Here is a 72,089-nt window from a genome sequence, read left to right as displayed (position 1 = left end):
ATGGCGTAAATTTCATATAGCCTATCTAAACCCAAATTTTTGTATAAAACTTTATACCTACTGTATTAAAATAATATTTTGGGATTTTTAAAGATTTTTATTCAATTTTAGGCTGAGCATAACTTAGTGTTCTAAGCTTAATTCGGCTAATGCCGGTTTTGCCCTTTTAAGCCATTAAATGAGTTTTATAAATCCGATTGACCCCAAACCTTTTTCTACTGATCTAATATATGAAATATATTATTTTGAGCCTTCTGGAATTTTAAAAATATCAGCTTTCTTTATAAAACCCGGAAATGGCTCCAAATCGCCTTTTCAAAGCTTTTTAACGCATAAGTATATGCTAGAACCTATTTAAGCGTATGAGGTTGAAACCTACTGATGTGTTTAGTAAAATTTTACATTTTAAACACTAGGAGAATATCTTAAGATCAGAATTCCAGTTTTGACCTTTAGGCATATGTGAAATTACCGAAACGCCCCTACGGTGTCTAGAATGATCAAGATTGATAAATTTCACATAGGATTAATACCCTACTGTTATAACTTAGTAAATTAAGTATATTTACTGATTTAATCAGACCTGTAACTCAGGTTAATATTTAAACCCTTTTACACCCTTTAAAATGACCAAAATGCCCTTATAAGGCATAAATTGGGTTTAAAACCATTTGGGGCATAATGGAAGGTATCATTCTGATATCACAACATGTTTAAGGCATATTAACTTAGTAAACTTGTATATGACTCTTATGGTTACTCGTTACGCACTTTACGCGTTCGGATCGGCTTATGTAACTAGTTTACCCATTTTAGCCGAAACGGGTCAAACCATATCATTTCAGTCTCAAAATCCAGAATGTGATTAAGTTTCCCATATTAAACAAGTATGCAAGCTTGTTGGGTCAAAACTACATTCTAAAACGGTCTTCACCTTATCGTGCGTTTAAGCCGTAATCTTCATTTAGGAATAACCGGTTTAGGCTTAGGCCAAAGTAAAAGACCCGTTAGATTCTAATAGGATATTTAAAACCTTTATTTTCAGATATAGGAACCCAGTAAAAGCTACTTGTACTTGCTGTATTTGAATTGTACTTGCTCAGGTAAATACGTTTAACTTATTTTCCGTATACGGGCTTGGGGTACGGTATATAAAATACCGCTTGGTCGAGTAATTGACCTTAACCGGTCGGTGGTTAAGAGTAGTCAAATAACCCGTTTGAAAATGCTGTTTTGTTTGTATAACGCCTTTGGGGGCTTAATGACCATGTCCCGGATATCCTTGGCATCATTCAAAGAATGGCCACGACCTTAGCATACGGGTGTAGGCGTACACCCGTAGTGCATTAAATAAATAAAGTATAACAGTCGGTATGAGAGGAAATCTCGCGGCGGATCTATACTATGTGGTGTGTCTATTAAACTTTAATCCGGCACGACCCGGATACTGAACGCTAACAAACATGTAATTCTTTTACAAGATTATAGGCAAATAATTGTCCCAAGTTATAAAATGTTTTGTGCCACGGGCATTCAAATAAATTTTTAAACCTTTTCAAAATGAGTCAGTTAAATTGTATTTACCAGTGCAAACTGACGTATTTTCCAAAAAGGCTAAGTGCAGGTACTACGCGTAATAGGCTGGTCACTTCTTAGCATCCGTAGAAGTCTCGCAAGCTTAGGATGCATGAAGTCTGTTGAAATAAAGTTTCCTTTTTGTTTTGAATCCGCCTGTGGATCTATTTCGACAATTTGTGATACTTGGATATTACAATATTATTAAGTTGAAATAAATCTGTCTTTTGCTTCCGCTGTGCATTATAATTTGTGTTGTTTGACTATGATGATATCAACTACGTCACGGTAATCCCCCACCGGGCCCACCGGTGACAAGTGGAAAATAGGGGTGTGACAGTTTTACATTTTATGTAAAACTTCTTACGTTTTACGTAAAACTTCTTAAGTTTTACGTTTCACGTAAAACTTTTTACGTTTTACGTTTCACGTTTCACGTAAAACTTTTTACATTTAACGTTAAAAAGTTTACGGTTTACATTAAAAAGTTTACGGTTTAAAAATTTACGTTTAATGTTAAAAAGTTTATGGTTTTAGCACTTTTTTCAAAAACTTTTTTACACAAAAACGAACACACCCAAAAATTGCAACTCGGTAGATGTCTCGGATAGATTGTTATCATCATCCCGACTGGGAAAAAAATAAAAAAAAAACAACAAAAATCAAAAACAATGTTTAGATTCTTGAAAAAAACGGGGTTGCTGGTTTTTTTCCGATAATCAGAGGCTGCAAAGTGAGGTTGCATGTTTAAAAATCTACCATCCACCAACCGTGCCGCGCCATAGTTATCAAAATATACGTTTTTTTGCATCATCACCGCCCAAATCCAAACGGATCAAAACCCACATAGTTCACTGGTCAAAATCTACCAAACAGCACCAGATTCAAAACATTCAAAAGGAACCATGAACATCATTCAAACAGATTCAACAGATTCAAACAGCACCAGATTCAACTTAATCAAACCCAGCAAAAACACTTACCAAAATATGGGTTTTTTTTTTGCGTCATCACCGCCCAAAATCAAGAACACAGATTAAACACTCACCAGAGAATCAAAAGCACCAACAAAATAGAATCAACCTATCAACAGTTCATTCCATATCAATATCAAACCCACATATCCAAAACAGATAAAACCCATATCGAAACAGATCAAACCCACATATCCAAAATTTCCACAAAACAGAACAAACCCACATATTAGATCAAACCCACATATCAAAAATCAAAGTTCATCAAAAAATCAAACTTCAAATCAAAAGTTCATCAAAAATCACTAGAAAAAGCAAAAATCACCACAAAGTTCATCAGATTCTTGTTCGTGACCCACAGATCAAACCCACATATAAAAAAAATCAACAGATGAAACCCTACCGGAGGAACACCACCGTCCAAATCCCCCAACCGCCGCCGCTATGAGCGGCGGCGCCGCCGCTAAATCGACGCCGGTCCGCCGGCCCACTCCCGTGTGTTCCTCTCTCTCCTTCTGTCTCTCTCTCTCTCTTTGTTCCCACTCCGGTCCGCCGGTCCGTTGTTCCCACTCCCGACGCTCACCGCCGTTCCCACTCCCGTCGCTCACCACCACCACCCAGACGATGGTGGTGGTGGTCCGTTCATCCATTGAAAGAGGGGGTGACCGGAATACCAGCTCTGGCAGTCGGCCGGTGTCGCTGTCAGACAGAGGATGAGAGAGATGAGACCATGAATTGAGGAATGAAGAGTTTGATGTTTCTGTTTGTGTGTTTAATTTGGAGAAGATGAGATATCAACTTGGAGAGATTGAGAGATTAGAGAAGATGATATATAGATCTGAGAGTTATAGAGGAGAGAGGAAAGAGGAGAGAGGTTTACAAAATATCAGTGAATTTAAATGAAGAAATAGGAAAGATTTGATATTTGGGGTAAAAGACCAAAATACCCTTTTTGTTGGCTGAATATGATTGGTGGAGAGTGGTTCTTGCGGTTCTTACAACTAGGGGTGGTTCTTATTTTAGCGGCTTCCTATATACATATACATATACATATATATATATATATATATATATATATATATATATATATATATATATATATATATATATATATATATATATATAGGGTAGGGATCCTAAGAGAAGAGCACCCTATTTGAGAAACTTGAGAAGAAATCTGGACCACATATTTTTCTAAGCTTTTCGTAATATACACATATGTATAGATTACGATTGACTATATACATATGTGTATAATTCAATATACATATATGTATATAGTCAATTTTACACTATATATATGTGTATATTATGAAAAGCTTAGGAAAAATGTGTGGTCCAGATTTCTTCTCAAGTTTCTCAAATAGCCTACTTCTTCTCACATGATCCTAACCCTATATATATATATATATATATATATATATATATATATATATATATATATATATATATATGGGACCGCTAAAATGAAAACCACCTTCAGTTGTAAGAACCGAAAGAATCACTTTCTAGCCATAAGATCTTCAAGATCAATGGATGAGATTAAATATAACTAAAAATAATATTAAATGTTTTTTGTCTTATTATGTCTTTAGTATTATAATCCAAAAGGGTAATTTAGTAAAATAACTCTATTTTGTCTTTTTGTGTTTATTGTTTTTTATTAGTTTTTTGTATTATTATATTACTTTTTAATTTTAAAAATAATTTTTTTATTAAAAACATTTTTAAATTCATATTTTTTAAAAGATTTTTTATAGTTTTTACAATTTAAGTTTTACGTTAAACTTTTTACATTTTACGTTTTTTTGTTGCGCCGTTTTTACGCCGGGTTTTTTCAAGCGTCGTTTTTTTAACACGTCGTTTTTTAGGCGCCGTTTTTTTAACGCCGTTTTTATGCGCTGTTTTTTTAACGCACCGTTTTTTAACGCCGTTTTTTACATGCCGTTTTTTAGGCGCCGTTTTTTTAACGCGCCGTTTTTTAACACGCTGTTTTTTACAATTTACGTGCCGGTTTTTTACGTTTTACTAAAAAAATTTTACGATTTACGTTTTACCTAAAACTTTTTACGTTTTACGTAAAACTTTTTACGTTTTACGTTAAAAAGTTTACGGTTTAACTTTTTTTTTTACAAAAACGTTTTTACGCAAAACCGAACGCACCCAGAAAATCGCACACTCGGGAGGTGTCTCAGATAATTTGCTATCATCATCTACGCCTCAAAAAAAACCCAACAAACAAAAATCAAAAGAACGGTTGGATTCTTGAAAAAAACGAAGTTTTGGCTCAGATTTTCCGATAATCAGAGGCTGCAAAGTGGGGTTGCAGGTTCAAAAACCTACCCTCCACCATCCTTGCCGCGCCATCGTCATTTTTTTTTTTTGCATCATCACCGCCGATTGAAATAAGGCATCAGATTCAACCGATTTAAACATTCAAAAGGAACAAGAACATCATTCAAACATATTCAGACAGATTCAAAACAGTTCAACAGATTCAACAGAATCAAACCCCAGATTGAAGCAGATAAAACAAACCATCAAGAAAGTAAAACCCACAAGATTCAACAGATTCAACCCCGCATCAAAAACAGAGTTCAAAAGACAAAATATCAAAGAGAAACCCAGCCAAAACAAAATTGAAAACCCACCTTCACTGACCCAACTCAAACCATCATCTCGAGCACCCACCACCTCCGACATCGGCACTACACCACCGTCATCGAACACCCACCACCTGCCATCGAGCAACCACCACCTCCGACATCGACACTCCACCACCGTCATCGAGCACCCACCACCTCCAAGGTTTTATCTCCATTAAATGGTGCTGAACGGTGGTGGAGGAGACGGTGGCGGAGGAGATGGCGACGGCGGCGACCAAGGTTTTATCTCTGATGAATGAGGGCAGAGAGGAAGGGAGGCCGGAGAGAGGAAGGCGGCGACGGCGACCAAGGTTTTATCTCCGATTAACGGCGGCGGCACCCACCAACAACAAAAATACTAAAAGACGGTTGTGGATCTAGCTTGTGCGACGAAGATTTCATCCTTCAAATAGAGGGTTTTCAGATCTGCCCCACACCATCACTACCAGTGGGCCGGAGAAACGAGGGGGTACTGGTGTGGGTAAATTTGTTCAGCTGAAGATATGAAGATGATGATCTCTTCATCAAAGATGAAGATGAGGATATGAAGAGAGAGATGCTCAGAGTTTAAAAAAATGAAATTAAGAGAGAATGAGATTGAAATTCCTTTTAATTTATGTAGTGGTGGTGTTCGTGACTTTTAAAAAAGACAAAGGAGAGAGGAGATGGGTTTTAAAAAAGGTAGAGAGAGAAAAGAGTTCTCACATTATAAATGAGGAGAGAGGTAGGGAAATGACATTTGGTGGTAAATGACCAAAATACCCTTTTGAGTGGCAGAATCTGATTGGTTGAAAGCGGTTCTCGCGGTTCTTACAACTGGAGGTGGTTTCTATTTTAGCGGCTCCCTATATATATATATAACTTATATATGATTTTTTCTATCGCTTTAAGGTTTGAATTATGTTTACGCCTCGTGTTGTCGACTCCGCCGCAACGCGCGGCTTCCCCAATAGTCATTTAAAGAGCACAAATTCAAATTCAATTCAATATTTGGTTTTGATAAATGTGAGACCATTGATCTGTTGTATTTTGTTGGCTCTTGTGTTTTGTTAGAGCATTTTAATAAAAGTTGCCTTTAACAAAAATAAAAATGTTAACGGTTCGTTGTTGTTGACCATCATATAAAAAAACGAGGGTAAATCTATTTTGTTATGTGTATTTGAAAGCTTATATTTTACACCACTAGATAATTTTTATGTATTACAATTTGGGCTGTCCAAACTGCTCGACGATCGAGGATCGCTCGATGATCGCTCGAAAAATGCTCGTTCGATTCCCGCCCAGTTTGTAAATGAGCCGCTCGGATCGGTTCGATTCAAATTCAATCCAAGCATGAGCAAAGGTCCGCTCGCTCGTCGATCGCTCGGTTTCGCTCGATTTATTTTTATTAATATATATATAGGGATGGTTTATATGGAAAACTCTATCTTTTTAAGAAAACTCTGCAAACCCAATATCATCCATTGATTATCTTTCATCTGACTTGATCAATGGCTCTCTTAATTTGGGTAAGAATTAGATTTAAAAGAAATGTCATAATACACATTAGTACAACTGGAAGGGCATTTTTGGTAGTACATTCCTTCTCTCTCCACTGTCCAATCCTATCATCTCTCTTTAATGCACTGATCTTTCTCTCTCTTCATATCCGTTTCAAAATCACAATCTCATCTCAGCTCTCTCAATTCCCCCTCTCTAAAATCACAGATCTCATTTTCTCCTCCCCAAATCAAAACCCTAGCCCCCATGACTTTCCCTTCTCTCTACACAACACTTACAACCTGCAAGCATAGAGAGAGAGTGAGAGCCGTGAGAGAGAGTACCAGAGAAATCGAAAGAGAAAGAGAGGTCCAGAGAAATCGAAAGAGAGAGAGAATAGGCCGATGGGTTGTTGACCGTTATGGTTGGGGCAGGGGAGGCGGTAGATGCATGATGAGTGAGGCACGATGGTGCTTAGTGGCGGGTGACTGCCGACGGACGACGGCTCGTGGGGGCCCGCCCACTATTGGAATGAGCTTGAATAGGCCAAGCCTGGAAGAGTTGATTGACCAAATTGAGGTGAAACTTGATTTTGAAATGGTAGAGTTGATTTCAGAATGAGTTTAAAGAGCGTAGGAGGTTTAGAAATGTATTCACACCAAATTTAGCAACAGAGAAAGTGGAAGAAACATGGAATTGGTATAGCTTTCATATATTTTGTCTTTTGTTTTCTTAATTTCTGTAAAATTTTTGGTCTTCTCATATCATAATTAAATCTTTCCTTTGAGGAAAGAAAATTAAATCTAATTGCTCCTCGTTTGTTTATTGATATCATTGTTTCCATATAATCCTAGTTAAATTACTTTACGTCAATGTATAAATTACGTTTCCTGTATCACTTGATTATATTTACATCAATATATAAATTATGTTTCTTGTATCACTTGATTATAATGAATGAAGGTTGTGTTTGAGATAAATAATGTAGAATTGGCAACAACTACCGTAAAAGTTGAGATGTATATTTTTTAGAGAGAGAGAGAGAGAGTTGAATGTTCAAGTGTGTGTGAGAGAAGAAGGTTTGAAGACCTTCTTCGTGTTCATCGGACGGTTCTAGATCCGGTAAGTGTTCTTGAAATATCATTTCACAATTGATTTTTTGTTGAAATGGTTGTTAATATGTTTTTGTGGGCTGAAAGTGTTCTAGTAATGGTTAATGTTCATGTATTTTAAATAAATCCAAAACTTTAGGATGAGATTTTGAACGGGTTTTTTTTGTTGGTTTGGTTGCTTGTTTGGGGCTTTTGATCTTAACAATAATTGTTTTTTTGTTGGTTTGGTTGCTGGTTTGGGTTTTTGATCTGAACAATAAGTGTTTTTTTGTTGGGTTGCTTGATTTTCAGAGATAGACCCATAACATGTGTTAAGCACATGTTAGAATGATATATAACGTGTGTTGATTTACAGAAACAGATCCATAAAAGATATTCAATTGACAAGCTGGATCGATGTAGGCGACGTTAATGCGGGGACATTGAATAAGTCACATCCTTTGGGAAAAGAACTCTTCGTTCATTTATAACATGTGTTAGTGGTTCATGCTGTAACAGAACACCATGATGTAACCTGACATGTGTTTATGTATAACATGTGTTAAGCCCCTGTTAGAATGATATATAACGTGTGTTAACCTTTTGTTAATTAAAAAAACAAGTAATATCTATTTTATTTTTGTTGATGTTTAAAATATCCGATAATGTGGATACTAAGCGTAAAACTTGTACAAGTAATAAATGTACAAGTTAGGATGTAACGTGTAATATGAAACGAGCCATTTATGGTATTACATGTACCGATAATTTTGGAATATATAATATGAAACGGGTCATTTGTTTTGCACATTTTGGAATGTATAATATGTGTTAAGCCTCTGTTATAATCTTTTTGTAACCTGACATGTATTCATGTATAAACTAGTGATTTACAAAACACCATGATGTGTATATACTGATCTAACATGTGTTACAATTTGTCTGTTCGGAACATGTAATTGCTTAACATGTGACAAGGGTGAAAACAATCGACGGGGGCGATGAGTTTAATGGTGAACTTAGTTAATATCGTGATCTTTTTGTAACCCCACTTGTATACATATGATAACATGTAAGCATCCACTATAACCTGTGAAGCGTGCTAGTGTGTATATGTTTTAGATATATATTTTAAGCCCTTTTTACACTTTTTAGCCAAGTTTTAAATTTATAAAACGCAATATTTACTAACACTAAACACACATATGGGCAAGTGCACCCATCGTGGACGTAGTATAGTGTTGGTAAGATACCGAGGTCGTCCAAGGACACAAGAGCTTTTAGTACCGGTTTATCCTCAACGTCTAATCAAATCAAAATGTTAGAAAAAATATTTTCAAACTAAGAAAATAAAACTAACTAAATGCTGAAAAATAAAATAAAAATAAACAGATAGACAAGATGAATCACTTGGATCCGACTCGTGTATTAGTATAACCTTTGATTATTTTCGCACTTTTGCACTTGTTTAAGAGATTATCTTAGTTATTGTTGTAGGCCCCTCTTTTGAAGGCGACGTTACCCTCAACCCAGTAGTTTGAGTCAGCAAGGATACAATCCTAAAGAGACGGATTATTGAAAGATAATGAATTAAGTTATTAATGCAAATTATGGTAGGCCCCTCTTTTGGAGGTGACGTTACCCTCGACTAAGTAGTCTGAGGCAGCAGAGATACAGTCCTAAATAGCCGGGTTATAGTATTAATAGTAGTTTACTTATGAGGGGGTCAAATAGTTTGGATCCCTGCCATCCAATACCTTTGGGTATTGAAGGAGATCCTACTAAATTTGACCCAGGTCCCTTGCAGGACCTCTAAACGCTGAACAAGGGAAAGACCCTTACCAAACCGTTCCCTTAACCCCCGACCAGGTAGCCAACATACCTCCATATAGACCGTGGAGATATGAATGGTGAAAATCTTTTATTTTATATAGACAGTAAAATAATGCCAAGACACCACGGACAAACGATAAGGAAAAGTCACCTTCAACATAAGAAACTAGTTATTAAAGTCATTAATACAAAACCAAATAAAAAGTGCAAAAGATTAAAAATAAAAAGTATTATACTAAACACTTGTCTTCACCAAGTGATGTAAGAGACTTAGGAAAACATGGCCTTGATTGTCAAGAACTCTTACGATCAATCTTGGATCCCGAGACGACTCACACACTCTATAATGGACAATGAATGATGGTGGTGGATGATGGTGTTGTGATGGTGGTGGTTGGTGGATGAAGTGTGAGAGAGGTGGTGTGCCAAGGGATGAGTTGCAATGAAGCCAAGCACTCCTATTTATAGGCTGAACAGAGGCCTGGGCACGGCCCCGTGTCCGCTGGACACGGCCCCGTGCCCGTCTGACACTCTCTCTCTCTTCATTAATTGTAATTCGCAATTACAATTAATGCGCCTGCTGTACTTTCGCCACGCCCCCATGCTCACTGGACACAGCCCCGTGGTGGGCAATAGAAGCTTCTATAGGTTTGTCTTTTCTGCTGCTTCTTGGGCACGTTCCCGTGCTCGCTGAGCACGGGGCGTGTTCAGACTTCTGCCTTCTCTGTTTTGCTTAGGAGGATGCTGTCGAGGGGTCGGGCATTCCACTTTTGTTCCCTTTCTTGTATTTTTGTTAGATTTAGCTATCTTTTTGCTTCTTTTGTTAATTTGAGTTCATTTATTCCTAAAAATACAAAAGGAAGACAAAAACACACTTTTTCCAACATTAGTACTTAAAAAGGGTTAGTTTTATGCCTCATTTGATGTAATTTATATGTTGCATTTTACACACATCAAATACCCCCACACTTGAATTTTTGCTTGTCCTCAAGCAAAACTCTTTAAAATGTGTCTTACACTCCCAAATGGAATGGGTAGAAGAGAAGGTTTTGGCTTGTCATAGAGTGTCGGGAATCCAAGATCTTTATTGGGTTTTATTTTTATTTATTTACAATCCTATTCGTTATGATTTATTAAAAACTTTTCATAAGGTAAATTATTTATTAAGGCATAACATGCCTTTTTAAAATTCCATTTATATACAAGTTCACATACCTCACGAGGGAAATCACTCAACACTCGGCCGAATGTGTATTTTTAGTGAATCACTCGAGAGCGGCATGGAACTTATTTTTACCATATGCTTGCCAAGCAATCAATCATCCTCCTTTTTAACTTTATACCTTTGTAAATATCAAGAGAACTTTTTGGGTGAAGGGTTAGGCTTGGGCTAAAGATGGGTAGTTGGGTTAGTGGTTAGTAGAAAAGGGCAAAAGGCGCGCGTCGGTTTTCGTAAAAAAATTTGTTTTTGTGACTTTTTATTTTTAATGAAGTATTTATTCAAACAGGCTTTTGTTTGAGGAGCTTTGTTTGTTTATTTCAAACTTCATTGTAATATATATATATATATATATATATATATATATATATATATTAGTCACATGAAAACCGAGCTTGTTACTAAAATAAAGGGTAAAAATAAAAAGGGTTTTTGGTGGTTAAGAAGGGTTTTGAGGTTAAGAAATGAAAAGGTTTAGGCTCAAAGGGCTAACTAGGGGGAGTTTTTGGGTAGGTGAAAAGAAAAATAAAAATAATGGTGTTGAAAGAAAAAGGGTTAGTCCTAATGCCTCCATCATTTACTTACTTGGGTTTAAGTTGGTAAGGACCGGGAATGAATTGTCGTGGCAAGTTCTAGAGTCGTAAGAACCAAGCGGCTATTCACACAAGAAACGAAAAATGAGCATTTAGCGTAAAGATGTATATTTGTATGCTCAATAAAGGCTCAAAACTCACTTTTGTGGGAATGGGTTTTTATGTGATCAAGTATATATAATCGAATTTTAACTAAGCTTGTCATGCCGTTTCATAATTTTCTTATGTTGGTTCTTTTTATCACGACGCTATCGGTTGTAAACTTGTAAAAATATAACCTTATTGGACTTAGAATTCCCAACTTAAACTTTAGACAAGTAAAAAAAATGAATTTTTTTTTTGAAAAAAATTTAGGGTGATTAGCGGTTCCAATAGAGTTTTGTGTAAGGCTTGTTATTAGGACTTGCAAAATTCAAGGTTTTAGCACCTCCCCGCACTTAAATTACACATTGTCCTCAATGTGTCCCAAAAAAATAAACTTTTAGGTTGACTGAATGCGTAACATGGTGTTAGAAGCAAAAAATTTGTGTTACTAGCAGTCTGGACACGGCCCCGTGGGGACCGGGCACGGCCCCGTGTTCAGGTGCCAGTAACAGTATATAAAGAAAAGAAACAGAAGTCTGGACACGGGGGCGTGTTCGGTGAACACGGCCCGTGTCCAGTTACCTGAACTGGGCATTTATATGCAGGGTGTTCAGCACGGGGCCGCGTTGGCTGTGCACGGCCCGTGCTGAACTTACTGTAATGGAGAATTTGTTGTCGGATGGCCTTGTTTTTGTGCATGGGGCCATGTTTCTCGTTTCCCTTGTAATCCCTGACCATCATGAGTGTGTTTTATTCCTGCAAATTAAAACTAAAAGATTAAACTTAAACTAAGGATAGTTCCGATGATTGCCTCCGTGGTGCGCCACGTTTATAAGGGTCTTTGGCTAGACCCAAGGCAAGGTTATATGTTTTCTAAGCGGGATGTTTTGCATCCCACGTTGCACCGTCGGAGAGCATCATCCAAACTTGAATCAATAACCTTCATGTAATTGACCGGGTCATCGTCCTCTACTCTCTTCCCAACCCCGAACTTTACTTCATCATCCCATACTTTAAAGTGAGTGTTCCGTCATTCATGTCTACCACTGCTTGTGCAGTGGCGAGAAATGGTCTCCCTAGTATGAGGGGGACTTCGGTGTCTTCTTCCATATCAAGTATGACAAAGTAGGCCGGGTAGACGAAATTGTCTACCTTGACTAGGAGATTTTCAATGACACCTTGCGGAAATTTGACGGATCAATCAGCAAGTTGTATGCTCATTTTTGTAGGACTCGTTTTTCCTAGGCCGAGTCTTTTGAACATTGATGATGGCATGAGGTTAATGCTAGCCCCAAGGTCGGCTAGTGCATTGCGAACGGGGGAGTCCCCGATCGAGCAAGGAATTGTGAAGCTTCCGGGATCGATTTTCTTTTGGGGGAGTTTGTTGAGTACGAGGGCAGAGCATTCTTCGCCTAAGTTAACTAATTGCAATGTTCCAATTTTCCTTTTATGAGTGAGGAAGTCCCTCATGAACTTAGAGTATTTGGGCATTTGGGTAAGGACATCAATGAAAGGAATGTTGACATGCAATTGTTTTAGTAGACTTTCGAATTTTGCGAATTGCTCATTGGTCTTTTGACGGATTAACCTACCGGGGTACGGAACTCGAGGAGCCTTGGTAGGCTCTAGTGAAGGAGGAGAATCCTTCTCTTGTAGGGGTGGTGTTACGGCCTCCTCGGTTGGCGGCGGGCCTTCCGTAGGACCCACGGTGCGGTTCCGTAGTGTTATGAGATGAACTTGCGCCTTTGGGTTTGTTTCGGTATTGCTTGGTAACACGCCTTGTGGTCTCTCGGAGAAATTTTGTGCTAGTTGACTTATTTGTTTTTCGATGTTTTGAATACTAGCTTGTTGATTTCAAAAATTTGATTCTAATTGTAGAAACCTATCCGAGTTTTTCTTTTCAGTTTCGGAGATGAGGCGAGATATAGTATCTTCAAGCCTTTCTCGTCCACCTTGTTGTTGAGGGAAATTTTGTGACTCGTTTCTTGGTTGTTGAAAGTTTGTTCGTTGGTTTACGCTTTGTTGGTTACTACCATTGCCGGGTTCTCTCCAACCAAGGTTAGGGTGATTTCGCCATCCTTGGTTGTAGGTGCCCGTTGGAGGATGTAACACCCCGTGTTTTCGAATGTCAAAGTCAAAGTCCAAGTCAACTTTGATTTCTTTGACTGTAAATAGTCTTTTCTTATTTTTGTATTACGTGGAGTAAGTTTTGTCTAATGAAATGCTCGAACGATTAATCAACGCGACCGATTTACGACTGTGAATAGTAGGAAGTAACAATGCGATAAAGTTAATCAATCAATAATCAAGTTAATTAATCGAACTCGAGACTCGAACTATGCGAAACTGGTGTGGTAATATTTACGTGTATGTGTACCTTATGTGTTACTTGTGCGTGTTTACTTTATGTTTTGTGTGGTATTCAATCGAATCAATCGAAACTCAAATCGAAACTCGAAATTCAATCAAACGCAATCTAAACCGACATCGAATGGTGAATTACAGATGATTGTATGTTAGATATAGTAGTTGGGACTGAAAGTAATTTGACTAGGAACTCTAGCGTATACGTATAATCGTCCACCGAAATCGAAATACCAAAAATCGTCACAAAACGCTCAAAAGGGGTTCCTGATCGAACAGGAAATCACCAGACGAACAGGCTAGCCGATCGAACATGTTATTCGATCGAGCGGCCCAACCGATCGGAGAACCTGACCGATCGGTTACCACTTTCCTCTTCTGGAGCCTATAAATAGGGCTGTCATTGTCTTCTTTTCCACTTTTGGAAAGCTCTGACCGAACCAGTCCTTGTTCTTCACCTTTTCTCAGATTTCTCTCAAATCCGGTAAGTTTTCACTCTAATTCTTGTACGTTTTTTTATCAATGCATGATTCTTCACCTTTCTATCTTTTAAATCCTAAATTTTAGCCATGAAATCATCAAGATCTAAGTGTTCTTGGGTGATGTCATCATGGTGTTCTTGAAGAACATCATGATTCGGCCTCACTCAACCGTTAATAGTTTAGATCTAACCGATTTCCACATAAACAAACTAAGATTGGTAAGAATCTTAACATTTTCATGGTAAGAAGGATTGAAAGAAGGATTTTCCACTTTCTTTCAACTCTTTTACACTCAACACCTTAAAACCGAAGAAAACGGAGCTTGAACCAACTAACTAATCATTCTAACAGTTAAGAGGTTCAAGATTCGGATTCTATCTGCGAGGTTCACCGATTCCGGGTTAAACGCTAATCTGCCATTCCGAACAGTTCACCGACCGGACTTTGGTGATTCCAGACTAAAACGGTGAAGCTAGTAAGGACCCACGTTCTATGGTTCAACCCGTTGTCGACATACCTCCAGATTGTATCAATAAAATCAAAAAGCCAAGTGTTAGACGAGAGGTCGACCAGGCCAGAGTTGCTGGCCGAACGGCTAGACTGTTCGAACGAACAGCCCAGCCGATCGGGCATACCAGTCGACCGACCGGGCCATGGTCCCACATTTTCCCAAACTTAGGAAGTATGCTATTGACGAAGTGATGTTTGATCGAACATGATACTCGATTTATAAACACTACTCTTCGGATCATGAGATACTATGCTGCAACACTTAATCGGTTCTACAACTCGTTCGTAGTACAAGGTGCCACCCGATCGAGCCTGCTACCCGATCGAGTGACATCCAACTGAGGAATCACTGAAGAAGTGTACAACCGATCGGGTAAGCCGACCGATCGAACATACAGTTCGATCGATCGACCTGAAAGGTAAGTACACTTCAGTGTTCTCAAATGCTGCAACGAAAACTTCAAAAGTTCAAACCATCAAACACAAACACATCCTTCTCAAAGGAAGAAACAATCCACTCGAATGGCCCAGCCGATCGAGCCTACCGGCCGATCGAACAAGACTGTTCAAACGGACTTTCAAACCGAACGAACAGCCCGTTCGATCGAACCTGCTGTTCGATCGACCTGGCTATTCGATCCATTTACACTTATTGCATTTCCGCGTTACTCATCGTTATATTATCGAAACTATTCAGGCTAACTCTACTCTCAGCGCTCCCTTCAATCCATAGCCAATCACTGGGAGTATACTCGAGCCCTTTTGCTTTAGCACTTTTGGGTGTTACATACGTTACTTATCAAATCACAATCGAACACAAACTATTTGAACGCTAACCAATCGCATGTATTACTTGACTAAATGAATGCTTGTTTATTATGTTTACACGTGGAATGCTGTCTACCTGCCTTAGCAACATAGTACTATAGTTTGGACTCAGCACCCGTTCACATGGGGGTTGTTAAGGACAATTACTTGCATGGATTACGGTGGTAATCATGTATTGCGAACTGTCTCGGACAGTCCACCCGCAGTCGTTGGTATTGATGGTCCCATGTCGATAATTAACATGCTTCGTTTTCCTCTGTGTACGTGCTGGTTATGCGTAAACTATTCGAACTCTATATGCTATTATCAAACTTGTGTACTCACCTTTACATTTTATGTATTGAATTTATTTTAACGTATGTGACATGTATATAGGATGCTTATTTGCTCTTCCTGCTGTGAAATAGAGGCTAGGAAAGAGTCTAGAAACTAAGACAATTTATATTTATGTATTTAAATCTGAGTTGTCGGAACATGTCTTGTTTGAAGGATATCTATGTCTGTAATAACTAAATTTATCTTATGGGTCACGGTATGGGACGTGATATTTAAACTATTCGGTAATAATAGTTGTTATGGAATTTCTTTGAACAATCTGTTTCGCTCAGTGCCATGCCCCGATGATTCCGCCATCGGTTGGGGTGTGACAGAGGACCCGACGGCGCCGAGATTACCTACGGTGGGTCGTAGATAATCCATGAGGGTACGTTGGTCCGCCATTGGAAGTGAGTTCCCCGAAACCTTCTCTTGGCTTTTAGCTTTTAGTCTTTTTCTGAGAAAGCGTTCGGGTTCTTCTAGGGGTTCTTTTATGTCTTTATTAGAAATGGAGCTCATACACTATGTAGAGGTGGCGTCGGGTTCCAAGTCCTGCAACAAAAACAGAAAAGAACGTTGTTCAGAAGGTTCACCACGGCCCCGTGCTCAGTGAACACGGCCCGTGGTCGGAGTTATAGTGATTGTTTTCCGGATCCCTGTTACTGGAGAGTTGGACACAGCCCTGTGTTGCACCGACATGGCCCCGTGGTCAGCCTTCTGTAACTCGGAAAACTAAAAACTGCCAGTAATACTGCTGGGCACGGCCCGTGTCCGACCAGGCACGGCCCGTGCTGAGCTCTGCAGAAGCTGAAAAAATTAAGAAAATCCTAAAAAATAAAAAGAAAAAAAATGATTAGGCCGTTGATTCCTAACTTTCTTAAAATCCTTGTGTCCCCTGCAGCGGCGCCAAAAACTTGATGCGTGCTAGTGTATATGTTTTAGATATATATTTTAAGCCCTTTTTACACTTTTTAGCCAAGTTTTAAATTTATAAAACGCGATATTTACTAACACTAAACACACATATGGGCAAGTGCACCCATCGTGGACGTAGTATAGTGTTGGTAAGATACCGAGGTCGTCCAAGTACAAAGAGCTTTTAGTACCGGATTATCCTCAACGTCTAATCAAATCAAAATGTTAGAAAAAAGATTTTTAAACTAAGAAAATAAAACTAACTAAATGCTGAAAAATAAAATAAAAATAAAAACAGATAGACAAGATGAATCACTTGGATCCGACTCGTGTATTAGTATAACCTTTGATTATTTTCGCACTTTTGCACTTGTTTAAGAGATTATCTTAGTTATTGTAGTAGGCCCCTCTTTTGAAGGCGACGTTACCCTCAACCCAATAGTTTAAGTCAGCAATGATACAATCCTAAAGGGTCGGATTATTGAAACATAATGAATTAAGTTATTAATGCAAATTATGGTAGGCCCCTCTTTTGGAGGTGACGTTACCCTCGACTAAGTAGTCTGAGTCAGCAGGGATACAGTCCTAAATAGCCGGGTTATAGTATTAATAGTAGTTTACTTATGAGGGGGTCAAAGAGTTTGGATCCCCGCCATCCAGTACCTTTGGGTTTTGAAGGAGATCCTACTAAATTTGACCCAGGTCCCTTGCAGGACCTCTAAACGCTGAACAAGGGAAAGACCCTTACCAAACCGTTCCCTTAACCCCCGACCAGGTAGCCAACATACCTCCATATAGACCGTAGAGATATGAATGGTGAAAATCTTTTATTTTATATAGACAGTAAAATAATGCCAAGACACCACGGACAAACGATAAGGAAAAGTCACCTTCAACATAAGAAACTAGTTATTAAAGTCATTAATACAAAACCAAATAAAAAGTGCAAAAGATTAAAAATAAAAAGTATTATACTAAACACTTGTCTTCACCAAGTGATGTAAGAGACTTAGGCAAACATGGCCTTGATTGTCAAGAACTCTTACGATCAATCTTGGATCCCGAGACGACTCACACACTCTATGATGGACAATGGATGATGGTGGTGGATGATGGTGTTGTGATGGTGGTGGGTGGTGGATGAAGTGTGAGAGAGGTGGTGTGCCAAGGGATGAGTTGCAATGAAGCCAAGCACTCCTATTTATAGGCTGAACAGAGGCCTGGGCACGGCCCCGTGTCCGCTGGACACGGCCCCGTGCCCGTCTGACACTCTCTCTTTTCATTAATTGTAATTCGCAATTACAATTAATGCGCCTGCAGTACTTTCGGCACGCCCCCGTGTTCACTGGGCACGGCCCCGTGCCGAGCAATAGAAGCTTCTATTGGTTTGTCTTTTCTGCTGCTTCTTGGGCACGGCCCCGTGCTCGCTGAGCACGGGGCGTGTTCAGACTTCTGCCTTCTCTGTTTTGCTTAGTAGGATGCTGTCGAGGGGTCGGGCATTCCACTTTTGTTCCCTTTCTTGTATTTATGTTAGATTTAGCAATCTTTTTGCTTTTTTTTGTTAATTTGAGCTCATTTATTCCTGAAAATACAAAAGGAAGACAAAAACACACTTTTTCCAACATTAGTACTTAAAAAGGGTTAGTTTTATGCCTCATTTGATGTAATTTATATGTTGCATTTTACACACATCAACCCGACTTGTATTCATGTATATGAAAGTGGTTTGCAAAACACCATGATGTGCATATACTGATCGTAACACATGTACAAGTTAATATGGAACATACAAGTTAATGTTGTAACACCGTCTACCTGGGATAACATGTGTTAAGCCTCTGTTATAATCTTGGTTTAACCCAACATGGTGTCATGTATAAGCTAGTGGTTTCCAAAACACCATGATTTGTATATACATACTGTAACATGAGTTACGCGCCTGACATGTATAACGTGTGTTAAGCCTCTATTATAAATTGTGTTAAGACTTCCAGAATGGATGCATAAACTCCAATAGTAACTTAATAACAACATAGTATACCTGATATAACGTGTGTTAAGCCTCTTTTATAACCAAGACTTCCAGAATGTGTTAAGTCCATACCGTTTTAACATCATGTACTAGACAAAACAATAAGAGTCTCACATTACATATTACTAGTAAACGAAAATACATAGCACTAAGAAAATGGTGGAGCCTCATTTGACAGTCTGCCTTAGCTTTTCAGCGGCTACCCTTGCTTTATTATTTGGGTCGGTCTTGAAACGGTTTGTAAACATGTGGGTGTGCATATGCCAGGGAAGTTATAAAAATGTGTTTTCATGTCACACGTAACACGTGTTATGTTGTACATGGGTTTCATGTCACATGTAACACATACATGTCCGAGAAGTTCAAACTATAACACGTGTTAGTTGTGTTTTGCTGTAACATAAACATGGTCATGATCCTTGAGCATCTGATCCACGTTTGATGAAACCAACGGTCCCGAGAATTGGATCTTATTTCCCTTGTATCCATCATCGTCCTAATAACAAAAAGATAAGATAACCGTTAAGTCGTTAACCAGACATAAATATTAACACATTCATAGCCAGAAAATCTTTTTTCTCAAATAACATCACAAAAACAGTTACTATTCAGATCAAAAGCCTCAAACAAAGCAACCAAACTAGCAAAAAACAGTTACTATTCAGATCAAAAGCCCAAACAAGCAACCAAACCAAGCATAACTTTTTAACACAAAAATAAAAACCTGCAAATTACATAAACATTTACCCCTTTTAAGAACCATTTTAACAAAAAAAAAAATCATGTTTCATCTCTAAAACAGCCATTACACAAAAACCTATTAACAACCAGGTTTTATGAATAATTTTTGATATTTTAAGTGTAAAAAATGGAGCCAGACGTTGAATATTATCTTATAAAGTCCATACCTTATATCATTTTTAAATTCAATATTTTATTGGTTCAATATTTAAGTGTAAATAATAGAACCGTAAATTATAATCATCTTTCAAAAGTTCATACCTACATGCTCTAGTTATCAACTAACATAAACTCCACAAAATCAGAAAAATCCATACGAAATACCCAGAATCAAACATATATGAAAACATATGTTGCATAAAACTAAAAGAGTGTAAAAAACTCACAAATGTCAAGATCTGAAACAACATATACAAATCATATTTTATATAAAGTAAAAAAGTGTAAAAAACTCACAAATATCCAGATCTGTAACAACATTATGAAACATGTGGACAAACGAGATATAAACGGGAATGGAACAAGATCTGGAAGGGGTTTTCACGTGGATCTGACTTCATACACTAACATCTTCATCACAAAACCACGTTCTTCATCAGGGATTGATCGATCTAATTTTCGTTCTTCATTTCGGTCTAAATTTGATTGGTAAAATGTTGGATTTCTTCATCAGGAAAAATGATACAAAAAACATGGATAAGAAAGTGAAATAAGAAAGAGAGAGTTTGATCTTTTTGATGCTCTACAAATGATAAATAGAGAGTTGGTGATCTGACAAGAGGAGACAAGTGAAAATATAAAAAGACTAATGTGCCCTCAAAAGCAAAAAAAAAAAAAAAAAAGATGAAGATGGCTGGGACACGTGGCCAATTGTAGGCCTTGTGATGGGTTTCCAAGGTTTTCTCAAAATAGAGGGTTTTCTCCCTAGCATTATCCTATATATAACAGATTTTAAAGATTAAAAGCCCAAAAAATATACTAGCCCAACTTAATAGTTAATATTAAAATCTAACCCTAAATCCCTAATTCCTAAAACAATCACATAGTCATAAACTGATTGTTCGAAGATCTGCTTCTTGATATTGTAAGAACATTTTTAGAATCATTATTTTAGTTACGTATTGTTTTTGTTAGTAAGGTTTTGGACATGTTTTAATTAAGTTAGGATTTGTTTTTGTTAAACGCAACCTAATAATTCAATCGAGCGAAAACGATTCGCTCGATTTTAGTTAGGATTTGAGAGAAACCGAGCGAAAACGATCCGCTCGATTTAAATTCAATCTCAGCATTAGCATCTCTTTTGTGCTAGGTTTTGCAAATTTGATCCGATCGGATCGGATCGATTGTAATTCAATCTGAGCACGAGCAGACCCTCGATCGAATCAGATCGGCTCATGAGCACCCCTAATTACAATAAATAAGAAGTTATATAATACATAATTTATAACAGTTGGGCCCACGAGGGATTGAGCCCATAACCTATAAACCTAAATGTTTTTAAAGTCTGTTCTTTGTCAAATGAGCAACTAACCCTCCACGGCTCCACCTCAGCATTTATTCACTCAATAGCGAGGGATAACATACTTTATATGGGGGCAAATCAAATATTACTTAATAAAAGGGGGCACTATTGGCGGATGAGGGCTTTATCTCATTTTATGTTAGCTATTAGGGGACGCTATTGATTGGTGATGGATGAGGTGACTCATACGTGACACTGAGATAAGAAAATGAACCCTAGGGGCTCCAATGCATAGCCTTTGCAATAACTAATGAAATATGTAATGTGTAATTTATAATCTTGCATTACCATAATACATTTTGACTTTCTTCATCCTACATCATTTTGTGTATATATTTTTAGTGTATAGGCATTATGCCTAGTGGAAATGGATATAATCGGGTGGTTTTGCTGGTGACACGATGATACTCTACTGGTCTGTCAGTGATCCAAATTTGTCGTTCAAAAAAATTGTTTTTTTTTCAGAAGATCACATAAAAATAAATATTACACTATGTTCCCGAGTCTCATTTAATAGGGGGAGGGAAAGGAAAATTTTCTCTCCTAATCTATGCAATTTGGGATGATGAATATATGATCATATTTTCTTCCATTTCCCCTCCCCCTCCCCCCTCCTCCCCCTATTAAATGAAACTCAAGAACATGGTTTTTTTTTCATATTTTCATCTCTTTTCCCTCCCCTCGCCCTGTTAAATGAGACTCGGGAATAGAGTGCAAATGTCAGATAGGATGATTTTTTCATTCCGCAATAACAAAATATTAGAATTTAGGACTGGATTTCGGTGGAGTTCTTTGTCGGGATGATGACCTTTAACCATAAATTCGGCTACCTAATAATTTATTTCAATTATCCGTATTAACCATAAATTCGGCTACCTAATAATTTATTGCAATTATCCATATCTATAATACTATATTAAGAGAAATGGGTTTTCTACCTTTTTCGTAATTTTTCCTAGGTACAAATCTTGTAGCACCATGTACAAATGAAGCAAGCCATTTTAGAGGGGAAAAACTTGAACTTTCTCTAAAGTTTTAAGACACTTTGAGGGAAATCTAGACGGATCATCCATAGAATCCATGCCCACTTATGTCTTCCATTAATTGAATTAAATTAAGAAATTAAATAAAACTTTTACAATAATTAAAGAAATTAATAGATTAAATTAAATGTTAGACATGCAACATTTGGGATTTTCATGATTTAATAGTATGTATAAATATAATAAATAGATTTATATGGACTATAAATAGGTTTTCTACCCTTATAGTAATTTTACATTGTGTACATATTTTGAAGCAACATGTACAAGAGAGCCAAACTATTTTAGAGATGGTAAACTTGCACATTGTCCAAAAAAAAAAATAAGACACTTTAGGTGGATTTTTGGGATTTTGGCACCTTTTCAAATAAAAATAATTCAAAAAGTTATGGGTATTAATAAGTAATGATCATCAAGGCTATCATTTATTGAATTGATGAGGAAATTAACTATTAGTATTTGAAGGGTTTAGCCTTGCACTAATCTATATACAAACCGAAAGTCGTAACTGATATTGAAGTTAAAACCCTTAAGTAAATGCTAAAAACACTCATGTGTATATAATAGATATATATGTTCAATTTTTTAGCGAGCAATGTTTTATTTTGTTCATACTGGGAGATATAATTACATGCACATTGTTTTTCTGATCCATTGCAAAGAGAACATGAATTAAGTTTATTTGTCTAGGCTTTTTCTCAACAGATTTTTTTTTCGAAAGTGGTTAGTAGTTTGTAGTTTTAATATTTTTACCACAAGATATTTACTGTAATTCAAATGCTATTGAGTGTTTGGTTTATAGTTTTTATATCTTAATATTTATCTGCTATCCTTTTATTTTTTTCATTAGGTGGAATGAAGGTAAAGGCTAATAGAGATGAGTCGTCTCCATAAGCAGCTATGCTTGCTGCACAAGATGTTTCAAGGTTTTTACTTGTTTCTTTTAGTGTCTTGCTATATGGTAATCATAGCAGTTTGTTTTTGTTCGATACATTACAACTAAGAAATTTCTATTGTAACAACTGGAGCTTGGAATCAATACCCTCCACATAAAATTATGGGCAACTGGAGGTAACAAGACAAAGACACCCGGTCCAGGTGCACAGTTTGCCCTCAGAGCTTTTGCCCGTTCTAGCATGAAGATTGGTCACATTGGTCACATTGGTGTGCTTATATTCTTTATTTTTTTATATACGAATTTTTGTATTTGTTATTTTTGCTCTTTGAAGAACTTTTATTTATGTTTAAGGAGTAGCTGATAAGTAAGTTGTATGTTTTGATGATGACAGAGGACGTGACACCACTTCCAACAGATAGTACTCGTCGAAAGAGTGGGAGAAGAGGAAGGAGACTGTGATATGTTTTTTGTCTACAATATGTTTTCAAAGTATCTACAATTTGGATTATGGTTGTCTTCAATTTTTGTAGGTTATTTTTATGTTCTTGTTGACATTTGGGGGTGACATTCATTTTTGTTGAACTACTTTATATTTTTGTTTAATGATATTCTAATATTTACTTCATATATGGGTTTTTATGCTTTAGTTTTCTTAATCAGGAGTATTCTATCTGTAGTTGAGGTCAATATCAATTCGATGGATGTCAGTGTGCTTGAGATCTGAATCTTATTTATCGAATCAATTTGAGAGTTTCAGAGTGTGCTAAAGAGTTGAAACGTTTTGAGGATCTTATTAAATCTGTCTGTTCATTCTTTATCTTAGTAGACTTCAGTTGACTTTCAACGTAAGTTGATGTAGTAGAGATTTAGAATTTTACGATGAAAATGGATGTGTAAAAGTTCAAATTCTTTTATCTTCCTTTGATGTCGTTGTGGAGGTACACAATAGAAAATATACGAAACTTACATAAATTCATGTATTGAATATCAGTTGTGGTTCGTAATAGATATAATTGAATCTGATATTAGTCGGGACACCCGCTGCAACGTGTAGGCCTTCCCACTAGTATAAAATATATATATAATTAAAAAAGTTTTAACAGTATTGAGTACACTAAAACGTATCAACCAACCATTGAGTGCCATGCGGCCTCCACTATTTTTTATAGCTTTTTCAATGTTGTGATTATGTATATACTAGGTTAGAACCCCGTGTATTATACGAGTTGAATAAATGTAATTTTATATATTAAATAATAAAAGTTATATTTTTATGAACCCCGTATATTGTACGGGTTAAATAAATGTAATTTTATATATCAAATAATAAAAAAATATATCTTTAAAAACCATGTGTATTACATAGATTAAATGAGTGTAATTTTGTATACTAAATACTAAAAACGTCGTATCTTTAAAAAACTCGTGTATAATCGGGTTGAATAAATCTACCAAATAATAAACAATATTACATCTTTAAAAACCCCGTATGTTATACATGTTGAATAGATCTAAAAAAGAGTTATATCTTTAAAAACCATGTGTATTACACATATTAAATAAATGTAATTTGGTATATTAAATACTAAAAACATCGTATCTTTAAAAAACCCGTGTATAGTTGGGTTGAAAAATCTACCAAATAATAAAAAAAATTATATCCTTAAAAACCTCGTGTATTACACGTGTTGAATAAATCTAATTTTACATAGCAAATCAAATGATAAAAAGTTATATCTTTAAAAACTTCGTGTATTACACGGGTTATATAAATATAACTTTGTATAGTAAATAATAAAAAAAGTTATATTTTTCAAAACCCCGCATTTTACACTTGTTGAATAAATATAATTTTGTATATCAAATAATAAAAATGTTATATTTTTAATAAATTAGGATAACGTTTAATATTAATTTATTATTTATATATTTATTATAAGATAAGTAGGAAAGAGAGGTATATGTTTTAAAAATATATTAAATTAACAATTTAGATTTGATGATAATATTTTATTTAAGTATGATAAGATTTAATACTAATTTATTTATTTATTTATTTATTTATTTATTTATTTATTTATTTAGTTAGTTAATATAAGATAAGTATAAATTTGATAACACCTCCAATGAATGACACGTGTCCAAAAATTGGTTTATTTTATTATAGTAGATTGATTAAATTCCGGATATAATGAACCAAGTTCATTGCTTGGTAGGGTGATAAGGCTAGGGGGTATGGGGTTCGTCCCCACCCCGTCGAGGAACGGCGACGGCCGTCACACCGTGCCGCCCTCCCACGTCCCGTCCTCAACGTCGAGATTTTGCCGGTTGCGACGAACCAATTATGGTGGGCCCCCATTTCGATTGTTTCATCAACATCGTGTTCTTCATTATCCACATATGTGTTCATCGAGCAACATTGCAAACATATATGATAATTTCAGCAATCAGATCGATAACAACATCAATTTTCCCCAAGATTACCGTCAAAATGCACCGATTTGAATCGAAATCGTTGAAACACGAACAGAATTTCAAATAGAAGGATGAAAAAACGGACCTGAATTTCAAATAGAAGGATGAAAAAACGGACCTGAAGGATTTCGGAAGTGATTTTGAGTTGAATTTCAGGTTGAGACGGTCGGTGATTGAAATGGTGAGAGAGAGTTGATGAGTGGAATCTGTTGACGGAGAATGTGTGTGTGAAAGTGGAGGTATTGAAGAGTTAAAGTCAAAATGATTAGGTAGCAACAGACGATTTTTTTTATTAAATTTATGTTTATTTTATTAAGTTTATTTTTTTTTTATGTTTATGTAATGTGTTTTAATATTAATGAAAATATTTTTGTTAGTTTATTTGTTAAATGTTAAAAAAAAAAAGTAGAAGATTAAAAAAACACATAAAAGTGGTGGAGTAGGATCATTTAGGATCATCCTCCATACCCTCTAGTTTAGTGGGATGGACCATCCTTGGGAGGACTATGACGTGGCGCCTACGTGGCGGATCATCCTCCCTTGGAGGACCATCACCATACCCTCTAGCCTAAGTGTGTGCCAACATTCTAGTGGGGGTGTGAAAAAAAAAGGGATTAACCTATCCATAATAACTAAATTAAGAGACAAAAATAAACCGAAAAAACTGAACCAAATCAATAACCAACGGGTCAGTTAATTGTTTTCTGGAAAACCAAAAGTTGCAGGTCGATTATGATTATGAATCTATCCTAACCCACTTAAATCTAAAGGAGTTTGATTTTACTCTATAAAAAAAATAAGTTAAGATAAAGTTGATCTAGAAAAAAAAATTATATACCCAACTACTAATAATTTACAGTAAATTACAAAAAAAAAAAAACGTCGTGTATGCTTATACCAGCTTTTAAAGTGTGTCTTTTATCTTCAAATATTACATCAAACGTACTTTATATTTAAAACCCTTACATGTTACACCCTTTACTCAAAACCTTGAATATTTTCAACGTTAAACTAGGTCATGTCGACCCCGCGTGAGGGCATACTCATCCTTTTTCCTTCCCCTTCGTCACACTCTCCCACCGCAACACCACCTCCATTGTCGTGTAACCTGACCACCACCACCTACATTGTTGCCTAACCTTGTTTGAATCTAAGTCCCACATTGCGATTTACAACCCCAATTTCAATGGTACACTAACTATCAATGGTTGTCCCATTGTAAGTTAGAACAAGGATCACCTAAATGCCATTTGTTTACAGATTTTGAGGGGCAGTCGTTGTCACCGTTGATGGTCGTGAAGGTGAGGCAGTTGTTGTCAGCGTTTATAGTGGCTCACCTAAATCACGATTTTACAGATCTGGAGGGGTGGGGCAGCCGTTGTCTGTCACGTTGATGGTCGTGGTGGTGTTGATGTTTGTTGTCACCGTTGGTGGTGATTGTTGGCGACGTTGAATGTGGGGCGGTTGTTGTCACCGTTAATGGTGATTATTGGAGGTGTTGATGGTAGGAAATCATTGTCATCTTTGGTGGTGATTATGGCCGTCAGCAGTGGCGGATACAGAACAATTTAGTTAGGGGGTCATCATAAGCTTATATTCTATACTGGTTCAAATTAGAGGGTCCATCTCTAAGTTTGTTCTTCAAAAACTCAAAATTTATAAATAAAAATTCAAAAAGTTTCAATGACCGGAGGTTCAACGGACCCTCTTGACCCCCCTCCGGTTCCGCCTCTGGTCGTCAGAACTTGTGATTAATGGTTTGTGGAATGAGTTGAGTTTTGTGTGTCGATTAGAGAGAGTGAGCGTGAGTGTGTGTAACAGAGAGAGGAGAGAGAGAGAGAAAGAGAAAGATATAGATGGGGTGGTGGCTTGTGGGGGTAGGTGGTGATGGTAGTGGCAAATGGTTGTAGGGTAGTGGTGGTGGCACATGTTTTGAAAGCTTGTATAAACAATGAAGGGCGTTTTTTGTAATTTACGTAACTAGCTAGAACAACTACTATTAATATCTTTTTTAATATAACACATAGAAACGTAAAAAACTCATCTAACAACCACCAAAATTTGTACATTATATAAACCACCTCTTTCCATTTGTATTGATTACTTATAAACTCATGACCGAATTTGAGATGGGAAAAAGTTTGGTCATCTTCATTTTAATGCTCATTCTCTTTGTTTCAGGTATGGTCTATGGTCTGTATGTTGAAAACAATAATTAGTAATTTTTGAGCTTAAAGAAATATAATTATTGAGCCGGATCAAAGAGGTATCATGGAAGTATTCTATAAGTAATTTTTTTATGACCAATAACATCTGATTGTAAACCAACATATTTCTAGATCGGTTGGTGACACCCTTATTCAAAATTATTACTAAATCTTTTTTTTTTCGAACCCTTGTGTTTTACACAACTGAATCTATATATTCAAAATCTTATTATGATTTGATATTTTTTTACATATTTACACACCAATAGCATTACGTATGCAGATGATTTTGTTGTACCATAAGTATATATCTAAATTTATTAATGTTCATCTAAAAATAAGAAATACAATTATTTGTTATGGTCTTAGTAAGGGATTGAGGGGGCATAATAATCCTACGCTAACCTCAAACTCAAATACCCTACCTCTAAACTCAAATGGTTGTTTAAAGGTAAGGACCATGACTTACTCCTGACCTTCAAATGATTGCTTAAAAGTAGGAAGGCTATGAAGCAAGCGCTAACCTTCAAACGGTTGTTTCAAAACATGTGAGATTGGGGTGGGGGGGGGGGGGGATTGCTTATCGAAAACTCATTTTCTCCTTTTCCTCATCCTTTTCTCCTTTTTGGAAAAGTCACTCCCCTAGCTTCTCTCTTTCTTCTTCTCAAAGTATCAAAACCTCATTTTCAACCAATTACCCAAACATCATTTATAAAAATATCATTTTTGTAACGGTTATAACTTATAAGTCAATAAGTTGGTTGATAAGCAATCCCAAACACCCCCTAAATTGTCAGTGAGGTGTATATCAGGACCCTTTTTTGATAATATTGAAGATATAAAATTAATAATTGCAGAAGAGAGGATTACAGGAGCGGAAACGTGCAAGCCAACGATTACGCCTGGGTCCACTTGTAAGGGTGAAAAGGATTGTAACACCACTTGTAATAAGAGTGGTGACCCGTATGGAAAATGTGGGGGTCCTCCAAAACGTCTTTGTGAATGCTACTCGTGTTAACCTTAAACTTAAAATTTTGATTTACTTTCGTTACGCGTACTTAATGTAATAAATAAACCATCTTATTTACTCATGCTATATTATTTTTTGAACGTTCAACAAAGTCCGACCATCCCAGTATACTCATGGGCAAAAGGCCACCAATACCCGTGATCGCAGACAGCGTTGGTGACCCGGTCGTCACCAATTTTAGACAAACCCCATCACCGAAAGGCCCACTGTGGTAAAACCTCTAGTTCGCACATGATATTTTATCACGAACGAAACTCCAAACGGTAACCTGTCATAGAGCAACTCCATCTAATGACAAAATTGTGATCCTCTATATCTTAGCCATGGATTTGCCCATACCAATGGTCTAAGTTTACTACAAACACATTTCACACTACTTTTTAATATTGTATTTGATCCAACCAATACGCGTATACATATACTAGTCATTTACCCGCGCGATGCAGCGAGAGTGACGATTTACAATAGCATACTCGTTTACCTTTAGTTTATCAGTCGTCTTGTGGTATATTACATAGTACTTAAGTTAGTTTTCTTATTCGTGATATGTTGGCACTCGTTTTTCTGTTAGTTTGTCGAGAAAATCACTGAAAAAAAGAAAAATTTGAAAATAACCGGTTAAGTAACCTCAAATAACCGGTTATTAACCAACTGTCATTACAAAATGTCAAAATTTTGTTTACGCCGGTTTGTGCACCTCTAATCACAAGCCACAATCCCAAAAATAAAGCTAATAAAACAGGTCCTAGCTTTAATGATAAACTGTATTTTAGAGAAGTTAGCGGCATACTGTCCAGAATATTGCAGTGGGTGTATCGTTTAACGCGACTCTTGCAAGTCCAAAGTCACAGATCTTGAGTTTGCAGTCGGCATTTGCCTTATGTTTATTTAAACTTATAACGATAATCCATGGTAATGATATCCATAGACCCATTATTTTATTATATTGTAAAAAAAAGGATCCCTTCAATGTCAATACCTAATTAAATAAAAAATAGCCCTCAAATATATAGGAAGTGTGATGCTATATGCCTATTCTGAGTCCTCTAAATTAGTAAGATATTTTCTAAAAATACCATGCAAAAAGATGAACCGTGAGATATTCATATAATCTTCGGAGTCAGAACGATAATTATATTGTGCACAAATCATATTTCAAGAATTAAGCTTTTATTTATGTGAATAAAATCTAGATAAATGAATAAAGCAACAGGCTACAGAATTGCATGAATTAAGTTTTTATTTATGTTGGTGAAGTATTACTTGTTTAGTTTTATTGACCGAGTAAAATGTCATAATCCAAACATATACAACACCTAGTATAGAATCTTTGGTGAAGTACTTGTGAGAGGCTAGAGAAAACTACTATAATCCAAACATATATAACCTCACTGTTAAGATCTGAGGCTGTCATAAAAGTGTTTGTATAAATTGAACAAATTAATAGATATGAATTGAGATTTTAATACAGCGGAAATGAAAACAAACTTTGTAAACACAATCAAGGAGAAAATAGTTTTGATGAACACATGCTTCATATTGTGTCGAATGATTACAATATAAGTCAAAAGATTACAAAGCATGCTTACAAGCTAAACTCCCCCTCGGCCTGATACTCCATGGTTGATTGCACAAGATGAAAGGATAGACATGAGGAGAAGAACTCACTCAGTCAATCAAATGTAACAGTACAGAGTACTGTTACATTTATAGGCAAACCAAACCACTGAAGCATCTCAGCTGACGTCACCATGAAAGTGACATCTAACAACCTAACAAACTCTATCCATTGTTCTATAACTACTGACCATATAGACACTGATTACATTCTAATCACTGATGTATAAACACTGATTCTTCATTCCACTGATGTAGTCAACCACTGATGTTTGAGCATCAGTGCTTTCTTCAAATGGTGATTAGACTTTGAATGGGCAGTGCTTTAACTCTTCAGCAGTGCTTGGATTCCGTCAGTAGATTAAGCTTTAGCCTTTAAACTTCATCAGTTCTTTAGTAGCAGTTGTCTTATTGAGTAGTGCTTTGAAGTCTGTCAGTTGCCAAATAACCACTGTCAAGGGGAAAGCTTAATGCAAACAGCTGATTATAATGAATCCACTGTTATGAACCAGTTTTGGCTTTCGTTATCTGTTCCTCTGGTAGGGTTCAATCCCAACAATCTTCCCCTGGAACAGATAATGCCAAAACTCTTCATTATTCTGGATTTTTATTTCTCATCAGAAGTTCTCTAACTTGTTCTTTAAATTGAATCTCAAAATCCTGAGAACTCGTATCACCCTCATCCCTACACAGTGTAAGCTCAAGGAGATCTTGTAGATCTTCAACACCCAGGCCTAGTGCTTGATCCCTTGATATGTGCTTAACTTCTCCATTGGATCTGATCAGGGTCAATACATGGGTCATTTGATCAGACATCCATTTTAGTACTTTTGAACCCAATGGGTTTCTTGGGAGAGATTTATTCACTGATGAGTCTGGAGATATTGGCCTTGTGAAGATTTGTGAACTTTCAGCAGACATTTGTTTGAAAGCCATTTTTATGACATCATTTACTGCAGCTATATCTTCTGCAGTCTCTTTTTCAATCTGCTCTTGTCTCTTCTTTTGATCTAGCTCAATGGCTGTCAAATCTGCTGAAGTGTTTGGTGATGCAGGTTTGTTCAATACCTTTTTGACAAGGTTTTGAAGTTTCGATGAGCTATCTTCTTTTAAATCCATTTTCTTGATGGCTTCTGTAAAGTACTCAGCTTCCTTTTCTTTTTCTTCTTCATTGGTCAGCATTTTCCTCTTTTCTTGGTTTATCACAATGATAGAGGTATCTGCTAATGTGATCAGTGGTTTAGGAGCACTAATCTGTTGTTCTGTCTTTTTGTAGTCAAGCTTCTTTGAATGTTGGAATCTGTCATCCTTCTTATAACAACCCTAACGTAAACCGACACTCCCGTAATTTTTCCGACACCCTAACAATATTTGAAATGTTCTAATATGTCTTTGAATATACCCCGTATGTGAAAACCGAGCCCGAAACACAATATAGCATTTAAAAATAATTTAAAAATCTGAAACTTAAGCTGAGACGGGCCGCGTAGACCCACCCCAACATTTACGCGGTCGGTATTAGGATCAGAACATGATCCCGTTTGTTTTCTTTAGTTCAGGCGGGCCGCGTAAGCTTAAGCTTAATTTTACGCGGGCCGCTAGAGTCTTAGAATGTGGCGCAGCCCGGTGACGACACGTGTCATCAACGTGTTGAACCTATGCGTGACCCGGATCAGCTACGCCTAGACCCCTAGGCCACACGGGCCACGTAGGCCCTTGCTTCACTTTACGCGGGCCGCAAGAAAACCCAGATCAGCCCTATATAAGGAGGCATCGGGCCTTCAGTCGAAACTCGTTCAGAAATCTTTCTTTCTCTCAAATTTTCTTATAGTAGGCATAATACTCGGGTATTATACCCCCTAAATAGCGAGGTTCTGCTATGATGTAAGTATTATAACCCTTGGTGACGTATTAGATACTCTGCCCGATTAATCTAGGGTTCCATAACGGCTGTCGTGGTTCTGCCCGACGTAGTCGTTGGAATGTCGTCTCGGGGAGGGTATTACTAATGTTAAAATGGGTTATTATACTAACACACGTGCATTTGTGTAATTTTTAGATTATTCCCAGGAAATCCTTACTGATAATCCTAAAACAGCAATGTGAGTTATCCCCTTTTTGTAAACCTATTTTGTGAAATGTTTTTAGAAAACCTTAAATATTTTTCCATGCGAATAGCAGTCATTGAGTATTTGTAAGGATACAATTATCGATGGTAAATTTGGGGTTTTGTATACAAAATTTGTTACAACCTGGTTAGGAGTAACATGACCATAAGTCGAGAACGACAGTACCATGTGATGGTAATTGATATGACTTGGAAACAAATGTAATTGCGCGACCCCCCTCAATACTGTCAAACTGATAAAAATCTGTTTTGATTAAACTGGGATTCACTCACCAGTATTTCCCACTGACAAAATGTTTTTAAAACGCGTTTCAGGTAACAAACTGTGAAAGCCAAATAGAAGCCAGCTGGACAGCACTGAAGGCTTGGAAAAGTGGCAATAAAGTTACCTAAGAATAAAATAGATGTTTTGTTAAATAAAATAGGATTTATTCCTATAAAAGTGTGTATACTGAAAACTTGGGTTTTACCCACGTGTTTAATATTATAAAATGTGGTGGTTTACTCTGATAATATATTTCCTAACTACGGTCCTGATGAAAATTTCCGCTGCCAAAATGAATAAAATAATGATACCACCAAAATTGGCTCGCGGCCGCCCGTTCCCGTGAACTAGGGATCGGGGGTTGTGACTGAAGGTGGTATCAGAGTTATGCCACTGATTCAGCCACAGAAGTGTTCTGCTGACGTCAAAATTTGAAGTATTAGGAAATAAATTACGGAAATACGTGCATAATTGTATTTCTTGTTATGTGTTATCTGATTATTTGTCCGTTTACAGTATGAGCGACCGAGGACCATCTGAGGCGTATCGTCAATTGTCTGGTTCGCCTATTAGCGAAGGCACCTCCTCTTCTCAGCCTGCCCTCTCGGGGGACTCTGCTGATACGGAAGAAGGAATCTTTGTGTTTAAGGCTCAATCTGAAGAGCCATTTCCTCAGAAAAAGAGGGGATGGTTCAGTAGGGGAGCACACGAGCGTAGGAAACGTATGAAAAGTTACAGGAACAGCGAGTTTTAGCCGCAGCGAAAAGAGAAACCGATTCCTATGCCCAGGATATGCTCAATAGGGGTATAACTAATATCCATATCTTAGCAACCACTGCAGCTGACCCAAACCTGGAACAAATTCTAGCACCCCAACCACAACCACCAATTCCTGATCAACCCATGGAAATAGAAAACCTTGGAAATCAAGTAGAAATGCATGATTTCAACCCGGAGTAGATACCTAGGGTACCTGCACCAAATCCCCTAGACCCAAATTACGACCCATGGTGGGACGACAACAGGGATTATGCGCAACATTACCCTATCCATGAAGATTTGCCCATGCCAAATCTAGGAGCCTACCCAGGGTAGATACTCTAGATCCCTATTTCGATAACGATGCATACATTAGGGAAATTTTAGAGAACCCTTACCCATACCAGGCCCCGTATCAGGAACCCGCACCCCAGATTCCGAACCCAGTCCTAGAACCTGCACCCCCAATGAGTGCAGAAAACGTACAAGAACTTAGGACATTTGGTGAGGAAATTTTAAAAAGCAGTGAGAGAATGCAACAGGTAGGAAAGCGTCTCGTATGGAAATACGATGAACGCAATATGGATTTTTGGATGAATCCATATCCCTAAATCGATGGTGGAGACGGTAGTAGTAATAATAATAATAAAATAAAAATGAAATAAAATATGTGTGTACGGATGCCTATTACTAGTTTTAAATTTCAATCGGTATTGTAATTTTTATTTCAGTACTAGTGTGTAATAGACGCATAATATATGAATAGAGTAAAAGTCGCAATGCTCGACGCTTTTGACCAAAAGTATGTCACATGTGATTGGCTATATTCAAATATTATTGGTGATATTAATAATTGGTAAATATTTAAAATTCAGATGGACAACGAAGTGAATCAAGAAAACCAGAATGATAATATTCAGAACGACAACCACTCGAATAATGATAATCTGAAGCACAAGAATCCAAACAACAATAACAATGGAAACCAAATGGATAATAGTGTCGTTCAACACATAGTGGCACAAGGAATTATAGATGCAATGCCATTTATTATTCAAACGGTTCAAGAAGCGAATAATAAAAGTAAGCATAGCAGTAAGCGACCAAGTGAACCAGAACACAGCGTGAACAATGGACCCGTACTTCAGGTGCCCCTTCCCAAAAGAAGAAGAACCATGCCATATGATTGTTCTTACAAAGAATTTTGGTCCTGTAAACCAATAGAATTCTCGGGCAATGAAGGACCCATTGCAGCTATACGCTGGACAGAGAAGACTGAGGCTGTTCTAAAAATAAGCAAATGTGCTGAAGAAGACAAGATAATGTTTGCTTCGAATTTGTTTAAGAACTCAGCCCTAGAATGGTGGAACACTATTCTCCAGTCAAGGGGAAGTGATAGGATATACAACATGGAATGGGAGGAATTTAAAAATATGGTAGAAAGGAAATTCTGCCCTCCTAATGAAAAGGAAGAGATAGCAAATAAGTTTCTGAACCTTAGAATGACCGGGGTAGATAGTAAGGGTTGTACTACCACATTCTTTGAATATGCTAGAATAGTGCCGACCCTTGCATCACCTGAACCGGTATTAATCTCCCGTTACATTTGGGGATTAATTGGAGAGATTAGGCATGTAGTCAAGGCAGCTAGACCTCAAACCATAGAAGAAGCTGTAGAACTAGCTAATATCTTGACTGATGAACTAGTCCGTACTAGAGAAGAAGACCAGAGGAGAAACCTAAGCCAAAGACTTACTCAAGAATTCCGTTCTGGGAATTCCAATCGTAGGAATATAGGTTCTACCTCTGCACCATACTGCAAAACTTGCAGAAAGAAGCATTCAGGAAGATGCTCCACTTACTGCAACTTCTGCAAAGTATCAGGGCATAAGGAAGAAACTTGCAGAAGAAAGCCTGTTAATGGACTATGCTTCCACTGTGGAGAAAAAGGTCACATCCAGCCCAATTGTCCGAAATTAGTTCCAGCTACAACCAACAAGAACCCTAAAAATGATAGAGCATTTGTTTTAACTGCAGATGAAGCCAAGATGATTCCGGACGTCATAGCTAGTACGTTTTTAGTTAATGATATTTTTGCTAAAGTATTATTTGACTCTGGTGCGAACCAAAGTTTTATTAATACTTCGTTTTGCGAACTTCTAAATCAATCATTAACTAAACTACCACAAGAATGTCTAGTAGAGACCGCAAATGGAGAAATCGTTATGATTTCTGAAATCTTGCAGGGAGTAAGAATAGAAATTTTTAATCAAATTAATTTATTGCAAACCTCTACCCAATGAATCTGGCAGGATTTGATGTCGTGTTAGGAATGGATTGGTTAATAGCCAATAAAGGCAATATTTTGTGTGATCAAAAGACAATTCAAATAAATTCACCAAGGGGTGAAAAGATCACAATTAAAGGAGATAAACCATCTAGATCCACTAAATTCATCTTTGTAATGAAAACTGCAAGTTACATAAGAAAAAGATCTATAGTATATTTGATTTCTATAATCACTAACATTAAAGGAAAAGAACTAAAAGACATTCCAGTAGTATCCCAGTTTTCAGAAGTATTTCCAGAAGAATTGCCAGGATTACCGCCAGACAGGGAAGTTGAATTCATAATTCACCTGCTACCAGGGAGAGCACCGAGTGCCAAAGCACCTTACCGTTTGGCACCCGCCGAAATGCAGGAACAAAAGAAACGGTTAGACGAACTGTTGGAAAAAGGATTCATACAGCCAAGCTCATCGCCATGGGGAGCACCGATTTTGTTTGTTAAAAATATGGACGGATCAATGCGTATGTGCATTGAATACCGTGAATTGAACAAGGTCACGATTAAGAATCGGTATCCATTACCAAGAATCGATGATCTGTTCGATCAACTTCAAGGAGCTCGATTTTTCTCAAAAATCGATTTAAGATCAGGATATCATCAATTAAAGGTACAGGAAGAGGACATTCCTAAGACCGCATTCAGAACAAGGTATGGCGATTATGAATTTACTGTCATGCCATTTGGTTTAACAAATGCCCCAGCCGCATTTATGGACATGATGAACCGAATATGTAAGCCATATTTGGATAAATTCATAATGTCTTCATAGATGATATTCTAATTTACTCTAAGAGTAAAGAAGAGCATGCAAAGCACTTGCACTTACTTTTAATTTTATTAAGAAAGGAAAAGCTTTACGCAAAATTTTCAAAGTGCGAGTTTTGGTTAGAACAGGTGCAATTTCTTGGACATTTAGTTAACCATGAAGGAATCCATGTGGATCCAACAAAGATCGAGGCAATTACCAAATGGAAAACCCCTGAGTCACCAACCGAGGTTAGATGTTTCTTAGGATTGGCCGGTTATTATAGAAGATTTATCCGAGATTTCTCTAGGATAGCCACTCCTTTGACTAAGTTAACCTGTAAATCCATTAAGTTTGAATGGGGACCAAAACAAGAAGAAGCCTTTAGAATTCTTAAGCAAAGATTAACCCATGCACCCATACTAGCGTTACCAGAAGGAACTGAAGACTTTGTAGTCTTTTGTGATGCTTTTAAGTTAGGTTACGGATGTGTGTTGATGCAACGTCAAAAGGTTATAGCTTACGCATCTAGACAGCTTAAGAATCATTAAGAGAATTATTCAACCCATGATTTGGAATTAGGAGCCATAATTTTTGCCCTTAAGATTTGGAGACATTATCTCTATGGTAGTAAGTTTACCGTTTTTACAGATCATAAAAGTTTAAGGTATGTTTTCGGGCAAAAAGAGTTGAATATGAGACAAAGACTTTGGGTGGAATTTCTTAGTGATTATGATTGTGATATCCAGTATCATGCAGGAAAAGCTAATGTAGTGGCAGATGCTTTAAGTCGAAAGTATCATGAAAAACCAAAAAGGGTAAGTTCTCTTAAATTAAATCTACAAGTAGATTTAAATGATCAGATTAGAAAAGCACAAGAATCAGTAATCAAGGATGATACTAAAAAATTGAAAGGAATAATTAAAGAATTAAAACAAGGAACATATGGAATTTGGAGATTCCATGAAAAGAGAATGTGGATACCTAAATTAGGAAATTTACGTCACCGTATATTAGAAGAAGCCCATAATTCTAAATATACAATGCATCCAGGAAGTGATAAGATGTAACAGGAATTAAGGAAAAAATTTTGGTGGATAGGAATGAAAAAGGACATAGCAGCTTATGTTTCTAAATGTTTAACTTGTTCACAAGTCAAAGCTGAACATCAGAGACCCTCAGGATTGTTGCAATAATTGGAAATGCCAGTTTGGAAATGGGAATTGATAACAATGGATTTTGTTACTAAATTACCCAAAACAAAGAAAGGAAATGATACAATCTGGGTGATTGTAGATAGGCTAACCAAGTCAGCTCATTTCTTACCAATGAAAGAAACTTTCAGTATGTAACAATTAGCCCAATTGTATGTATGAAATTGTTCATTACATGGAATACCTTTATCAACAATTAGCCAAATTGTATGTAAATGAAATTGTTCATTACATGGAATACCTTTATCAATTGTTTCTGATAGGGATAGTCGTTTTACCTCTCATTTTTGGACAAGTTTCCAAAAAGAAATGGGAACCAAGTTGAATCTAAGCACAGCTTACCATCCTCAAACAGACGGACAAAGTGAAAGGACAATCCAGACAATGGAAGACATGCTTAGAGCTTGTGTAATTGATTTCGGAGGTAATTGGGACGATCACTTACCTTTAATAGAATTTTCTTATAATAACAGTTATCACACAAGTATCAATGCTGCACCATTCGAAGCACTTTATGGACGAAAGTGCAGAACCCAGTCTGTTGGGCAGAAATTGGGGAAAAGCAACTATCTGGACCTGAGATAGTGCAGGAAACAACCGATAAGATCATTCAAGTCAAGGAACGACTGAAACAGCATGTGATGTACAAAAGAGTTATGCTTATAACAGACGTAAACCGTTAGAATTCCAAGTATGTGACAATGTATTGTTAAAAGTCTCTCCTTGGAAAGGAGTGGTAAGATTCATCAAACGGGGAAAGCCAAGTCCCAGGTATGTTGGACCTTTTGAGATTATTAAAAGAATAGGACCTGTAGCCTATCAGCTACAACTGCCAGAGGAAATGGCAGGAATACATGATGTATTTCATGTATCTAATCTCAAGAAATGCTTAGCTGATGAATCACTTGTAGTGCCTCTTAAGGATATAGAGGTAAATGAACAACTTAAGCTTGTAGAAAGACCTCTACAAATTGAAGATAGCAAAAGCAAGAACCTTAAGCACAAGAGATTAGTTCTGGTCAAAGTAAAGTGGAACTCCAAACGAGGATCTGAGTACACATGGGAGCTTGAATCTGAAATGCGAAAGAAATATCCGCACTTGTTCCAATAGATCTCGAGGACGGGCTCTAAAACAAGGTGGGGAGGATATAACAACCCTAACGTAAACCGACACTCCCGTAATTTTTCTGACACCCTAACAATATTTGAAATGTTCTAATATGTCTTTGAATATACCCCGTATGTGAAAACCGAGACCGAAACACAATATAGCATTTAAAAATAATTTAAAAATCTGAAACTTAAGCTGAGGCGGGCCGCATAGACCCACCCCAACATTTACGTGGGCGGTATTAGGATCAGAACCTGATCCCGTTTGTTTTCTTTAGTTCAGGCGGGTCGTGTAAGCTTAAGCTTACTTTTACGCGGGCCGCTAGAGTCTTAGAATGTGGCGCAGCCCGGTGACGACACGTGTCATCAACGTGTTGAACCTATGCGTGACCCAGATCAACTACGCCTAGACCCCTAGGCCACACGGGCCGCGTAGCCCCTTGCTTCACTTTACGCGGGCCGTGAGAAAACCCAGATCAGCCCTATATAAGGAGGCATCGGGCCTTCAGTCGAAACTCGTTCAGAAATCTTTCTTTCTCTCAAATTTTGTTATAGTAGGCATAATACTCGGGTATTATACCCCCTAAATAGCGAGGTTCTGCTACGATGTAAGTATTATAACCCCTGGAGACGTATTAGATACTCTGCTCGATTGATCTAGGGTTCCGTTATGGCTGTCGTGGTTCTGCCCGACGTAGTAGTTGGAATGCCGTCTCGGGGAGGGTATTACTAATGTTAAAATGGGTTATTATACTAACAACCGTGCATTTGTGTAATTTTTAGATTATTCCTAGGAAATCCTTACTGATAGTCCTAAGACAGCAATGTGAGTTATCCTCTTTTTGTAAACCTATTTTGTGAACTGTTTTTACAAAACCTTAAATATTTTTCCATGCGATAGCAGTCATTGAGTATTTGTAAGGATACAATTATCGATGGTAAATTTGGGGTTTTGTATACAAAATTTGTTACAACCTGGTTAGGAGTAACATGACCATAAGTCGAGAACGACAGTACCATGTGATGGTAATTGATATGACTTGGAAACAAATGTAATTGCGCGACCCCCCTCAATACTGTCAAACTGATAAAAATCTGTTTTGATTAAACTGGGATTCACTCGCCAGTATTTCCCACTGACAAAATGTTTTTAAAACGCGTTTCAGGTACCAAACTGTGAAAGCCAAATAGAAGCCAGCTGGACAGCACTGAAGGCTTGGAAAAGTGGCAATAAAGTTACCTAAGAATAAAATAGATCTTTTGTTAAATAAAATAGGATTTATTCCTATAAAAGTGTGTATACTGAAAACTTGGGTTTTACCCACGTGTTTAATATTATAAAATGTGGTGGTTTACTCTGATAACATATTTCCTAACTACGGTCCTGATGAAAATTTCCGCTGCCAAAATGAATAAAATAATGATACCACCAAAACTAGCTCGCGGCTGCCCGTTCCTGGGAACTAGGGATCGGGGGTTGCGACACTTCTTTTCCTTAGCCTTTCATAAGCCTCATCTGTATACTGCTTTGTCCATTTTGCTATGTCTTTAGCAGTATCCACATTTGCATCCTCTAACTCCTGTTTCTTTTTCTTGTATTCTGAAGTGAGTTTATCAATGGTCTGTTTGTATTTGCTCCAGTTTGGAGCTGTTCTTTTCTTACTAGGATCATTCTTGATTCTCTTGATCCTGTTTACCTCATGCTTTAGTGCAATGAGTGGCCATTCACTGAATTGTTCCTCTTTAGCTGAATAGAACTTTTCTTTCTTGATGAATTCAAGAAACTCCTTTCTCATTACCTTTTGTAGGGCAGCATCAGGTGGCATATTTGACATGTCTTTGCTCAGGTCTTTTGCATAATCTTCCATTTGTTTGACCTTAGGGGGTAAAAACTCCATTCTTTCAGAAATGGCTTCATCACCTTGATCTTGCATTCAATTCTAGCTTTTATATCTGCTTGCCTGGCTTTGAATTTTAGATACTCACTCATGTTTAATGGATTCCTGAAGCCAATGAGAGAAGGAAATCTTCTTTCCCAAGGATCATCTATTGTATAGAATTGTTTCATCTCATCCTTTACAGCTTCCAATTCCAGTGGATATTTCTCAGCAACAGATTCAATTCTAGTGGAGGATATTTGAGTGGGTGGTTGTGGATTGATGACATTGTAAGGTGTAGAGGATAAAGGAATAGGTGCTGGTATATCATCAGCATTCTTCTGAAAATTACTTTTCCTTGTGTAAAGCTTTTTGGGTGAAGGGGATTTTGGTTGTGATGTAGAAATGTTAAGAGCAGTGGTGGATGGTTGGCTGACAGCTGTTGAAACAACTGGTGTTTCAACCTCTGTTGTCATTACAACTACTGATGTGTCAGTAGGTGTCTTCTGCTTTTGAGCAGGTGTTGAAATAGTAGTGATTTGAGTGGTGGAAAGTGTCTGACTAACAGGTGTTGAAACAACTGGTGTTTTAACCACTGTTGTCATTACAACAGATGTTGTAACATCTGTTGTCTTCTGCTTTATGGCAGAAGGTAATGGTGGTGAATTTGGTTTTGGTGGTGGTGATGTGATTATAGATGATGATGATGATGGTAGAGCAGTGGTTTTGTTGATGTGTGGTGAAGTGGTGTGTGTTGAAGTGGTGATTGTTGATACAGGGGCTTTAGTCTGGCTATCTTTTTCTGTTTCAATATAAACACCATCCTCAATTCCCTTCTTCTTCTACTTGATTTTCTCCCCCTTTTTGGCATTATCTGGAAAGGGTTTATTCATGAAGAGGACAGTGGGAGGAACTTTTCCAGTGGTGCTTTGGATGTGAGCCTTGATAGCTTTGATGTCTGCTTGAGTATCTTTAAACCTTGACTCCACCATGTTTGTCAGCATTTGTACAAGTATTACATGCTGCTGATCAGCCATTTATTTTTGTTTTTCAAGCAGGGATTGAAATACATTCCATAGCTCATTTGCAATAGGTGCAGGTTGTGCAGGTACTTGAGCTGGAACAGCAGTGGGTTGTGCTTTTTGAGCTTTTAACAGCTGTTGCACCATATCCTTTGTTTCAGCAACTGATGTTTCAAGATTTTCAAGTCTGCCCGTCAATCCCTGATATTTTAAATCATCACCCAAGTTAATGGGATCATCTGATTCCCCACCAGCAGTGGTTGTATCAATGTGTGACTTAGGAAATGAATCCCAAAAATCATTCATTGATGCCCCTTGTTCTTGGTACTGGGGTCTTCTTCCTTCAGCACTTGATAACCTTTTGAAGGTACCAGTGGACATAACAAACTCACTGGTGGTTCTCAGAGGTGCTATAGAAGGAATTGCCTTCAAAGGAGTCTTATGAATGTAACCACTGTCCAAGTGTAAACCAGTGGGTTCAACACTTGTAGTGGCTGCTCCACTTGAACTACTGTCAGGAATTACTTATAATCCCTGCAGTGTAACCTCCTCAATTGTTGCTGGGATAGCAAAGGTATAGACATCAGACCCAGTCACTTGCGGGAGTATACTCTCAGTGACAGGTGATTGAGAGGAACTGGTTTGTGTCTGAGCTATATCAACTGCATGCAACAAGGGTAACATGGATTGTGGTAGTGAAAGGGGTGAAGATATGGGTGTTGAAAGAGACATGTCCTTGGGATCAGGACCGAGTAAGATGGATCCAATTGGGTCCAGAGCTTCATATTGTGGGGTCCCTGTGTTTACAACCTGATCCTTTTGTGAGGATGCAGGAGGAGTTTGAGGCAAAAGTGGAGATCTTTCTTCCATCTGCTGTGAGGAAGTAGCAGCAGTGGTTATAGGTGACATTTGTGTTGTCACTAGCAGTGGCTCTAGGATCTCATCTTCTAGAGGTGCCTTTGTTTTGGGTTTGGGGGCTTTATGGATGTTTTCTTTTTGGTCTTTTTGGTAATGGCATGTGTGGGTTTCAAATCAGTGGTTGTGCTGCTATGATCACCTGGAGCAGTGGGCTCAGCAGCCGATACCTGAGGAGCAGTGTTATCTGCTAAATTCTGCTAAGGCACCTATGCTTTTGTTTTTAAAGGTGTTAACATTCTAGAGAATGTTTCAGGTGTTAAACCATTTATTTGAAAATAAACACCTTGTTTGAGCAAATTTTCATTTTCCTTTCCAAATTTTTGTTTGAAATAATAACTTAGAAACCTTGGAAAGAGCAAAAAATGAATTGCTATCAACATTTTTTACCAAGTCATTAAAGATCTCCTGGGAATAATTAAAATTTTCATTATTTAAAATAGCGTATCCCATACATTGGATCTTTAATGGAATTTCGTTAAAAGCAATTGTTTTTTTTTTTTTTTTGAAACACACATCAAAAGGGTGTGAAATAAAAACCTAGGTGCAGAAGGGAAATAGCCTTTTTGTAAGGTATCTCTTTTTGGTTGTTCTGCATACCCCCTTCCCAGAAAATCAGTTTTCAACTCGCTTTTAGAGAAAGAAGTTTTACCTTTCTAATAATCAAGTTTAAAGACTTCTGAGATTGATTGTGGAGTAATTTGAATCGCTTTACCCTGTATAGAGGAGTTGATGGCTATGATGATGTCTCCTTGTTTTTCAAGGGTAGCATTTTTCCAGAACTCTCTCTGGGTTTGTTGGTAAATAGGAGCATCTGCTGTTAGCAAAGTTTTGTACTTTGATGCAAATATGGTGTCGATGATGGAATCGAAGGTGTGCGTGGTAGTGGGTTTTGTGAGTAAACCCACATAATTGTGAGGAGATTTGTATGGAATTTCAATAGGTTCAGCGGCCATTTGAGTGGCGTCTTTGGAAGCAGAGGATGAGGATGATTTTGATTTTGATTTCGTCATTTTGATGAAGAAGATCATAAAAAGATTTGTGATGAAAAGTGGGAAAATTTTTTGAGAAGAGAATTTTTGGAATTCAATTCGAAAGTGTAAAACCCTGTTTGGGGTTTGGGTCAGGGTTTTATTTAGGGAAAACGTGAATGCTGATGTGGCAGTGGTTACAACGATCTGATGGATAAAAACTGACCACGTGCCCACCTCTGATGAAAAGATGAATAATGGAAGACAGTTGTTTTGAGAGCCATTGATGAAGCAAATATCAGTGGTTGCAACGGTAATAATGAGAGCAGTGGGTGATTTTTACTATCAGTGGATAGCACGTCAGTGGATACAACACTGATTTTGAACAACAGTGTTTATCAAAAGAGTGAGAGAGCAGGGGTTGACTTTCAGCAGTGGACAGACTTTAGAAAGCAGATGTTTGAGCACAACAGTAGTTAGGGGTAAAGAAATGGTATGGATTTGAAAGACCATTAAGTCTGCAACTATTAGTACAACAGTGAATAAACTTTTGACAAAAGTTTTTAGCATCTGCTTGTTCTGATGAAGGAAAATGATTTTGTCTTGTGTAATCACAATATCATGTCCAAACATCTGTTGATGGTCTTTATGAAATATCTGCAAGAATGTTGTCCTTAACAAAATACACTTTAGATGCAAATTGTCAAGTTTAATATGTCAGCAGTTTTTTTACAGGAATTTGTATTCAAGGTTTTGCCACATGTCTATTACCAGTTTTGAAGCCTTTATAAATTCCTGACAGTGGTTTAGTACCCCAGATGATGAAAGCCCTTTTTTACAATAGCTACTCATTTTGTGTCATAATATTTTAATTAGGACATGAGTATCCAAGTATTTTAGGGTCTATTGGCAATCAGTCTTTGATCTGTGTTAAAACAAACTTGAGTTTGATATGACCTTGACACATGTACCATTTCCTTTTGATCTATTTTTCAAGGATAGTAACACCACTCAAAAATAAGTAAATTACATCCTGACAAGAGATTGAAACTTTTACAATAAAAAAATGAGTAAAAGTACAAAATATATCATTAAAAAAATGAATAAAATATCCTGTTTTATTTATGAAGAACCTTTCTAAGAAAAATAAATAAAGGTTATTTTGAAAATAATCATCAAAAGGATCTGGTAACTTTCCAATTAAGCTCATAATCACATCACACTCAAGTTTTAAGAAAATGATTAATGATTTGAAATACATTGTAATAACCACTGTTTGGGACCATTTCCTTGTCAATTGATTGCAAAGTCCTCTTTTAAGTTCAATCACTGGTGATACTATTGTTACCTGAACATCCCTGAATCAATGAATGCACACAGTTGCTTGATGACCATTGCTCACCCAATTTTGGACTCTAGAGTGTTTTACATTTATACTCTTTTCTTTTGACTTCAAAAGTTTTGAGATAAATACACCTTTGAGTTTTTGTGATTTCTTTTCTTCTTCCCTTTTGCCCTTTCCATAGATAAGTTTTCAAATACTTACTGGAAGGTTCTAAGGAAGGAATACTTTAAATCCAAGATCATTTTACAGTAATTTTTGTGAGACTTGGTCATTTTCACACATGCTTATGACAAATTTCACATTACTTATGATTTGGATGATTTTGTCACTTGATTTTCTTAATGTACTCTTAACACAGTTGATTTTGGTCCTTTTAGAGGATTCTCAACCTGTTTTTCCATACATAAGTTCTTTTCAGCTAAAGTTTTAATTGCCCTCTTTTTATGTTAACAAAAACACACATGTTTTCATCCGAATATGGATTTTTGTTGACATGAGGCAAACACTTTAGCGGCAGCTATGATAAAAACATCACAAACTTCATAACAACAATTGACATCAATTTTGTGAAATAACATAACTATACCATAGTCATCAGATATATTTTCAGATCTGAGAGCTATAGGTGGTTTATGCATGACGTCACATGTTATGTGAAGTTTGTGTGTCTTATCACATCTTGGTTGTTTTACAGAGCTTTTGAATAGCAGATTTGAACATGATTACTCGTTACTCTGTTTTTCAACAAATACAATCAACCTTAGTAGCAATTGATTTTGAGCTGAACTGTTATGTCAAATTGATTGTTAGATCGAATTTGACTGTCCAAGCTCTGATACCAATTGTTAGGATCTAAGGCTGTCATGAAAGTGTTTGTTTGTATAAATATAACAAATTAATAGATATGAATTGAGATTTAAATGCAGCGGAAATGAAAACAAACTTTGTAAACACAATCAAGGAGAAAATAGTTTTGATGAACACATGCTTCATATTGTGTCGAATGATTACAATATAAGTCAAAAGATTACAAAGCATGCTTACAAGCTAAACTCCCCCTCGGCCTGATACTCCATGGTTGATTGCACAAGATGAAAGGATTAGACATGAGGAGAAGAACTCACTCAGTCAATCAAATGTAACAGTACAGAGTACTGTTACATTTATAGGCAAACCAAACCACTGAAGCATCTCAGCTGACGTCACCATGAAAGTGACATCTAACAACCTAACAAACTCTATCCACTGTTCTATAACTACTGACCATACAGACACTGATTACATTCTAATCACTGATGTATAAACACTGATTCTTCATTCCACTGATGTAGTCAACCACTGATGTTTGAGCATCAGTGCTTTCTTCAAAGGGTGATCAGACTTTGAATGGGCAGTGCTTTAACTTTTCAGCAGTGCTTGGATTCCGTCAGTAGATTGAGCTTCAGCCTTTAAATTTCATCAGTTCTTTAGTAGCAGTTGTCTTATTGAGCAGTGCTTTGAAGTCTGTCAGTTGCCAAATAACCACTGTCAAGGGGAAAGCTTAATGCAAACAGCTGATTATGATGAATCCACTGTTATGAACCAGTTTTGGCTTTCATTATCTGTTCCTCTGGTAGGGTTCAATCCCAACACTCACATAGTATAGAATTTTTAATTATAAACTACGAAGACATTTTACTTAGTTGTAACACATTTGGTTCACCCAATGCCCTTTGCATTTTTAAGTTGGTCCATTGTGAATTTTTTAAATGCAGTTGGGTCACTCGCATCCTCATCCTTGTTCCCTGCAGTAGTATAAAAGCAAACAGCATATAAATAACGGGTTAGTTTGGGTTTTAACTTTTTGCTTATGGGTCATACAGCTAAGTTTAAAAGGGCTTAGTTAAAGTGCGTGAATAACAGTTAAGAGTGAGCTAGTTAGATCTGCCTTTTAGAATAATCCCACTCCACCTCCCCTGATGTACAAACTGCAATTAAGCTACTGAAGAAAAAAAAATGTAAGGGGTCATTTAAGAAAAAAATAAACATCAAGATGTGCAGGTAAGGTAACGTTTTATTTTGTTCTCTGTTCTCATATATTCTGCATAATAATTCATACAAAATAAGGGAGGTATTAGCAGGTTAACTCACTTGTTCCTCATATAAAAGGTATTAGTAAATTGTATTAAAATTGTTCGAACTATAAAGATAGTTCATAAATATAAAACATATACATAATTATATATTCCTAAAATGAAAAAAAAAGATGGCGAACGCCTGTATAACTGTCAAACCGCCAAAATGAAACTGTGAACTGAAACATACACATTTCAAACTGACCGACTTGCTTCGATCTGAGTGATTGGATTGGTTTCAATGGTTTATCAACGCCCCTAACACTTTGTAATTTGGGTTGTCCCGAAAAAAATGAGAACTAATATAATGCATACCTGCAGATAGATACGCCCAATCAGCACTAAAACTCTGGTTTAGGTCATGCATATTCACGCACCCGTTGAAACTGATTTATTTATTTTATTAAACTAAAGTAGTTAAGGGTTGAACCTATTTCAAAAATGTTTATAAAAGGTAAACAAAAACATTAATCATGAAATGAAATAAGAAAAATGAGAAGTGTATATCTTTCATTTACCAATCACACATATATATACAATGATTAGTCAAAATGTAACTGAACATTAATGTAGTCAAAGTGTAACTTAAGGGGGAATTAGGAGGAGAATTAAGAGGATAATAAAGAGGGAATATATCTGTATTTATAACACTCCCCCTCAGATATATATTATTATTTATTATACACAGTTAATAACATACTTCAGGATGATATTAAATAGATACTTCAGGACCTATATAATAAACTGATACTACTGGATCAGTTGTACTGCCTCATTAAAAACCTTACTAAGAAAACCCAATGGGACAAAACTTAGTTAAGGGAAAAAGAGTACAGTGTGTATAATTCTCCCCCCGAATTCAACAAACATCTTTCAATCTACGGAGACCGATCTTGTGTGATAGTTGCTCGAAACTGTTTCTTGGTAAAGATTTTGTAAATAGGTCAGCTAAATTTTCACTTGACTTGATTTGGCAAACATCAATTTCCCCTTCTTTCTGCAAGTCATATGTTGAGAAGAATTTTGGTGAAATGTGCTTTGTTCGATCACCCTTGATGTAACCTTCTTTGATCTGAGCTATGCAAGCAGCATTGTCTTCATAAATAATCGTCGGCTCCTTCTTGATCTGTTCTAATCCACATGCTTCTTGTATGTGAGTAATCATTGATCTCAACCACACGCATTCTCGACCAGCTTCATATAGTGCAATTAGTTCGGCATGATTTGATGACGTTGCTGTAAGTGTTTGCTTAGTTGACTTCCAAGAAATTGTTGTGCCACCATATGTGAATACATAGCCTGTTTGAGATTTTGCTTTATGTGGATCTGATAGATATCCAGCATCAGCATACCCAACAAGCTGGGACTTTTGATCTTTCTGGTAGAAAAGACCTAAGTCTTGTGTCCCGCAAATATATCGGAATATGTGTTTTATTCCATTCCAGTGTCTACGTGTTGGGTTTGAACTGTATCTCGCTAGTACATGTACCGAGAATGCAATATCAGGTCTCGTGTTATTTGCAAGATACATAAGAGCACCGATCGCACTTAAGTACGGTACTTCTGGACCAAGTACTTCTTCGCCTTCTTCTTGAGGGCGGTAAGGATCCTTTTGAGGATCTAGCGGTCGGACAACCATGGGTATGCTAAACGGATGAGCTTTGTCCATATTAAAACGTACTAACATCTTCTGGATGTAGTTTGACTGATGTATGAATGTACCGTTGCGCAAATGCTCGAACTGCAGGCCGAGACATAATTTTGTTGTGCCAAGGTCTTTCATCTCAAATTCTCTCTTTAATATATTAGCAGTTTTTTCTATCTCTTCAGGAGCTCCGATGATGTTTATATCATCCACGTAGACTGCTATTATAGTGAATTTTGAGAGTGATCTTTTTATAAAAACACATGGACTGATTACATCAGACTTGTATCCTTCTTTTTCGAGATATTCACTAAGCCGATTGTACCACATACGACCAGATTGTTTAAGACCATATAAAGATCTTTTTAGCTTTATAGCACACATGTCTCGAGGTACTGATTTTAATGCTTCGGGCATTTTTAATCCTTTAGGGATTTTCATGTAGATGTCATTTTCTAGTTTCCCGTACAAGTATGCAGTGATGACATCCATAAGTCTCATTTGAAGTCCTTCTGAGATTGCAAGGCCAATTAGAAATCTAAGGGTTATCGCATCCACTACAGGGGAATACGTTTCCTCATAATCAACTCCTGGGATTTGGGAAAACCCTTATGCTACAAGACGTGCCTTGTATCGTACAATCTCATTCCTTTCATTTCTTTTTATAGAAAACACCCATTTATAACCTACTGGTTTGACGTCTATGGGTGTTCGGACTACAGGTCCGAAAACATTTCGCTTTTCAAGCGAATCTAACTCAGCCTTTATGGCCTCTTGCCATTTTGGCCAATCAACTTTGTACATGCACTCTTCTAGAGTTTTAGGTACATAATCATTTTCATTGATTACATCCGTTGCTATAGCATATGCAAATATATCATTAACACGTGTTTCATTTCGGTTCCATATTGTACTATTTTGTACATAATTGATAGAGATCTCGTTTTCGTTTGGTACCAGTGTGTCTTCTGAATTTTCATTTTCCTCTGGAGTTATATTTGTCTCTTCTGGGACATTTACCTCTTCTAGGGTTTCATTTACTAAATTTTCACCAACTGATTTATTCTGCTCTTTTCGCTTACGTGGGTTTTTATCTTTGGAACCTATTGGTCTCCCACGTTTTCTTTGTATGGTAATTGCTTCTGGGATTACTTCAATTCGAGCAGGTGCATTTGATGCTGGTATATGTGACTTTGTCACCCTATTTGTGTCTGTAAATGCATCTGGTAATTCATTTACGATTCTTTGCAAATGTATAATCTTTTGGACTTCAGATTCACATTGACCACTTCGAGGGTCGAGATTTGATAATGATGATGCATTCCATGTTAACTCTTGTGTTACCAGTCTTTCTTTAGTCTTATCTCCCCCTAAGACTGGGAATACTGTCTCATTAAACTGACAGTCAGCAAAGCGTGCTGTAAACATGTCACCCGTTAATGGTTCTAAATATTTAATAATAGACGGTGAGTTAAAACCGATGTAAATGCCCAGTCTTCTTTGTGGTCCCATAATGGTACGTTGTGGTGGCGATATCGGTACATATACCGCACAACCAAATATTTTGAGGTGGGACAGATTTGGTTCTCTTCCGGAGACTAGTTGTAATGGGGAGTATTCATGATCGGCAGTTGGTCTTAATCGGATTAGTGCAGCAGCATGTAGAATAGCATGTCCCCATGCAGAAGATGGCAATTTGCATCTCATCAGGAGAGGTCTAGCGATTATTTGTAATCGTTTAATTAATGATTCAGCTAAACCATTTTGTGTATGAACATGAGCTACTGGATGTTCAACCTTTATCCCAATCGACATACAATAATCATTAAAAGCTTGGGATGTGAATTCTCCTGCATTATCCACTCGTATGGTTTTAATTGGATTTTTAGGGAAATGAGCTCTCAACTGTATGATTTGGGCTAATAATCGGGCAAACGCTACATTTCGGGTAGCTAAAAGACTCACGTGTGACCATCGCGATGAGGCGTCAATTAGAACTAAGAAATAGCGAAATGGACCACAAGGAGGATGTATAGGCCCACAGATGTCCCCTTGGATTCTTTCCAAAAATGAGGGGTTTTCTTGTGTCAACTTAGTTAGTGAGGGTCGAGTAATAAGTTTGCCTAGAGAACATGCCACACATGATAAATCTTGTGATAACAAGACTTTTAAATTCTTAAGAGGGTGCCCATTTGCACTTTTAATTATTCGCCTCATCATTATGTTACCAGGGTGACCTAGTCGGTCATGTCATATTGTGAATGTATCTTTATCTAGTACCTTATGGTTACTCACCACCATGTATGATTCAATAGGAGTAATATTGGTACAATATAATCCAGAGGATAAAGCTTTTAGCTTTTCTACAATGGTATCTTTGCCATTTTCATTTGAAGTAATTTGTAAGTATTCATTATTATTGGCGGAAGTTGTTTTGAGGTGGTAACCATTTTGTCGAATACTTTTAAAACTAAGTAAATTGCGTCTTGATTTACTAGAGTATAATGCATCATTTATGATTAGTTTAGTACCCGATGGTAATATGATGCTTGCTCTTCCAGAGCCTTCTATAAGATCACATACACCAGAAATAGTACCAACAAGTGTCTCTGCAGGAGACAACTCAGAGAAAAATTTCTTATGTTTGAGAATAGTGTTGGTAGTACCACTATCTACGAGACATTCATCACCAATAATAGCTTTATTGGAGCTTGTAAACATATTTCCTCTGGAAACAACAAACTAAATTAATATAACGAACTACTTGCTTGAGTAAAAAAAAAATCACATCACACAAATATGAATCAAACATCACAAAAATTTTAAGTGAAACCATAACAATAGTTCAAAACATAAAATACCACTAGAGTTGAAATAAAAACCAAACAAAGAAAAAAATATAGTCTAAAAAAAATCACATAACACGCATTTAATGATTTTGTAGTATGAGCTTGTTGTTTTGTTCCGCGACCAACAAACATGATATTAGTTCAGAATATTTTGTAAAATTGCGTTCCCTGTACTGCTGCGCCAGGAGCATGTTTGATAAATGGAACGTTGAGATAGTTTGCTCAATCATGTCTTTGTCGGTGATTTGTTCACCACATAATTTAAGCTCAGAGGTGATGCGAAGAAAGGCAGAGTTGTACTCACTAACAGTTTTATGATCTCGTAGCCTTAAATGAACCCACTTGTAGCGAGTTTTAGAGAGAAAGACCAACTTCAGGTGGTCAAATATTTCTTGAATGTTTTTCCATAACTCGAGAGGGTCCTCGACAGTACGGTTTTCCCTCTTTAGGTCTTCGTGAAGATGAAGGCGAAGGAATGCCATAGCTTTAGCTTTTTCTTGAAGGGACGTATTATTCCCATCAATTATTGTCTCCCCCAAACTCATTGCTTGCAGATGAGTTTTAGCATCAAAAGCCCAAGAGGGATAGTTGTTGCCCGAGATTTCAAGTGGAGTGAATTTAAGATTTGACAAGTTCGACATTTTTAGCTACAAAGGAAAGATTCATGTATTTAAAAAAAACGAGCATGTGTATAAAATAAATATTGCATGAGAACTTCGGATTCTGTTTTGCTAGAACTGCAGGTTCTAAAATTTAGGTATGTTTCTAAACTTTAATTTTGTATGATGTAATTATGTTGAAACATTATAATTATACGTGTCAAAAAAAATTAGCATTGTAAATTAGTAATACTTGAATGAAGTTAAAAAAAACTCCATAACAAATTTGAATTCAGTCATATATGAAAAAAAATATATATGAAACTTAGAAAAAATATATATATATATATATATATATATATATATATATATATATATATATATATATATATGAAACTTTTAGTGTAGAATCTTGTGATGGAATACACCTGTCATGCACAACATATTTTATTGAATTGAAAAAAAAACTTATATCATATTATGTAATACTTTCCGATCAAAATAAAATTCAAATATTAAATAACAATATGAATTATAGTAAACGTGAGTGGGGGACAGATGTGATAGTTACAAGATATAATATAGAGTAATGCATTTTGGTTAATAAAAGTTTGGAGTCCGTTATAGAGATTGTGAAATTAGGCTGCAAAAAGGTTGCGGAAGATACCGACCCACATACATTGTTCTCTCATCCTTCCTGTTCAAAAAGACTGACGACCACGCCACCACGACGGCGTCACCGACGACGGCCTACTGCCACCACCGCTCGGTCCTTTACAACTTGAAAACCGAAACCCTAGGTCTGAAAATCGGCATCTCCGTTACGGTTACAATATTCGTTACGATCTCCGTTACGGTTTCTGATAAAATTCGGTTTCTTCGAGTTTGATGAACTACTACCGATACAACCGCCGTTAGTAACCGCTATCTGTGACTGAGGCGAGGTTTGTTGTACGGCCGTTGAGTAACTGCAACCGGATTGTTGACGGACTTTCAGTCGCTGATATACGGAGAAACCGAACGATTGACCGTCGGATTCCGGATTATGACGGTTCAGATCTATCGACTGAGGTTGAGATTCTTTGAATCCGCCGGTGAGTATAGTCATCGGCCGGATAAAAGTTTTCAGGTCAGAATGTTATGTTGTTTTTTTTTTCAGTTGTTTACGGCGGCAGAGACCGCTTGACACTCTAAATTTATATTGGTAAGAACGAATCAAAAGAAACACCTATTCCTATTTTGTTCTAAAATCCAGAACGACTTGTTCCGGGTATTCTAAAAAGTAGATAAATGAACGTAATTATGTTATTCCAAAGGAGTAAATCTGAAACCCACTTCTGAAAACCGTTCGAAAAATTGTGTATTCTTTTTAGTGCATGAAAAAACACTGTTTTAGTCCGTGAAAACACAGTTTTAGTCCATGAAAACAGAGCAGAAGCTTATTAAAAAAAAACATTTTTCTGGTTACCACTTAGTAAATTCGAAAATTTGGGATTCATCCTTTGGATATACAAATATACATGTAATGAAAAGAAAAAAAACATGGAAATATATTGATCACAATGCGAAGATGTTTGATGATGTGTACCCGGATTATGTTGAACAAAAGATTGTGAATGATAGCGACTTGCGAATGATTGCAGATTGCTGATTAATGTCTAGTGGAGAGCAAGGGTGCTGATAACGTGAAATGAAATAAGAAAAATGAGAAGTGTATATCTTTCATTTACCAATCACACATATATATACAATGATTAGTCAAAATGTAACTGAACATTAATGTAGTCAAAGTGTAACTTAAGGGGGGAATTAGGAGGAGAATTAAGAGGATAATAAAGAGGGAATATATCTGTATTTATAACAAATCAATGTTTATTGGTTCTATACTTTTATTTTCGTGTTCAACTCTCAACTCAAATACGGTATTCACTATGTTTACGTGACATTTATAAGAACCATCACCGCAATCACCCCATCCATCGTATATCGAGTATATCTGTTAGTTTTTTCAAAGATATAATTTTTTATTAGATTCATTCAACCCGTATAATAAACGAGATTTTTTTAAAGATATAATTTCTTTATTATTTTATTATACAAAATTACATTTATGCAACTCGTGTAATATATTGGATTTTTAAAAATATAACTTTTTTTTATTATGTGGTATATAAAATTAGATTTATTCAATCCGTATAATACACAAGGTTTATAAAGATATAACGTCTTATGAGTAAGAGAATGAATTCCCCGCCAAGTCAGTTGACGAGGGTTTCTTAACTATTTATTATTTTTCTTTATAATATTTACTTTATGAATATATTTTTTATTTAGTATTTCTTTTTTCAATATTTCCATTATTATTTTTTTGCTTATTTAATAATTTAATATTTTATTGACTTAACCCGATGTATTACACATGGATCTAACATGGTACACATATATAGAAGAGAATTCAGTTCTTCTATAAAAGACTTACAATCCTGAAAAAATAGAAGCAATTCAAACTATTAATAAACATTAATTAATAAGAGGAAGAGATGAAAAAGGGACAATCAAATGGACTTTAGTTATGGCAATGAGAGGAAAATAAAAGGTATTTTAAATTTCATTTTTTTAAATATAAATACTTCTATTTAATTTTTTAATTCTAAAAACCAAACACACATATATATATATATATAATCGAGTATTTTCTCACTCTTAAGCTCTAGTCTATTTTTATTACGTACTTTAACTTGTGTGTTAAGCTTTGAGACTATGTTTTGAGATATGAAAGCGAATGTCATTTTATTGGAGTGGTGATTATAAAAAGGGGTTTTTACATATTTTCCCCTGCTAAACTGGCTTATTGCCTTATTATGTATTTCCCCAAACCAAAAAAACAATTACATATTTCCCCTTTTTTTAAGAAATTACCCAATTACCCTTGTAAAAACACACCACTTGTTTCATATTCCCACTTATATTCACGACGCTTAATTTGGTTTCGCTACTTCTTTTATTCCGTGAGTTATCATTCCATGTCAATCAGTTCATCAAAACTTTTATTTAATTGTTGATGGTGTATAATCATTACTTTAGTTTACGATGTATTAAAAAATTGCAGCCATTTTTGTTTTAATTATCACTGTTCGTTGATGGTGATCGTTTACAGCCGTACATTCAATATTTGTATAGCAAATGTATGAAAGTGAAGCAAAATCAAGAAACTTTAATATAATACTGGTTAAGGCTACAATATATTTAGGATTTAGGATATGCATCAGTGTTATATAATTGTTTCAATGCCAAAAACAACCTTATATAGTTTTTTCAACACATATGAATTATTCGTTTTCTTTTCAGGTGATTCATGATGATGGAGGATGATAATATGGATGATATGGAAAGCCACTCATTTACACCAACTTTGAATTTTTGGTATTGCATTTGTCTTCGAGACTTTATGTTTTTTAATGGAATTGATTATGAACAAATAAGGATTGCATTTTAATGAAAGTTTGTGTTTTTATTATGAGTATTATGGTATTGTTTGTATTCTTTGACAAAAGTAACAAGTAGAAGAATTGGGTGGGTACTATATGAATTGGGTAAATATGTATTTGAATAATGATATTAGAATGGGGAAATATGTAAATATTCATTTAATTCCTCATTAAGGGTAAAATAGTAAAAAATAAGAGTCATTTTAATTAAAAGGGAAAATATGTAATATATATAGGTTAGGGAGGGGAAATATGTAATTGTTTTTTGGGTTTGGGGAAATACGTAATAAACAAGCTTAATAGGGGGAAATATGTAAAAATCCCTTATAAAAAAGGAGAACTATGTGCACGGTTATTCATGTTTCAAATGGTGCCTTGGATCTTTTACATTAGCCGGGAAAGCAAAACTTGGAATTTACGACTGGACTTTGACGATCTATATTATGTTTCGGGCATAATATTTAACCATAAATTCGGCCACCTAAATTTGTTGCAAGTTTGATTCTCGAAGGGGAACTTTAATATGAATTCAAATAACTATTCACACATCTAGGTATACTCTTTGCATCCCCCACCCCAGCTCAGTTGGGAGTTGGGCCGGTTTCTTTCCTTGGAGACTCCAGTTCGACTTCCGGGTGTAGCAAAGGTGTAGGGACCAGGCAATGATGGTAAGTGTTTTTAAGTTAATGTTGCGCAAGTTCGAGCCTGAGCCGCCCCGGTTTTAATCCGGCCGTTACTCCAGCGAGGTGTCTCGTGTGGAGGCGGTACGGTTTCCGGGCGAACGCCGTTAGCCAAGTCTGACCACTCCCAGCACGGATCCGGTTAAGACAACGTAAGTCTGGGACAGACTTGATTAAGGTCCCCGACTTAGGGATGTAAATACCTTAAAAAAGAAAGTTACCGTTCAAAATAAAAAAGGTATACTCTTTAAAAAGCATTTAGTTTTGTTGCTTGTTTCAAGGTATTAGAAAATCCGATTGAAAGAATTCTATATAATAATGGAGGTAGTTGTGATATTTAAAGAACTAGTAAGATACCTTGGGTGTTGCAGCGAATATTCGATCGATATCGGTTTGTTTATTACAGCATCAGTGTGATACCGACACTCATTATAGCAACCAAAAGAGATATGCTAAAGATGATATTGACATGTGTTATAAATGGGGTAATTTGTAGAATAGTAACCAAGTTTTAAAAGTGTTCTAATTAGGTCACTCAAGTTTCAAAAGTGTTCCAATCAGGTCACTCAACATTCATTCTTCATTAAAGTTTTTTCATCCATTTCATAGGTAATCGTGGTGATGTGGATTTTTGTTTCTTTTTTCTCTTTTATTTGATGTTAACGTCGAGTGATGACGTGGATTGTAACTTTTTTTAAATTTTTAATGTAATTAAATGGTTTTTATTTTTAATAAATATAATTTCATATATTAAAATAATTCGACCCCAACATCTTATACTCCATTTTTTTCTTGATAGATGGAAAAGGGACATGACTCGATTTGAATGTTAAGTTATATAATTGGGACAAAAACAACACCAGTGACCTAATTAAAACACTTTTAAACTTGGTTACTATTCTGTAAAATTTTCCCTTTTTTTAAATCAACTTAAAACCATCAAACGAATACCGATATCGTACCGTGTCGGATAATATATTATATATAAAGTTAATACGTTTTTAGTAATTAAGATTTATAATAACCTTAAAGTAATCACCAATAAGGAATTAAATCATAATGATTTGTGTGTTGGAAAAGAATATCTACTATAGTTGATAAATTAAATGGCTAAAATTCGTGGTTTTTATATGAGTTTTTTTCTATAGTAGTGTTGGTGAGAAAAATATTTACCAAATTAGTGTTGATACAAAAATATTTACTAAAATGGTGTTTTTGTTTTGTTTCTTTTTCACTCCTGGCCTTATTGGATAAATCCAATTCTTTAAATAATTATTGATTTAAACATGGTATTGGGTCTCTCAGTAACTTATTTATTATCATGTATCTTACAAAAAGATAAATATTTTTTTATAAAACTTATTTAAAAAACCTTATTCTAAAAATCTATATTTAATACTTTAAAAATCAAAAAGTCTATATTTAATACAAATAACGGTAATCCTAATAACTCCAGTTATACATTAAAATTGTGTATTTGATTAAAAAAAACTGAAAATCACTCAAATCTATATACATATATTTTTGAAACTCCTTTCGATTATGTTTTTATACATAACACAGTATAGTAACTTATTTTTTTAAAGCTTAGTTATATTTTTTTAATAATCCATTCTGGTGTATGCATTTTTTTTAAATAAAGTTCTCGAATAAACGAATGAATTGTAGGTTCAAATTTAATCCTTACCTTATTCGTTAATACATAAAGAAAACAAGTATACTTTTTTTCATGAAAGATTTAAGTGGGTATAACTGAGATTGTTTAAAACAAACAATAAATACAATTTTTACAACAAATTCTATTTTTCCAAGTAGGTTTTAGTAAAAAAAAAAAAAAAAGGTTCATTTTAAGTGGGTTATTCGAACCTACTAACTCCTAGGTGTGTTGTGACACGAAATACATATCTTTAGCTAATGCATTTTTTTTTTGAACGGCCAACGAATCCTCCAAATGGGCTACTGGCGAAATTCACCACATCGGGATACACTCGCCTTCCGAACCGGGGAAAACCCCCACCTAGGGCCGAAGCCCGTGAACACTCGCCCGAAGGCACGACAGTGCGGTGAGGTAAAACCCGCTCAGTTCAAGGATCGAACTAGTGATCGCCGCCTGCTCGCCTAGCCTCCCATCATCACCAGGTGCCGCAGAAACTAAATGCTAGGGGCAGGAATTGAACTTGAGTCACTTGGAACACAAGGTCTCTCCCTTACCACTCCACCACTAGCTCATTGGCAAAGGGGTTTTATGCGCGTGACCACTTTAGCTAATGCATTTAGTTTGAGAAAAAAATATATCCAAGTATCGTATTATTTATATAAAGAAAACATAACATAAGGGAACTACAACAATGGTCCGTAATTTTAAGTTTTTAGATTTAGTATATTTTTGGATTTTTAATAAATATTTAATTATCAAGGTATTACTATAGTTAGTCGAACCATACCAAGGTTTTATTATCAACAACATAAATTTAGAATTTTAAAACATGTGTTTTAAGTAGATTTTATTAAAAAAAAATAGTTTTCTTTAAGATTCTTAAAAAAAGTTATGTGAGAGACCAAATACTAGGATAAATCAATAATTGTTTCAATGAGTTGAATTAATCCAATGAGGTTAGGAGTGAGAAACAAATATTTTTTTTTAAACACCATTTTGGTAAATACTTTTCCAACAACACTATTTTGGTAAATACTTTTTCCATCAACACTAATATTGGAAAAAACTCGTTTTTATATGATTAAATTATACATAATATTACTGGCTTATTTGACAGCATATGTTTAAGTGGGAAATAACATAGAATTAATGAAATAGAAGACCAAAAGAATTGATTTTGCATTCTTGTCTCAGTCTTAATTCTGACGATTTATATTCTTAATCCTGACGATTTATATTCGGGAGTTAATGAGCTTGCCACAAGAAACGGCCCAGTAATTATTTTTCACCCTAAAACCCAACATCTAACCTACCTCTAGAAAAAAAGATAAAAGCACTGTAGAGTTACCCGGATTACTACAGTGATTGCGACAACGATTTTGAGTTGTTCTTTATATTATTTATAATTATAATATAATATAATTTTAATTCTAATTCTAATTATAATATAATTATTATATAATTTTATGAGTAAATTACTTTTTCAGTACTTGTGTTTTAATGGTTTTAATCATTTGAGTTTAAAATCAAAAAGTTTAACGATCTCAGTCTCTAGATGCTTTTTTATAACCTTTTGACTCCTTTTGAGTCCAATTTTTTTTTTTAATAAAATTGGACTCAAAACGTTATAAAATAAACAAAATTGGACTCAAAACACTAAAAAATGAGCAGTTTAAAACGTAGAGTGTTAAACTTTTTAATTTTGAACTCAAGTATCACTAAAACACAGGGACTCAAAATGTAATTTATTCTAATACAATTAGAGTTAATTACACAGATGGACCCTAGGGTTTATAGCAAGTTTCACCTTTTGGTACTAACTTTTTTTAACAGGTTTAGGTTTTATGATTTCAATTTTGTAACACCTTTAGGTACTAACACCAAAATTAGTTAATTTTATCAATATGATTACTAAAATACCCTTTTATTTTTTTTTTTAATTTTATCAATGTAACACCTGTTAGAAATTACCCATTAAGTGGCCTAACGGATCATTTGAATAATGCTACCAATATGACATAACTAGTCTCCTACAATTACTTGATGGTAGTAATTTTAAATATTGATTAGTTCAAGGGGCAATTATGATTTTCCTTTAGGTACTTTTAATAAGAGAATGCATAGAGTTTTTCATAACCTACCATCACTTATGATCATTATATATTGATCATTGGTATTGATAAAAATGTATGAAAAACTTTTTAAGAACACCATGATCAATTCTCTCTAGTGTGATCCATCAACACAAGGTACCATAACGGGAATCATGACTCCATATTATCTACTCCTTAAGAACACCATGACCAATTCTCTCTAGTGTGATCCATCAACACAAAGTACCATAACGGGAATCATGACTTCATATTTATCCTCAAAGATAGGCATCCCTACAAGTAAGTATCTCTAACTTGGCATCTATATTTACGTTATGATTGAATAAACATGATTAGGGTTTTTTATTTTGACCCATGTTTAAAGATATAATCAACATGTGGTATCAGAGCAATGTTGATTATATCAGGTTGATCATGTAAATCGATTTGTTGCCATGTTTTATGTTTCGTGATCTTCTGACCTGCAAGTTGATTTAGAAGTTAAATCATGTAAATCAATTTGTTAATAATGTCACGAGCTCTTTTGGACAATTCAAATAACTGGCAATCATGATGTAATGGCTCTCTTAAGGAAGTAAAATATATTAATTTTCAAATGATTCATTCTGACACTCTTGATAATCAAAAATATATGGCATACAATCCAAAACAAAGAATTGTCATTTTAACTATATTTACATCATCTTGAATTGCAATTGATGGTCATTTTAATTAGTGACATATTTTTAATTGTGTTTTCTATTGGGTTTCCCAATATTCAGTTGCAATTCTTTATTCAATGTGATTAATTAGTGATTTATACATTTTGGTGGTGAATTAATGGTATATTAATTTTAACTTTACGTAAATTTCCATGCCAACAAGAATCCATCAGTTTGATTATTTCTTTGATTGGATTTAGTTTTGCAAAAAGAATTTAATCAATTGAGATATTTTATTTTACAATCGATTTAATTTTTTTTTTCCATATCGTTTATATGCCAATCGGTTTTCAATTCCCAATATTCTGTTGCAATTATTTATTCAATGTGATTAATTAGTGATTTATACATTTTGGTGGTAAATTAATGGTATATTAATTTTAACTTTACGTAAATTTCCATGCCAACAAGAATCCATCAGTTTAGTTATTTCTTTGATTGGATTTAGTTTTGCAAAAAGAATTTAATCAATTGAGATATTTTATTTTACAATCGATTTAATTTTTTTTTGCATATCGTTTATATGCCAATCGGTTTTCATGTATAATAAAAAGGCATAATTTGTAAATCACTAATTAGCATTATTTTTTATAAATCTATTGATGATCGATTAAATCAATTTATTCTAAATGTTGGTGACTTATTTGAATCACACACCAACAAACCTATTAATGGTGATTTAATTTGGTATAGACGAAAAGTATTGAAATCGGCTAATTAGTTAATTATTTTGGCAAAATTATCTTGCAAATTATGAAATCGGTTTGGAAGCCTTAGTTATTTATTTACTTGTTTTTGCTCTAATATGGGACTAACTTGTGAATGGTCCAACTTAAGTATGCAAGTTAAATGGCGAACTTCAATGATCGATGATTGAACCAACGGGATATCATTTGATTAAACATTGAAGCTTTAGTTATGCCATCTTATGTAATTATCTGTATTAGCCTAATTTACATAAATATTTCATTTCTGGCCCAAAGGTGTTATGTTATATTTATGTGTTTTACCTTATTATGTATGTATGTATGTTAATCATGATACATGAATTTTGGTCAAAGCCAAAGCGAAGCCAAAGTTCATGTAGAACATCGAGAGAGTCTATATTTATGTGTGTTCATAATATATGAATTTTGGTCAAAGCCAAAGCGAAGCCAGAGTTCATGTAGAACACTAAAGACGGTCTATTATTAATATCGTTCATTATGCCTGAAATTTGGTCAAAGCCAAAGCGAAGCCAAAGTCCAGGCAGAACATTAAGTTGGTGTTTATTTATGTATGTTCATTGTTGGTGCATCCGTCTGTCGTCTACGTCTTGTATAGAATAGGTTAGTTCAGGGCACGAAATTCAAGAAACTGGATTAGAATGTGATTTCGCCCCAGATGACATGTTGTCATTTGGAGCGAAACCCTTATAATCTAATTTCGCCCGAGAGTGTCTAGAATTGATTTCGCTCGTATTCTAAAAGGTTGATTTCGCTCCTGATGATCATGTATGTTGGAGCGAAATCAAGTTTACTATATATAGAGGTGTGTTTAGAGCGAAATCAGATAGTTGTTAGAGTCATTGCCATTCCGGCTGCCACGAAGTGTTGCCGAAGTGTTATCAGGATTGTAAACGTCATTCAATCAATAAGATCAACAGTTTAAAGTGAACATTCGGTGAATTGAACCTGATTTGTTTGTTTCCGCCGCTCAAATTAGGAAAAGTTCTTCTGATAGACTCAATTGGGTCTGAAAACGATCCTACATGTGGTATCAGAGCTAAGGAGGAAGAGCTCTTGCCAATTCAACCGAAAATTCTGTTTTTCTACACCTTCTACATTGTCTTTTGCTATTTGACCGAGAAAAAGTTGTAAAATTGACCTGATTTTTGAATATGTTGCTCGGAATTAGTAAATAACAAAGCCTTGAAAGTTTCATCAGCAAATTCGAACTAAAACTTGACAAAATTGTGATTTCGCCTGAAACGAGTTCGTGAAATGATGACGTCACTTCTGATTTCGCTCGAAGTATGATGTTAATTTTGCTCAAAAATGTGATTTCGCTCCAGGATACAATCTGATTTCGCTCCAAGAAACATCCTAATTTCGCTCCAAGAAACATACTGATTTCGCTCCTGGAAACTTAGTGATTTCGCTCCAAATTGAACTTTCTGATTTCGCTCCTGATTTACATTGGGATTTCGCTCTAAACAGTAAACTCATTTAAATAGTTGATTTCGCTTGAAACCTAAAATGGACGAAGAATTTTACAATGCATTCGCTACTCCGGGTACCTCGATTAGTTTGGTTCAGAACACAATGCTAGAAAATGAAACAGGGACAATGCAAAAACCACCCAAACTCATGAACATAGAAGAATATAAGGGTTGGGAAGGTCGTTTCGAAAACTGGGTACAAGCTAATTACCTAGACGCATGGGAGTGTGTTGAGACGAAGTATGTAAGACCATTAAATGATGATGAAGAGGAAGTTGCGATCAAAGATATGAGTGCCGATGATAAGAAGAAATACAAGAATGAGAAAATGATGCTGAGTTTACTACAAAAAGCTGTGAAAGAAGATATTTTGGTCTTGTTGCAACACAACGGAAGTTCTTATTCAATTTGGAAAGCGTTGCGATCGAAGTTTGTTGGTAGTTAGGAGATGGTCAAGAACAAGAAATCACTTCTGAAGAAAGAGTTTGACTTGTTTCGAGGGTTGAAAAATGAAAGCACAAAGCAAATTATCGAAAGATATTGCAATTTGTTGGTGAATATGAAAAGGGTAAGCATCAACAAAGATAATGAAGAACTGATAGAGAAGCTAGCAGATGCTTTGCCACACGAAACATGGGGCACATATTTGATGATGCTTAGGAACAAGAAAGGATTCAACACGCTCACATTAAGTAAATTCATTGAGAAGCTGGAAGCTCAGGAAATGGAACAGAGAAAAATTGTTCGAATGAAAGATTTCGACGGTGAACAAGATATCGGGTTGTATTACAAAGGAGGAGTGAATGAGAAATCTACAAATTTATCTCCAAAAATAGAAACTGCGTACAATGCAAAAAATTCAACCGGAAGTTCATCACAAGGATCAAGCAGCAATACAAGTTTCTCATCATTTCCATCTTTTGATCCGAACATTTCAGCAACAAAGAATGGAAGAAAACTTCAGTGCAATATTGTTTTAAATCTTGAAAATGATCAAGATTATTCAGATGAAGTTGCTAAAAATCAAATGTCTTTATTGGGAATGGTTTTAGAATCTTAGAGTTGTTTTGTTGCAGGTCGTATCGGAAATCCAATGCTAATAAAGAAGGATTACGACCAGATAGACACTGAAGAGATGGAGCTGATGGACATAAAATGGTGTTTAGCCAGTGTGTTGAGGAGAGCTGAGAAATTCAAGCAGATCACGGGGAGAGATGATCTTCGTGAGGCTAATGTTTCTACTTTAGGTTTTGACAAATCTAAAGTCACTTGTTTTCGTGGCAGGGAGAAAGGTCACTTCAAGAGGGAGTGCACCAACCGCGAAGCAAGTGGAGCACATAATCCTTTCAACAACAACAATGATTACTACCGAAAAGCCATCTACCATCAAGTCGCTCAACAACCATCTCAACAACATCAACATCAAGCTCAAACTGCACATGGAAGAAATGTGATTGATGATTCTGGAAACAGAGCTTGTGTGGTTAATCAAAACGAAAAGAAACCATTTAACTGGGATAAATATGTATCAGCTGATGAAAAAGCTTGTGTGATTGATCAAGATGATGATAAATTGCCTGAGGGTTTTAGTTGGGAAAATTTTACTTGGGATGATTATATTCCTGATCAAGCCACAGCTCATACAGCTCACAAAGCTTTTATTGCAAAAATTGAAGAAGACAGTGATGATGATGGAACTGAGTATTATGCTAGACAAATGGCAAAACATCTGAAGATGATGGCAGAAAACGACAGTGAAGATGAGAAGGTAAAGAAGAAAAAGAACAAGATAAAGACACCGGTGAGTAGTGATGATGAGACAGTACCGGTGGTGAGAAGAAAAGTGAAAGAAGTTCCAAAGTTTGAGATTAATGAAGAAGCTGTTGCAAAGAAATGTTCAGTAACTTGTGAAAATTGTGAAGCAATGAAGAAACAAAATAGTTCTTTGATTCACAATATGAACAGATTGAAAGAATCTTACGATGTGCTGAACAAAGCGATGAATATGTACAACGACACAAGTGAAGAGCAAGCTACTGCGACGAAGACAATTCAAGGAGCTTTCATGGTCAAGCAAAAAGTTGTGAACAATTATATCGAGAAGTGTGTTGTTCTTGAACAAAAACTGGAACTTCAGAGGATTGAAACCGAAAGAGTTAATCGTTTATTGAAAAGTTACTCATGTTCGTCTTATGTCATTGACAGGATTTATCCGACAGCTGAAAGTTTGAAGGCATTTGAGGACAATGATGTAACCAAAGAAAAGGAAGTTTCGGAAGAAAAGATTGAAGAAAAGACTCCAGTGAAAAAGACTAAAAAGAAGAAAGACACTGAAAAGACTGCATCTGGTAAGAAACAAGATGTCAGTTACCACAAGTGTCCACCCCCACTGGAAAATGGATATCTAGCTAGAAATCCAAATGATGAAAGAGTCAAAAAGGCAACAAATTTACAGTGGGAGTCGGAGTCGTCAGTAAACTTGCCAGACAGTATTAATGTCGTGTTTACATCGTCTGACACTGATCAACAGTCTCAATTGATGAAGAAAGTTGTGGATCATGTGTTAGATAACGATGAGATAGAGGAGTCAAAGTCGGAGTCTGGGAAAGAGTCAAAGTCTGAGTTCAGCATTCCGAGTCAAATAGAAAAATAGGGCAAAATAGTTTATGACAAAGAACTCCTGTTATCAAAATCTAATTTGGATGATGAAATGTTTAAAGTTGCTTACACTTTGAATGATTCTGACAAATTATATTATGATAAGGAATTTCCAATAAGAGGTGTCAAAACTGAATTGATAAACAAGGTTTTCAAACTCACAGAAATTAATATTTCTGAAATAAAAGACTTATGTCTTAATGCAAAACCTAAAAAATACATCTCAAGAGTTCAACAGAGATTAAACAAGAAAAAGGGTTACAGTTCTGGTTCAGGTTTTCAAAAGAAATCTAATCATTACGATAATTTCAAAAAGAAAGGTTTAGGGTTTACTCCAACTGAAAAGCAGAAAAATGAAAAATAGGTTCGTGATTTTAAATCCAAAATAACACTTGTTTCAGGAACTAGCTCAGAAGAAGAAGAAAAGAAAGCTTTATGGAGACAGTCAAACAATGAGTTCCTTGCAAAGAAGCAAGATGAAATAAAGAAGATGACTGAGTAGAAGAAAGATACGAAGTTATTGAGTTTGAACCACCACTTGATAGAACCAAACTGTTTAAAAATTCAAAGTTTGAAATTAGTGAATGTTCAAACAGTTTTTACAAGAAGAGAGCTAAATCTGACAACCAGAAATGGGTTGTTAAGAAAAGTGGAGATAGCATTAGCGATGATTCTGATAGGTCAAAATCAGAGGAGCTATCTTCTGGCGATGAATCTGACTCCACAAAGTCAGACGAGCCACAGATTGTTTCAAATTGTGAAGCTATTTTGAAAAATGAAAAATCAGTTCCGATTGTGAATGATGAGGATTTTCCATCACTTCGGGCAGTAAATTATAAGAAGAAAATTGGTAAGGTTGAGATTTCTAATCAATTTTATAATGATAATCAGGTTTTTGATGTGGAGAAGGCCTTTAACCCCAAGGTAAAGCATATTTTTGGTAAGATAGTTGATCGCAAAGTCAAAGGGGTTAAAGAGTTTTATGAGAAGAAGAGAGGAGGTAAGAAACCGAGTGGTGATGACTCGGTGACACCCAAGGCTGGCCAGGCTTGGGTGGATATTTTCTTCGACTAAAAACCTGACTTGCTGGAGCTCCCAGGTTGGTAAGTGTGGAGCATGAATCGGCATCTTTCTTGAGAAATGTTCTACGGTAATGTCAATCGTACAAGTGGTAAGAGGTTTGATTGTGCATGCTTGCATATGGTAAATCAAGGACATTAATTTGTACTTGCATTTTCCTACATGTGATTGAGAGATAACATGATGAACCACATCCCCGAACCTATTATTGATATACCTACAGGGGGTAAAATCAACTAAACTTATTTTCCGGAAAAACCATTTTGATTAAAACAAACTTAAGTGTTTTTGAAATCTAGATGGGAAATAGTTTATTGATAGGGGGAGTTCTGATTGTTTATGCCGAGTGAATGGCGAAATGAGGCGATTTGATATCGGTTGTCATGTTTCTGTACAGTTCGTTTTCAATTTTCGTTAATGTGTTTGCATTTTAGGGGGAGTAGAAATTTTTAGAAAATCCAAAAACATTAGAAAATTTAAAAAAATACAAAAACATGATAAAATCAAAAATGAGTTTTGTTGTGAAAAAGAGGAAATGATAGTACATCAGTGGACTGTCACAACATGCTAAAGAAATGTAAATTCAAAAATGTGATAAACAATTTTACTGTGGATGTGTCAGTAGGTTTTTACACATTTAATAGATTGTGACGAGATATAAATCTAAAAATTCAAACTTGCTTATTCTGTGGGTAACAACTTCTTGGATATATAGGTAACCCCTGAAATCTTATTTGAAAGGTCCCTTATTCAGAGATACTAGGTCTTTATGCTCAGTGATATCTGGGGTATTATCCCGGGACTTCTGCTGTATGGAAATATTGACCTAGTCCCCGGATAATACTTTCTGCAATGCTTTGTGATGTGCGTTAGGTGTAATATGTTTTTAATATATAATTAAGCCCTTTTTACACTTTTAGCCAAGTTTTAAATTTATAAAACACGATATTCACTAACACTAAACACACATATGGGCAAGTGCACCCATCGTGGACGTAGTATAGTGTTGGTAAGATACCGAGGTCGTCCAAGGACACAAGAGCTTTTAATACCGGTTTATCCTCAACGTCTAACCAAATCAAAAAGTTAGAAAAATGTTTTAAACTAAGAAAAATAAAAACTAACTAAATGCTGAAAAATAAAATAAAATAAAAACAGATAGACAAGATGAATCACTTGGATCCGACACGTGTATTAGTATAACCTTTGATTATTTTCGCACTTTTGCACTTGTTTAAGAGATTATCTTAGTTATTGTAGTAGGCCCCTCTTTTGAAGGCGACGTTACCCTCAACCCAGTAGTTTGAGTCAGCAAGGATACAATCCTAAAGGGTCGGATTATTGAAAGATAATGAATTAAGTTATTAATGCAAATTATGGTAGGCCCCGCTTTTGGCGGTGACATTACCCTCGGCTAAGTAGTCTGAGTCAGCAGGGATACAGTCCTAAATAGCCGGGTTATAGTATTAATAGTAGTTAACTTATGAGGGGGTCAAAGAGTTTGGATCCCCGCCATCCAATACCTATGGGCATTGAAGGAGATCCTACTAAATTTGACCCAGGTCCCAAGCAGGACCTCTAAACGCTGAACAAGGGCAAGACCCTTACCAAACCGTTCCCTTAACCCCCGACCAGGTAGCCAACATACCTCCATATAGACCGTGGAGATATGAATGGTGAAAATCTTTTATTTTATATAGACAGTAAAATAATGCCAAGACACCACGGACAAACGATAAGGAAAGATCACCTTCAACATAAGTAACTAGTTATTAAAGTCATTAATACAAAACCAAATAAAAAGTGCAAAAGATTAAAAATAAAAAGTATTATACTAAACACTTGTCTTCACCAAGTGATGTAAGAGACTTAGGCAAACATGGCCTTGATTGTCAAGAACTCTTACGATCAATCTTGGATCCCGAGACGACTCACACACTCTACGATGGACAATGGATGATGGTGGTGGATGATGGTGTTATGGTGGTGGTGGGTGGTGGATGAGGTGTGAGAGAGGTGGTGTGCCAAGGGATGAGAGAGAATGAAACCAAGCTCCTCTATTTATAGGCTGGACAGAACGCTGGACACGGCCCCGTGTCCGCTGGACATAGCCCCGTGCCCGTCTGACACTCTCTCTCTTCATTAATTGTAATTGCGAATTACAATTAATGCGCCTGCTGTACTTTCACCACGCCCCCGTGCTCGCTAGACACGGCCCCGTGGTGAGCAATGGAAGCTTCTACTGGTTTGTCTTTTCTGCTGCTTCCTGGGCACGCCCCCGTGTTCGCTGGACACGGGGCGTGTTCAGACTCTGTTTTCTTCTCTTTGTCTTGGGAGGTGCCGTTGAGGGTTCGGGCAGTCCACTTTTGTTCCTTTTCTTGTATTTATGGTAGAATTAGTGGTCTTTTTGCTTCTTTTGTGATTTTGAGCTCATTTCATCCTGAAAATACAAAAGGAAGACAAAAACACTCTTTTTCCAACATTAGTACTTAAAAAGGGTTAGTTTTATGCCTTAATTGATGTGTTTTATATGTTGCATTTTACACACATCAAATACCCCCACACTTGAACTTTTGCTTGTCCTCAAGCAAAACTCTTTTAATGTGGCTTACACTCCCAAATGGAATAGGTAGAAGAGAAGTTTTTTTTTTTTTTTTTTTTTTTTTTTTTTTTTTTTTTTTTAGCTTGTCCTAGAGTGTCGGGAATCCAAGGTTTGTATAGGTTTTATTTTTATTTTATTTACAATCCTATTCGTCATGATTTATTTTGAACTTTTCATAAGATAAACTACTTATTTGGGCATAACATGCCTTATCAAAATTCCATTTATATACAAGTTCACATACCTCACGGGAGATCACTCAATCACTCGGCCGAAGGTGTATATTTAAGTGAATCGCTCGAGAGCGGCACGGACTTACGTTTTCCATAGGCTTGCCAAGCGATCAATCCTCCTCCTTTTTAACTTTTTACCTTTGTAAATATCAAGAGGACTTTTGGGGTGAAGGCTTGGGTTTAAAGGTGGGTGGTTGGTTAGTGGTTAGTAAAAAGGGCGAAAATCGTAACAAGTGTCGGTTTTCGTAAAATACCTTATTTTTTTAGTGACATTTATCTTTGAAGTATTTCTCCAAACAAGCTTTTGTAGCTTTTGTTTGTTTTTGACTTCATTATTCATATTTTTTTTTTCGTCACGTAAAGGGTATGTTTATGAAAAACCGAGTTTGTTACTAAAATAAAGGTGAAAAATTGAAAAAGGTTTTTGGTGGGTAAAAAAAAATGTTTTGGGGGTAATGAAATGAAAGGTTTAGGCTCAAAGGGGTTTTCTAGGGGGATTTTGGGTAGGTAAAAAAAAATGAAAAATAATGGTTTTGAAAGAAAAATAGTTAGTCCTAATGCCTCCATCATTTACTTACTTGGGTTTAAGTTGGTAAGGACCGGGAATGTATCGTCGTGGCAAGTTCTAGATTTGTAAAGACCGAGCGGCTATTCACACAAGAAACGAAAAATGAGCATTTAATCTAAATATGTATATTTTTATGCTCAATAAAGGCTCAAAACTCACTTTTGTGGGAATGGGTTTTTAATGTGATCATGCATATATAATCGAATTTTTAACTAGACTTGTTATACCGTTTCATAATTTTCTTATGTTAGTTCTTTTTATCACGACGCTATCGGTTGTAAATTTAAAAAAATATAACCCTTTTATCACTTGTTATTCCCAACTTAAACTAAGACAAGTAAATAATAAAAAAAAAATGAAAAAGTTTTTTGAAAAAATTTGGGGTGTTTAGCGGTTCCAATAGAGTTTTGTGTAAGGCTTGTTTTAGGATTTTGCAAAATTTCAAGGTTTTAGCATTCCCCCCACACTTAAATTACACATTGTCCTCAATGTGTCCAAAAATAAAGTTTTTGGTTGATTAGAATATGTAAAAGTGTGTTTAAAAACAAAGATTTGTGTTACTGGCGCTCTGGACACGGCCCCGTGTTGACCGGGCACGGCCCCGTGGTCAAGTGCCAGTAACAAAAATTATAGAATTGAAACAGAAGCCTGGACACGGGGGCGTGTCCGCTGAACACGGCCCGTGTCCAGTTACCTGAACTGGGTGATTTTCTGCAGGGGGCTCAGCACGGGGCCGTGTTGGTTGGGCACGGCCCGTGTTGAGCCTTCTGTTATGGAGATTTTTGTCGGTTTGTTCTGTTCTTCTGCATGGTTCCATTTTTTCTCGTTCCCTTTTTCATCCATTACCACCATGAGTCCATAAATCATAAAAACCATCATAACATTGCTAATAGAGAGACATTACATAAAGATAAGAATTACATAGATATTAAGCTTATGGAGTTCTAGCCCTATGTTTTATTTTAATTTAGCAAAATTTCCAAGAATCTACTGATCTTGGTTAGATAAGGCTTTGTAGAGCTCCACCTTTCGGGTGCGGTTCTCCTCATATGTCGGCAAGCCACTCCTCTACCTCCCTTGGAAGGAGGAAGGAGGGCTCGTTTGCATTTGTTTGAGGAGTTTCAACTTCCGCCGGAACTTCTTGTGGGATTTCCATAGGAGGTTCTGCGGGGAGGTCTCCCCACCCGGTAGGGTTGTTAATACCGAGCGCCAAGTTCCAGTCTTGTTGTGGAAGAACTGGTTCCATGGGGGGTGCTACCAAAATGTTTAACCTTTGGTGCAAAAGGTTAATCTCTTGGAAGCTGCTTTCCAATCCCATTGTAAGATCGTTAATACGGTCAATGAGGACCTCCTCCACGGACGTCATTTCGTCGAGAGCCTCCCTTAGCGCTATCACGTAGTGCACAAGTGTAGCTTCAACGGAGGGCCTCCTTCCCCTTCGGCTGTTTGAGGAATGAACGGATGATGTTTCGCTGTTTTCACTCGCCATTCTACGAAAAATAAACCAAAAAATAGTTTATAAGACGAAACAGCTTCTGGACACGGCCCCGTGCTCAATGAGCACGGCCCCGTGTTCATCTTTCTGCAGAATTTTGGAGCAAGGAACCTTGGTTTTTTAAGTTATTTTCAGAGTTTATGCAAGCTTTTTGACAGCAAATAACTCTAAACAATGTTACATAACATGTTTTTACCAAGATTCCATGATCAAAACTCCTTGTTTCCTACCATA

General features: G+C 36.1%; 2 long non-coding RNA genes across 2 annotated transcripts; both read left to right on the top strand.

Moving 5' to 3' along the window:
• The first annotated feature begins 27,643 nt into the window (after positions 1–27,643).
• On the top strand, positions 27,644–28,935 carry LOC110941134. Its single transcript, XR_002593851.2, has 2 exons — positions 27,644–27,799; positions 28,683–28,935. It is a non-coding gene; the product is annotated as an uncharacterized LOC110941134 (long non-coding RNA).
• A 23,999-nt stretch (positions 28,936–52,934) lies between these two features.
• LOC110941132 lies at positions 52,935–55,899 on the top strand. The gene is made up of 2 exons (XR_004893978.1): positions 52,935–53,508; positions 55,728–55,899. It is a non-coding gene; the product is annotated as an uncharacterized LOC110941132 (long non-coding RNA).
• Positions 55,900–72,089: the final 16,190 nt, after the last annotated feature.

Source organism: Helianthus annuus, chromosome 5, assembly GCF_002127325.2.
Source record: "Helianthus annuus cultivar XRQ/B chromosome 5, HanXRQr2.0-SUNRISE, whole genome shotgun sequence".
NCBI lineage: Eukaryota > Viridiplantae > Streptophyta > Magnoliopsida > Asterales > Asteraceae > Helianthus > Helianthus annuus.
The sequence above is the reverse complement of the archived record's forward strand: the minus strand, read 5'-3'. Positions and strand labels throughout refer to the sequence as shown.